The sequence below is a fragment of the Nyctereutes procyonoides genome, unplaced genomic scaffold, assembly GCF_905146905.1.
Source record: "Nyctereutes procyonoides isolate TBG_1078 unplaced genomic scaffold, NYPRO_anot_genome, whole genome shotgun sequence".
Classification (NCBI taxonomy): domain Eukaryota; kingdom Metazoa; phylum Chordata; class Mammalia; order Carnivora; family Canidae; genus Nyctereutes; species Nyctereutes procyonoides.
Window position 1 is genome coordinate 5,387,327 of NW_026575122.1, and position 72,089 is coordinate 5,459,415.

The following is a 72,089-nucleotide window of genomic DNA, read 5'->3' on the forward strand; positions in this document are numbered from 1 at the left end:
TTATTTTATCTATGTTCATTTTTTCTGTCCCAGGAGAGCATTCTTTAGAACTTACTTCGGAAAAAATATTGGTGACAAATTTTTTAAGTTTTATTTGTCCAAGAGTCCAATAAGTTTTATTTTGGACAAAATAAAAGTGCTATAGCACTATAGCACTATATCTTACTCAACTCTAGATATAGTTTTCTAAAGTTTTCTCTCTATAATTGCAATTATCGATGTGCTTCCCTCCTTTAATTTTAATTTTTTTTTTCTTTTGGGTGTTTACCAGTTTCATTTCAATGTGTTTAGCAGTGATTTGCTTCTTTATTTATGCTTGGAACTTGTGAAGCTTCCCGAATCTGGTGATATATGTTGTTTTTCTCTTGAATATTTCCTCCCCTACTCATTATTTTTGTTTTGGTTTGTTTTGTTTGTCTTTCTTCTGAATTTTTAGAAATTTCTTCCCTTTCATATTACTTTTAAGTTCTCATATTTTTTCCTACTCCTATTTTTCTGCAATCTGTTGTAAAGAGATACATAGAACTATTTCCTAATGTATTAAGTATTGCACCAATTTTATCTGAACATGCTGAATCCCTTATTTTTTTTTAATTTGGTTATGTTTCATACCGAGAAATTGTATTTCTCTATAAAATCTATCACATAATGGTATATCTTTTTTCATGTTTTCAGTTTCCTCTAGTATTTTCAGATGTATAATTTGCATTTTTCATGTATAGCCAATATTTTTATTTTCTAGAGTTTGACAAAATTCTAATTCAGCTATTTGTTGTTTCCCGTGACTCTATTTCATTGGGGTTTGTCTTACTATGCTTTTTGTGACTTAGAATCATGACTGTATTTTGTTGCTTTCATGTGTGGAAATCCTATGAGAGATCGAGTTTGAAGAGTATATCCTGAGGGCACCTGGGTAGCTCAATCAGTTAAGCATCTACATCTTGGTTTGAGCTTGGGTCATGATCTCAGGGTCTTGAGATCAAGATCTGGGTTGAGCTTCAAACTCAGCATGTTTGCTTACTACTAGCAGTTGATTCAGGAATTAACTCATATGATAGCACATTTTGTTGCTAATCTCTTAGATTCTTATTTGAGTTACACATAGATGGTAATTTGGAACTCTGAGTTGCTTGAAGATAGCCCTGTGATTTTGAGTTCTTTGAGAACTTTTAATTTCCCCCCTCATCAAGATGTCAGGTCAAGAAAGACCTGTTTTAATTTCACTTCCCTTTTCCTATAGGCAGGTTTATTTTCTAATCCCCCTTTGACTTATCCTGTAGCTGCTGGGGATCACACTTTGCTTCAGGTAGCCCCAAAGCATTGTCTTCCATACCTACGTGGCTGTTAAACTGTCTGCAAAATCCCGGAGAGTCAGCTAAAGTATCATCAGGGACTTAGCTCTATAACTTTTAGCACACTCTTTATTTTTGGTTCCTGGGAATTTTACTTATTTATAAATTCTCCTACTATTCAAGAAAATATTTGCTAAATGTTTTCAATAGTTTTTAAAATGTATGACCCATAGTTGATACCCGAGTCTTTCTTAAGGAATCCACTTCCCTTTTAAGCTAACTCCAGTAGGAATTTTTATTCATTCTTTTGTATCCCAACATGGAACCAGGAGGAGAATTTTCATTTCTCTGTTCTTGGAGCACCTAGGTGGCTCATTCAGTTAAGTGTCCCTATTCTTGATTTTAGCTCAGGTCATGATCTCAAGGTCATGAGATCCAGCCCTGTGTTGGACTCTCTGCTTGGCACAGGGTCTGCTTGAGATTCTCTCTCTCTCTCTCTGTGCCCCTCTCATAGCTCTCTAAATAAATAGTAAAAATCTTTTTTTTTTTAAAAGTATATTCATCTGTTCTTCTAACCAACTTCTCAGCTACTAATCTTACCTCCTATCAAAGCTCCCTCCTTGGAACCCATATGGCCATGTCAACATAGTGATAGTATTAGTAGTGTTAGTATTAATAGTAATACTAATAGTAATAATAGTGTACCTAATAGTAATCTGGGTAAAAGTCTAAGTACAGATTACTTTGCACATACAGATTCACTTAGTATAGATAAAAATTATTATTACTGTTTTCATTTCACGAAGAATCTGAGGTTTAGAGTGAGTAAATAATGTCAAGAGAGTTAGTGGTGAAGTCAAGATTTGAATCTAAGAAATCTGTTTTCAGAACCTCTGCTCATAGTAATTTTTCTATAGGTTTTACTCTTCCACATTCTCTGTGTTTTTCAAATTTTCTAAGATTAATTGATATTTAGGTATTTGGTTCACCAGCTCCCTCTTAAAACCAACTCCTCCATAATCACAAAATTCAGAATACTTGGGACAGCCCATCAAAAATACTAGGAAAGTGTCCATTGATTTTTTTTTCAGTATTAGTAATTTTTGCTTCCATTTTATTTCAACGACTAATGTCAAAGTTTCCACTGTGGACATTATTATTATGATTAATTTTATTTTTTTCCTTCCTCTAGAATCTTTAAACATGTTCTATGATTATGTCAGCTATTTTAACATCTTATTTACAACAAATCTGTCATTTTAAGAGGGATCCCTACATGGAGAGTTTTCATAATCTGTCTGTACCTCAGTTTCCTTATCTGTATAGTAATGCTCTTTCCCCAAGTATTTTGTGTCATAAATAAGATAGTATGTGTAAAGTTGTACCATAAATCCTAGAGGATGATTCTGATTAAATGCATAAAATCTACTCCTTATAAGTGGTAACTTTTCTCATAGCCTTTCAACTGTGTCTTAATCTTTTATTCATTCATTGGCTAATTCTGATTTCTTATAGCACTTAGTATTTCTTGTAATTATCTAGCTTGTATAATTCGCTTGGTTTTTGTCTGACATTGTCAGAAGAAAACCATTAGTGTTACAGCATAAAAAGCAATTGTTAACAATCATACCAAATGGTTAATGAACAGAAAATGCTTATAATTTAAAGAATGTTTTACATCCTAGCATGATAGATGTTATATATAGGTACTTACTATATTCCACTCAAGTTTTAGCAAATTGTTTGAAGGTTTGGGCTTGGCATATATTATAATCTTCTCCTCTTGATTATAATGGCAAATAGCCATGGTTGGTGTTCTGTGCTGTGTGTCTGGTTGTCAGGAGCACATTATTGACATTACAGGTCTATGTGTATTTGGAAAAATACCAAAATTATAAAGCAGTTTTAGATTAATAAAGGAAATGACTTTGTATCTGGTTTTCTGTAAATTAGCATAGAGGATAATCATGTCTTTTTTTAAAAGATTTTATTTATTTATTCATGAGAGACAGAGAGAGAGAGAGAGAGAGAGAGAGAGAGAGAGAGAGAGATAGAGGCAGAGACACAGGCAGAGGGAGAAGCAGGCTCCACGCAGGGAGCCTGACTTGGGACTGGATCCCAGACCCCGGGTCATGCCCTGAGCCAAAGACAGACGCTCAACTGCTGAGCCACCCAGGCATCGCGATCATGTCTTTTCCTAACAAACATTTAATAATTTGAGAAATGTGAAATATTTGATTGGCATGAAAGTTGTTCCTTTCTTGTAGTAAAGTAGGATATTTATAGCAAATATATCTTAATATTTAAACATAGTTTAAAAATCTATATATATACAAGTTCTTGTGTTCTTCTGCAGTTAATTAAATACAATTTAGAGAAATAATCAAATTGTACTTCTTACTTGATTTTATGTGGCATACCACAGATCTGTTTAAAAACTTTGACGTAGATAACATGCCAGTTTATATTGAATTTTAATAATATGGATTAGATTTGATGCTTTTTAATTTACATGCAGTGGGAATACTGAGGGCATTTTGGTAAATACAGTAATACCAGGAGAATTGAATGCCCGATCATCGATTTATTCATTTATAATAAAATTTATTCTCATTTTATAATGGACATTACCAATTTCCAAGCAGAAAAAGAATATGAAGTAAAGGGCTGATGGAGAATTTGAACAAAATGGGGAAACTATTTTTACCAATTATCAGCATAAGCATTTAATCTGTAAGTACTCATACTTCAGTTTAACATCCTTGAATGTGTCAAGTCATAGTAGTGATTCAGCTCCTCAATTCAAATATTCCTAAAATTACTCTGGAGGTGCTAGTAACATTGCATTTTATCTGTCTATCCATTTGTTTGTTTGTTTGTTTGTTTGTTTATTTATGCATGCATGCCTGCAGGGAGATTTGGTCTCTTACTTTCTAGGTGGTTTTATTTTGTGATGTGAGATAGAAAAGACTCTCTGAGCTGCATATTTTACTCCTTGGTGAGGAAGAAGCTAACCCGATTAAAATCTTGTCTACTGTATTTTCAGGAATTCACTTTTTGTTTGCTCTTCGTAGAGTGTTATGCATATACCCCCCCAAAATAAACAAAAAACTAAAAACCTGGCAGTTGTTTTTACTTTTATAAAGCATAGCTTCTTTGTGTGGTGTATATTTTGCAGTTTAATTTCCAGTTTGCTCTTATAACTTAAAATTGGTCAGTTAATGACATCCCGTTACTGTTGACGTTGGTAATAACAATGAAGGTAGGATCTCAATATTTTTTTGCTTCTCATTGTTAATTAATACATTAAATCCAAATTCCAGGGAAGTGTATGTACCTTGTGGCAAAGCAGGAAACTGCATTCGAATAAGAGATATGTAAAGCTGTTAAGATTGAATCGTATATTTCTGTGCACTTTCTTTCCATCAAAGTTCGAACAATTTTAGGCTCAAATTGATTTTCTGATGTTCTAGTAAAGTGATAATCAGTTTAATCAGGTCTGTGGTCTGTCAGAGGCCCATATCTATAATTAGATATTGCTATTTTTGCCTTACATTTTGTGACATATCTAGTTTGTTTGAATACGGTTGCATTCACATAAGAGTGGCCTAGAAACAAAGGTACTTCTGACAGCACATAAACAGATCTGGAAATTCTGTAAGTATGGTGATGATGGGTAAAATACCAAAGTCAGTGGTGATGCAACATGTTTAAATAGGTCTCAACTTCTTTACTTGTGAACCCTAGCCCTCACAGAAAGACACTGCTTCGTACACTCTGAGCTGTTTCTTGGGCTTCTTTGGACAATACCATAGCAATATTTCCTTTGGAAATTTGTGGTTGCATGCAAAATTTGGTTAAACAGCCCAATTTGTACCTAAATCTCCTAAAAGGTTATTCATAAGCAATTTATTGAACTTCCATAGCTCTAAGAAGATTCAGGTTTTTGCTGTTGTATATAATTATCCTTTGAAAAAGATTTCAGAATTAAGTATGTGTAAACTCAGAAGTTTTGAAATGTAGTCAACATTTTGGGAGAAAATAATTAAAAAAAAATAGAAGAAATTACCTGATGAAAAATTTACACTTACACTAGACTACTGTGTTTTGAGAGGAAGAATTATTGAGTTTTATATTACTAGTATCGGCTCCTCAGTGCCCTACATATAATTACAAGAAAAAAAAAAACAGGTATTTATTTTATATTATGGGCCTCATTTTTCTTTGCTGGTTTCTTTCTTTAAATTCCTTTTCAAGTCTGCCTTATATTTTAATTTGAGACAGGATATTGAAGCAGATGACATTCATGTTCATTACTTCATTTACCACCAAAGTGTGAATGAAAAATTTATCTCTCTGTTCCCGGTTTCTCTTTTGAGTCCCATACCTATATAGCCAATGGACTTTTCCAACTTATCTGTAGAAAATCTCAATGGTACCTCACATTCCCCATAGAAAAAACTTTCCCATGAATAGGAGACATTGAGAAAGTGTTTCTCATCTCAGTGAGAAGCCTTATAATTTGATGATGGTCTCCTTATGGAACAAGTAGTCTGCTACCGAGTCCACTCTATTTAATTTACCAAATATCTCTCAAGTAGTCAACTCCTTACCACTTGTGGGACCACCACACTAGCTCAGTGTTTCATCAAAGCAGATCTCTCCTCCTAAAGATAAGAGACTCCAAATTAGTTTTCTCATTTCTACTTATCTCATCTGATATGGTAACTGCACTCATACAACATAGATTGCATCAGAAATGCAAATCTGTGCGTCAGAGCTCTTCTTACTCCAAAGCTTTCTCATAGCTCAGAGAATAAAAATTCAGACTTTAATGTGGTTTCAAAATTCTGTGCCATTTAGCCAATATGAATTTATTTCCCGTGTGATCTTTTTAACTCTAACTACCTCTTAGCAATTTTTCAAAAATGCTGTGATCAATGGCACTTCAAGTCCTTGTAAACCTGCTGTATTCTCCACCTACATGGCTACTTTTGCCCTTTTCTCTTGGTTAATTCCTACTTGGCCTTTAGTTTACGGCTCCATTGCTTTCTCAAAAGAGCCTTCATTAAGCCTAGGACTAAACCTTATCCCCCGGTTATGTGGCCAGATAATTCCCTGTGCTTCTCTTTCATAGCACTTACCATAGGTTATAATTTACACTTTGTCACTATGTAAATACTCTCTGTTTACTACAGGTGGTTCTAAGTTTTATATGACCTATAGTCATACCTGTTTTTTCCATCATTGAATTTTTGGCCACAGTTGATTGCCTGGAATCAACAAATACATGTTGGCTGAGAAATATTTTGCCTAAACAATAATCTTGAACTTTTATTGGTTTGATACCTGTTCACAGCCACTCACATACCATGATATCCAAAACATTAATGACTGGTTCTGAAATTGGGTGTGTGGATCCCCAGACAACCTATAGAATTATCCTCATTAGGTTACTCACCTGTGATTGTACCAGAGCAGAATATAATCAAGTGGTTTTCTCTTTCTGAAATCACTGTTTTATGCTTTTTATGTCAGCGTAGAACCATAAGTCCTGTAAAAGCTATAATTCTGCACCTGATCTGTTTCTCCCATTTAATTTTCCAAATGCAAATATTTTGTTTAAAAAAGAAGAAGAAAAAAAAAAACTAAGGAGTTCAGAAGGAATAAAAAAGCAAGTTACAAATTGTTCATGTTATTACTTGATTAATATTCTTGTGAGATATCCAACTAAATAATCAGATCCCAAACCAATTTTCTACATGAACTACACAGTGAAGGTCATAAGAAATGTCCTTAAAGTTCTATTCCTATCTCACAGTAGTAAAAAGAGGGCAGTGCATTGTGATGCAGATTTGCTGCAGTGTTCAGCCTCCTTCTCTAGCAGGCAGGTTCCCATGAATATCATTATCCTGCTCATAAAAAGAGGCATACCTAGTAATGGGTAAAACACTACCAACAGTAAGATGAAAGCCCTCATGGCCAGCAAACCCAATTGCCTGACGTTTGAATGTTTGGGAATTACCAACAGGTGCAAGGAAGCAAGATAGTATTAGGTGACAGTTTAAAGAATTAGGAAGAGAGTTTAGTAATAACCACTGAGAGATGCTGAACTGAGTTTGGTATTTGGCAAAGGTTATAATTTGAGAGCTACAATAAAATATGAAAGACTACGGAAATGAGTGTACTATTTAGAAGCAGTATCAAGAACAAATCTTAAAGGTCTTTAAAAAGAATGTAACATACAATAAATGAGGCAGTTTCCTATCATTATGTTCTTTCAGAATAAAGTCTTAAAGGGATAATGTATTTTAATACATTTTCAATGTATTAAATACCAATATTTTAATACCAAGTTGGAAATCTGCAAATAAAGGTAGATGCACATTTAATTTATAACCGAATACTCTCTGTAAAATTTATTTATATAATGTAATGTGAATTATGTACAGTTGACCCTTGAACAACATGGGGATTAAGGGCACCAACCTGCTGTGCAGTTGAAATCCCTGTATGACTTTCAACTCCCTAAGTACTTGACTACTAATAACTTACTGTTGCCTGGCAGCCTCACTGATAACCTAAGCAGTCAGTTAGCACATATTCTGTATGTTATACATGTTATGTACTATATCCTTATAGTAAAAGAAGCTAGAGAAAAGAAAATCTTATTAAGAAAATGATAAGGAAACTAAAATACATTATACAATACTGTACAATATAGACAAAAAGCTACATAAAAGCAGACTCACATATTTCAAGCCTGTGTTATTCAAGGGTCAACTGTATTAAATCATAAAGACTATTAATAAATACTTTTGATATCACAAGAAAAATATAATTTAGACTTAAAACCTGGAAATTTTGAGTGAATATTAAACATTCAAAATTCAGACTTACATTAGTTTGCATACGATTTTAATAGAAATATACCAAGATGGACATTCTATATCTAATATTTTCTCATTGTGAACATTTCTCAGGTTACTAATATTAAACAAAGCTACTAATTTAGAAGTAAATATTCCTTTTTGGCATTTAAAAAAATCACTATTATTTTAAACTTTAACTGTATTGCTGTCAAAAATGATCATGTATTTATTCTGATATTTAAAAATGTCACAATCATTTTCGACAATAAAAGAACAATTATAAACTCTGTGCTAACTATAAAATAAAACTACCTGAGGATTCTACTGAGTAAATAAATACAGGGAGAATATCTAAAGGAGTTCAGTCTTAAAGGAATTGGCTACATGACTGTATTTCCTGTTGTAGGGCATGGATAGCTAAAATACCAATAGAAAGTACAGCTGTATTTTTCCGTGGAAGCACCACCCCCCCGCCAAACACAAAGGGGTTTGGGAGTCAGGGTTGGCAAAGAGTGACCAGGAAACCGTGGGAAGGAAAAAAACTGTAAATTCTGTGTATGAGTTTGCTAAGATTATATATGTTTGTGAAGAAAAATGAAAGTAGTCTGATTTGAGATCTGAGCTCTTCCATACCTAAGGTGCAGCAGATTTTTGGTTCAACTTAGATTTTGCTAGACAGAAACATTAAGTCTCTTCAGAACAAAATAAAATAATTACAGATACCCACAATACAATGTTCATGATGTTCAGAAAATAATCCCAAATTACTTGACTTATAAAAAGCCAGGTAAAAATAAATTCATAAAAAAATAGAAAAAAAAAAGCCAGGTAAATGGAATCATTTTCTCAAAGAAACGAAAAGCAGCATATACCGAAAATGACTCAGATGTTGATATTACTAAAAAAACTTTAAAACAGCTCAATATTTGTTCCTGAGGTAAGTAAACTAAATTTAGAACATTTCATCAAAGAAATAGAAAATGTTCTTTTAAATGGAAAATTTACAATGGAAGAAATGTAGTCTCAAAATATTTAGATGCAAAGCTTAATAGCAGAAAGGAGATGTCAGAGGAAAGCTTCAGTAAATTTGAAGATAGATTAATAGTGATAATATCAAATCTGAAAAAGAGAGAGAAAAATTAATGAATAGATGGTCAGAGCCCCTGGCACATGTGAGGTATTTTTCCCTTAGGCTTTGATCGTTTTATTCATTCATATACTTATATATGGGTAATTGAAGTTCCAAAAGAAAAAAATACATGAGGGAATAGAGCAGATAAAATGTTTGTATGAATAATTATGAATATCTCTAAATTCATAAAAATATAGATTTATGGATTCAAGAAACTTAGCAAAATCTAAAATCTAAAAAACTTAGCAAAAGATGAATGACACACGCAGACACAGACACACATACACATCACAAGTTCATCAGAGTTAAACTACCAAAAACCAACATTAAGAAAATTTCTTGGAATCAATTAGCATTACACATTAAATGTGGAGGAACAACGGTTCCTTGTGTGTGAGTTTGTGTGTGTGTAGGAACAATGATTCTAATGATCTCTGACCTCTATGCAGAAAAGATTAGGCCAAAAGAGTGAAAAAGCATTTGTAATGCTAACAGAAAAAAAAAAAAAAAAAAAACAAAGATGAAATAAATTTTAACAGAGTAAGTCTAAGAGAAACTGTTGCTCCATACTACAAAAGAGAAATGTTAAATACACCTAAGGGTTTATTAATTATTCTAGAGGTAGATTCTAATCTTCAGGAATGAATAATGAAAATAATAAATGGTAAATATCTATTTGAATACAAATATAAACAAATATAAATATGAAACAGATGTACATATGAAACTATACCAATGAAAATAAAAGCACACTTTTAAAAAAAGGTAACAGATCAATATTTTAAAAATATCTAATTCCAGAATAGTACAGTGTTGTGCTAGTTTCAGATGCACCATTAGTGATTCAACAATTCCATTCATTACTCAGTGCTCATCATGATAAGTGTACTCTGAATCCCCTTCATCTATGTCACTCCTTCCCCTCCCTACTCACCTACCCTCTGGTAACCATCAGTCTTGTTCTCTATCGTTAAGAGTCTATTTGTGGTTTATCTCTCTCTTTTTTTTTTTTTTTTTGTTCATTTGCCTTGGCAAATTCCACATATGAGTGAAATTATATGGAGTTTTTCTTTCTCTAACTGACTTGTTTCACTTAACATTTACCCTATAGACCCATCCATGTTGTTGCAAATGCCAAGATTTCTTTTTTTTTTTTTGTGGTTAGGTAATACAAAAGCACTAATTTGAAAAGATATATGCATCCCTATGTTTATTACAGTATTATTTACAATAACTAAATTACAAGCAGTCCAAGTGTCCACCGATAGATGACTGGATAAAGAAGATGTGGAGTGTGTATGTGTGTGTGTGTGTGTGTGTGTGTGTGTGTGTATTTTATATATCAGTGTTAAGGTTGATATGGAAGTATAAACAACTTACAAAGTAAATTTAAAATAGAATAACAAAGTTGGAGGGAAAACACTACCTGACTTCAAGATACAAAGTTAGAATAATCAAGACTTTGGATTCATAGGTTTTCTTGAAAGAATATATAGGAAATACCTTAGCATTTACAAGCCATGTGTATTATCTCTTCACAATTACTGAACTCTTTCATTATATTCTGGAAGCTACATGGGCAATACATAAACAAACGAGCTTGTTCTGTCCCAGTAGAACTTTATGTCCAAAAATTGGCAGCATGCCCAATTTACCTGGAGGTCATAATTTGCTGACTCTGATCACGGCTATGGAATAAGGAAAAGGATAGACCTATAGATCAATGAAACAAAATAGTGTCAGAACAGACTCACTTATATTTGGTCAGTTTTCAACAAAGATGCTAAATAAATTCATTGATGAATATTTGGTAGTGGTTTCTTTATGTAGTTATAATTTACATTTCCTAAGTAATGGTGTCAAATGTCATTGGTCTGTCAGAACTTTATTGAAGCATTTGTTAATTTATAATTTTTTCTCTGGTGAGAATTTAAAAAGACTGGCAGTACAAAGATTTGATGAAGATGTGGAGCAGCAATCGAACTCATATATTGTTGACGAAAATATAATACTACACCAGTTTGGAAAATGGTTTGGTAATTTCTTAAAATGCCAAGAAAATACCTACCAAATAAGCCAGCAATTTTACCTGTAGTTACTTACACAAGAAACAATAAGATATGTCCACACAAAGACTTGTAAATGAATGTCGATAGGACATTTATCCATAATAGCCAAATCTGAAAAAATCCTGTGTGCATCAACTGATGAATGGATAAAATGACTATGGTATATCCATACAATGGAATAATAGCAATCAAAAGTAGCCAGTCTCTGAAACCAGCAACAGCAGAGATGAATGTCAAAATCCCTATGCCGCCTACTGGTGTTATATGTGCCTGATAAAACACTAAATTCTTCTCCTGAGACCAATATGATACTCTATGTTAACTGATTAGAATCTAAATAAAAATTTAAATAAAGTCACTATGCTGCGTAAAAGAAGGCCAATATATATATATTCAATATAAATTCAATCGAATTTACAGTGAACAAAAGACAATTAGTAGTTCCTTATGACTGAGGATGGAGGAAAGAGTAGACAGTGATGAGGCACAAGGGATCTTTTAAGGGTAATGGAAATGGTTTGTATCTTGAGTCTGGCGGTGGTTTTATAGCAGTGTACAATTTTTAAAACTCCCCACATTTTTAATTGTGAGTGGATGCCCTATATAATTTATATCTTAATAAAGTTCATAGAATGAAAATTGTATGGTAAATATTATATTATTTATAAGTAAACCTAACTTAGGAAGATGTTCATAATGTAACTGGATCCAATGTAGAGAACTGTTGTTTGTAATTCATTCTGTTCTAGTATTTGAAAAAACTTCTGAGGAATAACAGATCAGCAACTTCTTGTGACATAAAATATGGCATGCTAAAACTTGAGAGTAGGTTTCTATACTTATTTAATTTTTAATAAAAATGTCCATTTTGTGACAAGCAGAATGCATTCAGGAAACAAATCACTAAGTGATTTAAAAAATTAAAGATTAGTTAACTATTAACAAGGGATTGGATTATTATTAATTAGTGAAGGGGATCCCTAGGTGGCGCAGCGGTTTGGCGCCTGCCTTTGGCCCAGGGCGCGATCCTGGAGACCCGGGATCGAATCCCACATCGGGCTCCCAGTGCATGGAGCCTGCTTCTCCCTCTGCCTATGTCTCTGCCTCTCTCTCTTTCTCTCTCTGTGACTATCATAAATAAATAAAAATTAAAAAAAAAATTAAAAAAAAAATTAGTGAATGATTGGCTCCTTGGATAAAGAGAAGACTAAGGAAGGTAAGAATAGCAGTTATAGGAATAGTAGTAACAGGATCATGTAAAATAAGAATCTGATGGTAAGGATATCCTTATTTCATTACTTTGAACAGCAGGTAAAGACAATAGAGTAGTATTGCCAATTTGAATAAAAAGAAACACAGTCTAATTTCATCTTACATGGGAACTTTATCTTAATTGATTAACAGCTGGTCTTAATTCTTTATTTATTGTATTGCCATAAACAGAACAGATGGACATTTGACAGCACAGCATCTGATTTTCAAATTTATGCACAAATGCTTTCTAGCTTTTCTTAGTTATAGCTGATTTCATTCTTATAGGCAGCCTTATTTTTCTAGTTTTTTATATTACTTTCGGTGAAGAAAAAAGACACATTCTGTTACACATTATTTTATATACTAAAGTAGAACAGTTGTTTGCTTTCCTCTAGTTACAGAATCCTAACTGTCCTAAAGAGATCATCTAATGTAATCTCATGCCTTTATATTACATACCCGATTCGGTTAAAATTTTCAAGTACAACACTAGTTCTTTATCAAGTTCCTAAATGAGCTTCCTACTCTCTCTCTCTTTTTTTAAGATTTTTATTATTAAAAAAAAAGATTTTTATTTATTTATTTATTATTTATTTATGAGAGACACACAGAGAGAGACAGAGACACGGGCAGAGGGAGAAGTAGGCTCCACGCAGGGAGCCCGATGTGGGACTCGATCCCAGGACCCAGGATCATGGCCTGGGCCAAAGGCGGGCGCTAAACCACTGAGCCACCAGGGCTGCTCCCCCTCCTTTTTTTTTTTTTTTTTTTTATCTTAAATCTAGTCTCTTGTATTCCAATTTATGTATGCTATTAGACATTATCACTTAATGTTCATTGAGATCAATATATGACCGGTTAAGGGAAAACATTGGCTCTACCAAGAGATGATTAACGAATTTATAAACATTGTTTTTAAATTTAAAAACATACAAAGCTCATCCATTCAATAAACTTTTATAAAGAGCCAATTTTCCCTTTGGTATGGTCTTAATAATGCCTAATATGCTTGCTTCACCATTTCCAAAGTACATCCAGAGGACATCATTTACAATATTCACTCGGGTTCATTAGGCTGAGCATAATTCTAAAGACAAAGAGAAAGTAATCTGAATTATGAATCATTCTAGATTTCTGTTATTTTTCTCTAGGATTTTAAAATTTTGTCCTTCTTTTAATTTAGTTATATTTTTAGTAACTTTCCTTTATAAAGACAAAGCCACTAACATTTAGAGAACTTATAGGATTTCAAGTAAATTGTAATATTATTTTGTTTTTTTACTTCTTTCATAGGCTTTAGCACTATTTATTTAAACTATATGATACAATTATATGTACAACTAGTTTATGTGATAGCAAACAAAATAGAATTATGATAAGCATATATTTCATTACAAAGAACATTTTTTCCCCGAGCATACTAAAGAACAACCTAGAGAATGTCAGCATTAGATATAGTCAGTATAATAAGGGGATTAATAGTGGTAAAAATGGCAAAGTTTTTGGAGCTGAAATTGTTTTTAAGAGTTTCTATTGACATGCTCATCCTGTTCCACTATACTACTAACTAAATTGGCCACTAACACATGTAATGAATCTTTACAAAGATATGCAGTACAAACATATACAGCATGTTTTAGTGAGAATATTATCATTTCAGAAATATTTATTCAGCTCTACATCCCTTTAAACATTTGCCCAACAATGTATTTAATCTTGTTTACTGGGCTCTGGACTGAACACTGAGGATATGCAGAGAAATAAAAAAAAGAATTCAAAGACCAGGTGGTTTCAAGTCCAGTTTTACTCACAAAGTGAATGATCTGGAAAAAATCAGTTTCAAAAAAAAAAAGAAAAAAAAAGAAAAATCAGTTTCATACTCTAATCTTCAATGATTTTTTCCTAAGAGACTATACATGGATCTGATGAAAACTAAATGGGTTAGTATGGAAATGGGCCAGCCTCAAATATTAATATAAATAATTGTTGACACATACCTGTTTTTCTTAGTACATTGAGTTTTTTTTTTTTTTTTAAGATTTTATTTATTTTATATATAGAGAGAGCAGGGGGGTGGGAGGAGCAGACAGAGAGGGAGAAGCAGACTCCCGTCTGAGCAAGGAGCCCAATATGCCCGGCTCAATCCCAGGACCTCAATATCATGAGCTAAGCTGAAGGCCAACATTTAACCAACTGAGCCACTCGTGCACCCCTACACGGAGTTTTTAAAATGATGACCAATATAGGTAAAGAGAGAAATAGTAAATGTGAGATAAGTAAAGGTAATTTCAAAACATGCAGAATCAGGAGACATTGAGCAAATACAAGGAAGTAGAAAACCACTTGACCCCTGAGAATACGTTCTTGAAATTTTTAAGTTTGAAGAAATCAGTTTGTATTTCTCTGGTAAGCATTTTGTTAGTTTGTTATGTTTTGTGTATTTTCTCAGATATGATGTAATTATGTTAGAGGTAAAATCATAAGTATCGAGAGGAATCTTAAAAATTCTCTGGATACATAAAATGAAGGCTTTATTAAGTTCAGCTAAGCAGATGTTACTTAAGCTAAACCGGAGTTTATCTATAAAAACTTTTAAGTTATTTAGCATTCATTATCTTAAATATATAGAGTTAATTATCAGAGACTGTTTTTAGCTATTCTCCCCAGAAAAACACCTTCCTTAGGAAACACATGATCAGAGGTGATAAAGAAAGGATGAATAGTTAAAATCTACAGATAAGTCATAATTTTGTTTCTAGATAAAAACACTTTACATTTATTTCATTTTTACATTATTAAATTGAACTATTTTTATTTTCAAATTACTGGCTCAATATAAGTGCTCTGATAAAATGCTAATTAATAGGGAGACACATACATACTACTGCTAGGAGTACATCCCTTAAGTTTTAGCCAATATTTGCTCTTATGTAATTTATTTAATTTTCTGTATTTATAAGTTTTAGGGCCAGAGTGTTGGAATTTTAGTTTCTTTCATTCATTTTAAGCTAATATCGAGCTTTAACTAATTAAACTAATTTAAACTAATAAACTACCCTTTAGAAAATAATTTTCTTTTACTACGTCTAGGACAGATGATGTCGGGCTAGTAGGTAGAATAAGACAAGTGTAACAGAGGCAAGAATTGAATATTATGGGGTACATCTTGGATAATCATGTTTGGCAGATACGTATTTAAAGTGTAGACAGTAATTGAATCTGGAAAAAGAATACATTTATTAAACAAATATTTATAGACAGGTGTCCATGTGTCAAGCACTTTTCTATATGCCAGGGATAAAAAGCAGGGAATGAAATACACACACACACACACACACACACACACACACACACACAGAGTTCTCTGCCCTTAAGGATATTTGATTTCTGTTGTTTTATGAATCCAGGTTTGCAAGTAATAGAAAATGAGGATATTGGGATCGAACCACTGAACAAGTTGCAGGTTATTTAAACCAACGTATGGAACAGAGTTTCATTCAGGCAGGCACTATACAAACAAGGAGTAATGAACTGGTGGAAAATAACAAATGCTAGATGGCTTATGCCTCAGTCTTACTCCTGGTCAATGAATGAAAATTCAGAGTTGAGCAAAGCTGACCACTAAGCTTCCCTGATGATGGAGGTGGCTGTAGGGTAAGGGGACAGAATCAGCTTCTGTGGAATAAAAAATTACACAACTTTCTTCCTTCAAGCGAACTTCTAAAAGTTAATTTTTCTGGATTGTTTACTTCCTTATTTAAGAGAATAAACTTTTGATTTCAATTTTAATTATCATTAGAGAAAATTATAAAAAATGCCAACTTTATTTTTTTATTGAGTTATCGAAGGTATGGTATTAGCATTTATTTCTGCCTTATGTGAAAAAAGGTTAAAAGTACTATGAAAGCTAATTCACCCATAAAAGACCCCAGTTAAATAATATGAAACTCGGCCTTGGAGGTTCTAGGGTAAGACAGGATTCACTTTGTCCTTCAGATTGTTGCTTTTGTACAAACATGCCATTTTGGTTGGACTTTGTGTTTGACAGCTCTATAATATAATTTTACAGAATGTGTTGAAGCAGAACCAAATGTCATTGGCTTCGTTCAGTAGATTTTCTGCCTAATGGAAAGCACCATTACTATTCTATTCATTTTTACAACCAATGAAAAAAAATTGATCATTTTGATATGTGGAGTTCTTTTATACATGATTTTCTAGGAGATAAAGATCATGTATTAGCCCTTATGTATGTCCATGATTGAGCATTAATTGACTTTGATCTGTAAGAAACTGCCTATGCTTCATTCCAAGAGTAATTTTGGCATTACTTGCACTAGCAGTTAACAGGTAGCGTATTGGCTTAAGGAATATATGTGAGTGGGAGGAGAATTCTGTGGTATAATTTAAAGGGTGTTCATGTACACAGAATAAAAAGGGGATTTATTTTATAATATGAAACCAATTCATAGTTTGAGAGTAGAAATGAAGCTGAGTCAAATACAAGTGCCAAGTGAAAAAGCACTGGGGTCTTGGGATACAGTCCAGTCGGAGAAAGGAGGCAGCAGTAAGGCTGAGGTTACTGGAGCTCACAGGTCAGATACAGGTCATGATGTAGGTCAGAGTGACACACCTGGGGGGAAAAAAGATCTATAGGTTGTTGGTATTGGAATAAAGAAGCCCCTCCAGACATAAATTCTTGTTTTGTTTAACACTAGTTAACTTGAAATTAGTATTTTAAAGTAAAACATTAGTTAACTTTTTCTATTGGACTCATCAAGGTTACCTACCTTTATGGCTCTAGGGAAGCTGTGACAACATAGAAAAGAAGCTGATGGGGCACCTGAGTGGCTCAGGTAGTTAAGCATCGGACTCTTGATTTCAGCTCAGATACAGGTCATGATCTCAGGGTCCAAGGATGGAGCCCCATGTGGGGCGCCACACTTGGCATGGAATCTGCTCGACTCTCTCCCTCCCCTTCTCCTCCTCCCCTAACTCATTATCTCTCTCAAATAAATAAAATCTTAAAAAAAAACAAACAAGAAAAGAGGCTGCTACTGGGCACTACTGTAACTTTTGAACTTTTTAAAATATTTTGCTGCTTATCTCCTTTCCCTTCATAAAAGGAGAGGAATCATCTCTTACCATGCGAATTGTAACTTTAATCAAACTATTTAACATACTGACCTTGAGAATAAAATAAATAATTTATTAATATGAGAGAAACCTAAACCACGGTCAGTTTGTGATTTTCAATGTATAAGCTTAAGTTCTTTATTTGCATTTGTCTCCCAGCAATACTTTTTCAGGATGACGATAATATATGTAGATAAGAAATCAGGATGCTGAAATGAAAATCTTAGAACTTCAACACAAAAGCCCACCATCTGATATAATACTGATTATTTTGCATAATAAGAGCATCGACATAAGGTGTTAGAACAAAGGGTATCTTGATACCTGCCCTGTCCTGTGGTCCCAGACTGGACGTACACACAGTCAAGGTTTTATTATTATTATTAATTTTCCAGCCCATCAATAGGAAATAGACAAATAATATAAGAACCTCCTTGTACTTCTCAAGCCTCTCTAAATTAGCAGCTAGCTTTTCATGGGAGATCATTTGAAAATGAACTGGGCTGTGGATCTTTTTAGAGTATGAAACATTCACTTTGCTTGAGTCAGAGCTGTCTCTGCTGCCTTCTTCTAATTCATTATAGATATAAATCTCTGTCCCAAGTTTCCCAGACCTGAGAATGTTGTACATGTGACAATGGAGGTAGAGATTGGATGGATGCTTTGCAAACTACTGAGTATGAGTGATTGTTGGCAACCATCAGAAGCTGAAAGAGGCAAGGGAGGATCTTCTAGAAGCTTCAAGAGAGACCATGGCTCTGCCACTGTGATTTTAGGCTTCTACCTTCCAGAACTGGGAGAAAATAAATGTCTCTTGTTTTAAGCCACCAAATCTGTGGACTTTGTTACTACAGCCCTAGAAAACTAATAGAATGTGCTACAATGAAACACCTTCAGGCATAAAAAGGAATACACTACTGACATATAAGAAAGCACGGATGAATTTGAAAATACTATAGTAATAGAAAGAAATCAGACTCAAAAGATCACATATTGCATGATTTCAGTTATATGAAATGTCTGCCTTAAAAGCAGAAAGTAGATTAGCAGTTTTCGGGAGATGTGGATGAGAAGCAAGATTGTCTACAAATGAGCAGAAAGGATATCTTTGAGGTGATCAAAATATTTTCAAATTGAATTGTTATAATGATTGCATGACTGCAAATTTACCAATTTCTATAATTTACTAATTAAAATTTCCATAATTTCTAAATCTACCAGTAATTTTTGAATGGTATACTTACATGAGTAAATGTTATGGTATGTAATATTGTAGCTCAATAAAGTTCTATTAAATAAAAAGGAAAAAAAGAGATGCTGTGAAGAACAATGAAGAAAGAAATTAAGTGAAAGTGTGATGGCCCTTGAGAATATAAACAAGAGTGATAACATTGGGGAAGAAAAAGAATCTTGAAATCTAGAATATTTATTTTTTACCCTAGACATACTTTCTAGTTTTTCTCTTTGATTATTAAAAACATATGTTCCATTTTTATGTTCATACTGTAAGTAGGGGAATAGATTGGGGAATTACCTAAGAGCAACAGGGAATTAATAACAGAATTTAAATATTTGAATCTGTCTGTACAAGCAGATGACTCTGATCTCATTGGTTGCCAGCCTGGATCTCAGGTTCCTATAACTCATTTAAAGGAGTAATAGATAATCTCAAACAACTTTTGCTATTTCTATAGGCATATTATAAATCTCAATTCTATTATAAAGACTTCACATTTTATATGTTTATGTACTTTTAGATGCAATTATATTAACTCCCTGTTGTGACAACATGTCTCTAGTGATTAGAGTTTCTAATGATATATGTTTTGATTAATAGAAAAGTGAGTAAATTACTGCTTGACACATGCTATTGTTTAATCAAAGATACTCTTAAATACCTAATGTCTTACATGAGAAGAATTCAATGAGATTATGCTGGTAAATAATTTGGGAACAATTATTTTAATTTGCATACAGCACTGCTTAATATATCAAGTGTGTCAAACATATGCAGAAGGGGAAGGCAATTGGTAAGCAATAAACAGGGTGTTGGCAATATACTTGTACCAAAATATTATGGAAACGGTTTTTTAATCTTTTATAATTATTAAATTAAGTGTAATTGACAACATATAATTTAATGTGCGTTTTCAAATATAATAATGTAAGCATAGACTGATTAATCTGCTTAAATAAAATGATTTATAAACAATCTAAGCAATGTTTATATTACCTTAATTTTTTGAATGAAGACTTGCAGAATGTAAACTAAAGTTCATGCATTTTCTGTGTTCAGTATTTTCTCTGTAAAATGGAAAAAAATCTTATCTTCAGGTACCACAAAATTGCTGCTATTTATAGTTTTATGTGGGATTTTCATAAAACATGTAAATAAAAGACAGTAATTTAAGCAATCTTAAATATTTTCATGAAGACATTGTGAAATGAGTTTTATAGCACTCGCTACAAAAAGGAATCAAGAGTATTTTACCCACTTACCATATATCTTTTATAGTTTTGGGCCTAGGCCTTTCATTGACTATGTACCAATTTGCTGTAATATCTGGAGCATAATAAGATCTCTTATATGTGATGAGACTGTTCTGGAATGGTGCAGAAAAGCAGCCACACATCAAGTCAGCTAGATAAACAGAGGGGAGTTTTCCCCAGCTTATCAATTTTAAATGTAAGGCATGATTTACATAAAATCCTTCATATTCTTTACTTTCCATGATTGTTTATATGATATACTCTTGTTCTTTAAAACAATAACTTTTGGTTATTTTTTACTAGCCTCTTCTTCTGATACAATCTGTGAGTTGGACACAGATATAAACTGTTTTCTATCTAATTATTTCCTTTTCAGCTATTTTGCATTTAATATATAATAAGTATACTTATATTAGGCCTGTTTAGCAAAACTCCATTCAGTTTTATAAAGATACATATTGGCCACATAGTTTTAAGTATATGTTGACATCATATATAACTACTTTTTTTCAATTGAAGTATAGTTGACATATTATATTAGTTTTAGGTATACAATGTACTGAGTCAACATTTCTATACATTACAGAATGATCACCAGTGTCTAGTTGTCATCTTTCACCATACATAATTATTACAATATTATTTACTATTTTTCCGTGTGGTATACTTTATGTTCTTATAATTTATTTATGTTATGACTAGAAATTATACTTCTGAATCCCATTTACCTCTTTCTCCTACCCCCTAAACCGCTATCCTCTCACAACCACCAATTTTAAAATTATTCCCTGTATTTCTGAGTCTGCTTCTGTTTTGTTTTGTGTGCCCATTTTGTGTTTTTTGATTCCACATATAAATGAAATCATACAGTATTTATCTCTGACTTACTTCATTGCATAATATCCTCTAAGCCCAACTATGTTGTTGCAAATGGCAAGATTTCATTCATTTTTATAGCTGAGCAATATTCCTGTGTGTGTGTGTGTGTGTGTGTGTGTGTGTACATACCACATCTTCTTTATCAATTTACCTCTTCATGGACACTTTAGGGTGGTTCTCCATCTTGGCTAATGTAATAGTGCTGCAATAAACATAAGGGTGCACATATTTTCTTTGGATAAATTAAGGGAGTTTTTATTTTCTTTGTATAAATACCTAGGAGTAGAATTGATAGATCATATGGAGTTTTTACTCTAAATTTTTTGAAGAACCTCCATGCCACTTTTCATAATGGCTGTGCCAGTTTATACTCCCACCAAAAATGCATGAAGGTTCTTCTTTCTCCACATCCTTGCCAATATTTCTTATTTCTTCTCATTTTGAGAGGTGTGAGGTGATATTTCATTGTAGTTTTGATTTGCCTTTCCTGATGGCTAGACTAGGTATGAGCATCTTTTCATGTGTCTGTTGGCCATCTTTATGTCTTTGGAAAAATGCCCATTTTAAAATCAAGTTGTTTGTTTATTTACTTATTTACATTTGTTTTTGGTGTTGAGTTGTATGAGTTTCAATTATTATAGCTTTGTAGCATAGTTTGAGATCTGGGATTGTGATACCTCCAGTTTTGTCCTTCATTCTCAAGATCACATTGGCTATTCTGAGTCTTCTCTGGTTCCATATAAATTTTAGGAGTTTTTTTTTTGTCCTAATTCTGTGAAAAATGCTATTGGTATTTTGATATTTTGCACCGAATCTGTAGATTGTCTTGGGTAGCATAGGCATTTTAATATTAATTCTTCCAAACCACAAACAATATATCTTTCTATTTATTTTTGTTGTCTTCAATTTAAAAAAAAATATTTATTTACTGGGGGTGGGGCATGCACATGAGTTGGGGAAGGAGCAGAGGGAGAGAATCTTCAAGCAGACTCCCCAGTGAGTGTGGAGCCCTACATGGAGCCAGGCATGGGGCTCAGTCCCACACCCCGTGATGATATCATGACTTGAGCTGAGACCAAGAGTTGGATGCTCAACTGACTGAGCCACCCAGGCACCCCTGTTGTCTTCAATTTATTTTATCACAATGCCTTATAATTTTTCGAGTAGAGGTCTTTCACCTCCTTGGTTAAGTTTATTTCTAGGGGTTTTTTAAATGCAATTTAAATGGGCTTGATAAATTTCTCTTTCCGGTAGTTCATTATTATTATACAAAAATGTAACAAATTTTTGTATATTAACTTTGTATCCTGCAACTTTGCTGAATTTATATTAGTTTTAATAGTTGTTTGGTGGCATCTTTAAGGTATTCTATATATAGTATCATGTCATCTACAAATGGTGACACTTTTACTTTTTCTTACCAGTTTGGATGTGTTTATTTCTCTTTCTTGTCTAATTATTGTGGCTAGGATTAAAAGTGGTGAGAGTGGGAATTCTTGTTTTGTTTTCTGATCTTAAGAGAAATGCTTTTCACCACCAAGTATGATATTAGCTGTTGGTTTGTCATATATGGCCTTTATTTTGTTGAGATATCCCTCCATACCCACTTTGTTGAGTTGTTTACTTTTTATCATGAATGTTTACTTTACTTTGTCAAATGCTTTTTCTTCATCTATTGAGATGATTATATGATTTTTATTCTTTATTTTGTTTGTGTGGTCTATAATATTGATTCATGTATGTTAAGCAGTCCTTGTTCCTTGTCATAAATCCCACTTCATCATAATGTAGGATCCTTTCAGTGTATCGTTGAATTTGGTTTCCTGATATTTTATTGAAGATTTTTACATCTATATTCATCAGGGATATTGGTCCATAATTTTTTGTTTGTTTGTTTGCAGTGTCATTGTCTGATTTTGGTATCAGTAATGCCAGCCTCATAGAATGAATTTGGAATAATTCCTTTTTCTTCAATTTTTTGTAATAGTTTGAGAAGAATAGATAGTAACTCTTCTTTAAATGTTTGGTAGAATGTTGGCCTATGAAGTTATCTGGTACTGGACATTTGTTTGTTGGGAGTTATCTGACTGCTGATTCAATTTTATGACTCTTAATAGGTCTGGTCAGGTTTTCCATTTCTTATTTCTCATTTCTTAAGGTAAGCCTGGATTGCTATAAACTTCCCTGTTAGAACTGTTTTTGCTGTATTCTATAAATTTTGAAATGTTGTGTTGTCATTTTCATTTGTCTCAAGGTATTTTTTTTTATTTCCTTTTCAATTTCTTCATTGACCCATTGGTTTTTGAGTAGCATGTTGTTTGACCTTCATGTTTGTGTTTTTACCAGTTTTTTCTTGTAATTGACTTCTAGTTTCATACTAAAATACAATTTAACTCCAATCATTATGGTTACGGGGGCAATTCTGCACATGATAGAAACACAATTAGAAGAAATTAGATATAATAGTTGCTCTAAACATAGGGAGACCATTTCATAGAATTATTGTGTAGGTAAAGCAGAAATTAGAGGTCATATTTTACATAATGTTGAAATATTTAAGGGTATTAATATCCGTAGAGAAAGAAAAGTTAATAAAACCACTTGGCAATGTGATTATAGTCTATAAATTGCTAATCTGATGTGCAGACAGCAGCTGTGTCACTTTGCTGGGGAGGTCAAGGAGCTGCAACTGCTTTTTTTCTGCCTGAAGGAGAAGGCAAATGGCCCGCTAGTCAACTGGCTCCAAAGATTTTATAAACAAACACTTTGTGTTTGAGAGAGAGAGAGAGAGAAAAAAGAAAGACATTCTATTTCTAAGTTCGTGGGTTTTGGCTTATTACATTAAAATACATAATTTTACAGCACAGTATGACTGAGAGAGTTCTAGAAAAGGATGTAATAATCATTTGGAAAATCATTATTATATGATCTCTGAGGTCTCATTCAAAAAGTTCTAAAAGTTCAACAAGTTCCAAAACTTCATGTCTTTTTGCTTTATTGTTCTATACATATATATATATTCTATACATAAGCAACTGCTTTTAAAATAAAAGCAACAATGCATCTATTATTGCTCCATCTTGAACATTATTCTCTTCCCAGTCCCTAGCAATTACAGTATTGCAAATTATTTACATTTCAGAACAACCCAGTATATTTTAGTTTTATTGTTAAGAACCTGAATACTAAATGGCAAAAGCAGGCACAGCATGTATTCTACTAGTGTGGTGTGCAACCTCTTTCTCATATGCTTTACTTTCCCTTTACACTTGCAAATTGGATAAATGCAGCCATAGGTGGTTTGACAGCTAATTAAATGTGAATTTGTGCATTTATATGTCAGCTTACTACCAGTATTTGTGGAAATAAGGTAGAAATTGTATAGAAAACTTTAAATTCAGTTACTTACAAATCTGATTTTACGATGCATACTAAAACATTCAAATTGGAATTTTTATTGTGTATGTGTATGTGTATGCATGTACGTCTCTACATACTTATTACCTGTTTGAAAGTATACTTTATGTATCTCACATAATAACAAATCTGTGGGGAGCAAATAATGTTAGTTTGGAAATAAATTTGAAAGCCCTAGCTTTTTCATTATTCTTAGACTTCGTGTTTTGTAAGATTCTCATGGAAGGAACATACTGTAGGGCTTTCAGAAAACTTAGATTCCTGAGAAAACATCATTTGGACGATAGTGGAGTTCCATAATATTGGGTTAGTCACAAACACAGTGAGTAATAATCCAGCCTTCTAAATTATGATGGAAGATTCATGGGACCTTGGACAGTGTAAGTATTAAAATATACTGTAGAACTTATCCCTAATTCAACAAAATATTTTCAAATTCAAACAGCCTGTACTTTAACTGTGTTCTATACATCCTGGATTTCCCTGTAAAGTTGATCATAAAGTATATGGAAAATATAGGTAACATAGGTAATCATAAAAAGAGAAGTAGAAGTCTAAAATAAGGCATCAATTAGGACAACACAGGTGTATAATATAAATCCGATATAAACAAAAAAAGAACTTTAAGTTCAGTTCTAAATTTTGGAAATTAAAATGCAAAGAGAAACAGGTTAATAATGCACAATGACAACAAAATATAAAGAAACCAGTTATTCATCTTAAGGTGAAAATTGATTTTTTTCTTGAAGTTACCTGTAAAAAGAACATCATTGTAATTAACAATGCCTTTAACAGCAGGATTATAATAAACATCAAAGTTTGTCTTCTAACTTTCCTCAAAAAAATGTTAATGACATTCCCATTTTGTTCAACAAAAACATGACCCCGAGGCGCAGCCATATAAGGCAAAATCAGGCTCTCTGCTGGTCGGGTTAAACTATTTGGTAGCTGTTTACTGAAAATATAATTTCTTCATAAATACTATTATTTTGCAAATATTTTATGTTGTATACAAATATATTCACAATAATTTGTTAATTTCTGAACTGATTTTAGTTAAATAGTTCCCAAAATTGCCTTTCAGAAACCACTCGTGATTTGGATGATATTTCCCATCTTGCCTTATCCTGGAGGGCAGTGATTGGTCCTAACCAGGCAACTATCACATACTTTTAGCTAAAAAGAGATTCAGGAAGAGACACGCTTCCCAAGCAAAGCCTATGAGAAATTATGATGCTTGCTGAGACTTTTGTGACAGAGTTATATACTTTCCTTTTAAAAACAAATTCAGGGGCACTTGGGTGGCTCCGTTGGTTAAGCGTCTGCCTTCAGCTCAAGTCATGATCCCAGGATCCTGGGATATAGCCCCTCACCGGGGACTCCCGGCTCACCAGGGAACCTGCTTCTCCCTCTCCCCTCTGCTGGTGCTCTCCCTCCCCCACTCTCTCTCACAGATAAATAAACAAAATCTTTAAAAAATATATTTAGATTTTAGATGTGTGTCTTTTTGACGTATTACCATTATTAATTTATTAGCACTATATTGCACCTGAAAATAACTCTCTTTTTTATTTTATTATTTTATTTATTTTATTTTATTTTTTTATTTTATTTTATTATTTATTTATTTTTTTAACTCTCTCTTAATGTAGGACAAAGGCACCGTGGGTTCTAATGTTACATTTGGCAATGCACTAGACATATTGAACAGATTGCTGTTAACTTATGTAAATCAGTACATTCCCTTTTGTCTTCAGATTTTTTTTGTATTTTCTGTTAATTTATGTTCAAAAGTTTAATACTTATAATGCAGTGTATACACAGGGATAAAAATTTAAAGGGTAAAATGCAGTCAGAATACAAAATAAATACTTTTCTGTTTCTTCACCACTCAGTTGTCCACTGCAGGGGCAAAAATTGTTAAGACATTGTGTATGCATTCAAAAATTTTCTGTGCATCTACAAGCAAATATGTTTAGATTATCTTTGTGACACATAGAAACATATTGCACATTCTTTTTTTACCAAGTTTTTTCACCAAAAAAAAATGTACCTTGGACATTTTTCCATACTATGAAAAAGGGTTGTCTCATTCGTTTAATGACTTTGTGATTTATGTAACTAATTCTCTATTAAAGTCTGGTTAACTGATCTAATCTTTTGCTACTGTATATAATGCTGCAATAAATAACCTCATATATACATTGTTTTGTGCAATTGCAACTATTCATAGGTATGTGTGTATGTATGTGTATTAGCTACTGTCACTTTTACACACACCTGCCATTTATATATATACACACACACATACCAGTTTGTCTTCCCTGTGATTATACTAATTTGTTCTACCAGCAATGTATGAAAATACTAATTTTCCTCTCCAACACAGTTTGTCATCAACCTTTTGAAACTTTGATAATCTGAGAGATTAAAACACTAATCAAATTTTTTTATTTTGAATAACATTAAATTTTCCTATATGGAAGTCATTGAATTTCTTGGTTTGTAAACTAACTTTATATTCTTTGCCAAATTTTATTAGATTGTTAATCTCTACTAGTTTTTCTTATATTTTTAAAAACTAGTTGTGGAAATCAGCCCTTTGTGGTAAATTGCACATTTTCACAAGTGTTTTGTTTGTTTCTTTACCTTGTGTAAGACGTTTTTCTCCATAACGATTTTTAAATTTTGATTCATTTGAAGTTAAGTTTAAATTTTCATTGGTTTTATCTTTGTGTGTGTTGCAGTTTATAGCATTGATTTGAAAGTCTTCTCCATTCCAAATTACTAAAAGAAACTTAAATGAGATTATCCTTTGTTTCCTTTTTCAACATTTATATGTTTGATATATCCGATAATAGTTTTGAATCAAGGTATGAAGTATATATAGATCAACTTATTTTCCCAGATGACTAATGAGTTACTAGCATTATTTAAAACATTTTTTACTTAGGGACTCCTGGGTGGCTCAGTGGTTGAACATTTGAGCATGTGCCTTTGGCTCAGGGTGTGAACCTGGGTCCTGGGATCAAGTCCCACATCAGGGTCCCTGTGAGGAATCTGCTTCTCTTTCTGCCTAAGTCTCTGCCCCTCTCTCTTTCTTATGAATAAATAAATAAATCTTAAAAAATGTAAATTTTCTACTTGTATCCCATGGCTATGAAATCCCACTTTGATATAGGTCTACATTTTCTCATCCATTTCTTTCTTAGTTCTTTTTCATGTTATGATAGCACCATGATCCGTTGATTATTTGCATAATATTACATGATATTTATTATCTAGTAAGTGTAATTCCTACATCATCTACTATTACTAGTTGTCATAATTTCTCTTATTTTCTAGTTTGTATTGTTTATAAACTTTGAAATCAACAAATTTATTCTCTTCATAGAAAAAAATTATAGATGTTTTTATTGAGATATCAATGTATATACTAATTTGATTTATAATTAAAAATTTAATTTTATTTATTGTAGGTCTCTATTTTTTCCAACAATATGGTAGACTCTTCTCTTTTTATTTAAATATTCTTTCTTTCTGTTCCTCAAAGTTCCATTTTAAAGTTTCTTTATACCTCTATCACATATACCTCTATCCCATGTGTGATATGTGTACTCTTAGATATTATTCTATTCTTAAAAACAATATTGTAAGTAGAATTCTAAGGTGATACACAATTACCCTCTACCTTGTGTAATCCCTCCTATATTTGCATTGAACCTGTGAATATGATGAGCTATCAATACCATGATTATGTTACATTACATGGCAAGAGGGAGATTATCCTTGGGTGGACCTGATTTATCAGACGAGCCATTTAGAAACAACTTTCTCTAGCTGCTCATAGAAGATAAAGTCAGGTATTTGCAGCAGCAGAAAGATTGGACACTATGTTACTGGCTTGAAGATGAACAGGGTCATCAAGTAATGACCTGTGGGTCAGCTTTAGGGACTGAGAGTGGTCTCTGGCCTACAGCCAGCAAGAAAACAGGGATTTCAATAAGATGCGCAACAGGAACAGAACTCTACTAATTACAAGTATGAGCTTGGACAAGTATTCTGAGCTTCAAATAAGAACGTACCAAGCTGACATCTTGATTTCAGTCTGAGCAGAGCATCCATTTGTGCTGTGCCAGACTGACAAGCTGAACTCTGTGCTAATAAATAGGTGCTTGATAAGCCACTAAATTTGTGTTAATTTGTTATGCTTCAATAGAAAACAAATACAGGAGCGTACATCCATTTTATCTTCTAACAGGCTGTTATTTGTTACTCATTTTCTTTATTTTTCTGCCATAGCATTTCATTTAATCACCTCATAATTAGCCAAAGGGGGAACAATATCAGTTTCTGTTCTTTAGTTTTTCAGGCAAACAAGCATAGCATCTGCAAATAAGAATGAATTTGCCTTTTCTTTTCCATTTAATATTTTTTTCTCTTCAACATTTCTGACTATAACTACAAAATAATTTCACCTTATAAAAGTAACTGCAGACATTCTTATACTAGACACTATTGTCACTCCTATGTATGTTAGGTTTTTATAGGGAACGCCTGAAACTCTGCCTGAGAGCTCCCACTGGCTGTAGGAATGCTCTAGTCATTACACAGGCATGACATAAATGTTGAGAATTATTATTACGTCCTATTGCTGCTGTAACAAGTTACTTCAAACTTAGTGGCTTAACCAATACAAATGTATTATCTTACAGTTCTCTAGGTCAAAATCTGAAAGACTCACTGGGCTAAAAAGCAATGTATTAGCAATATTGTGTTCCTTTCTGGAGTCTCAGGGGTATAGGATTTCCTTGCCATTCTAGCTTATGGAGGCTGCCCGCATCCTTGGCTCACGTACTCTTTGCTCTAAGGGTCACAAAAGTTGGTCATGCCCCTCTGGCATCAGATCACTCTGACCTCATTTCTCCTGCCCTCTACTGATTTTAAGTCTCTGGTGATTATATTGGGTGTATAACGGAGGGTAATCTTAAGACCAGTTTATTAGCAACTTTAATTCCATCTGCATTCTTAATTGTCTTTGCCATGTAACCCGAGGTATTCATAGATTTGCGGATTAGGACATGGACATCTTGTGGTGGGGAACATTATTCTGCCTAGAAGAAAGATGCATCCCAGTTTCCTTACCCCTGGACAGGACAGTTTGAAGATCTGATCTTCATTTCCCTCACAGATTACAAGTAGGAATGAACTTCAGTTGCACCCATTCATATATTCTGTGTTCTCAAATCTGTGCCTCAAATCCCTTTTTCCCCTTTATTGGAATGAAGGGCTTACCTAAGACAATTAATAACATATGTGACCTTAGGAAATACTCTTAAAATGGAATTCTAGAACAAAATGACTCCCTGGTCCCATGATAACAAGAAATTGTTTATTGTAACTGGGGTGATGATTATGTGTAACATACGTAAACATCACCAATTATGAAGATTTTTACTTGAGCATGAGATATAAAGGTGGAAGGGGATGCAGTTTCTGTAGTCCACGAGGAACTTGAGAGTTAAGGGAGGAGTGGTAATTACAAGGACTGAAAGGTTGTTTGCCAGTTGTTAATGGCCATAGAAACTCTGAATGAAGAAAATAACAGCTCGGACGTCAGCAGACTATCAATCCAGGGCATAGTGTGAAAGCTGAAAGGCTACTGTTGCTCAATTTAAAGAGATGCTCATCTACAGGCAGATGACACGCTATGATAGAAAACAGACTCAGGATTTGAAAGTAAAAGTAGTGGAATTATGAAGGAAGGTAAATTTAAATCTCTGGCTCCCAATCTAAAATCCTGTAGAAAAGAGGAGAACTAAGAGACCTGGGATTGGTATCAGAGGAAGTGCATGAGAACCTAGAATTCACAAATCTTCAGAATGTTCTGGATTGGCAGAAATGGCTCCTTTCCCCTTGCTAGAGGAATAGTGTTTCATTGCCTGGGAACTATGCAAATCTCTCATCTGAAAAAGATGCATGATTTTGCTTCTTCTTTTCAAGATTTTCCACTGTCTCCCTTTGTCATTTCTACATTATGAGCAAGAGTGAAGGCTCAGTATCACCTGCCCATATCACAGTGTCCCTCTATGAGAAGAAAAGCTATTCACCAAAGAACTAAAGAATGTGGTTAATATACTGGCAGGAACTGCAAAGTAAAGTCTAGGATGGTTCTTAACGAGGCTGGATTCGTGAAGGAAAAATATAAGAACGTAAGAGGGTGTTTATCTGTAAAGGAGGATTCTCTCATAACTCAAAACTGAACATATTGGCAAGGATTCCTGGAGTCCTAATATGCATCTGGAACAATTATTTGAAACTTGGAAATGATGTTTACAGTAAAGGAGTTGAAGCTGCTGTAACTCAGCAGAGTAGTGATTATCAGATCAAATGGCCTTGAGACGTGGGCATGTTGGAACGAATTTGCTATCTAAGATCCGAAAACCTGGTGACCTGGAATGATTCCCAAGATCCACCAGAAAGCACTCCTTCACAAGAAAGATGAGAAATGGACTAGTGAGGAAGGCATTAACATTATCTGAGAAACTTAGCGGTGACTGTCCTCTGTGAGCAAGTACTGACTGCAGGATATAGGCTTTGAATTTGTCTGCGATGTTGGTGGGGACGTTAGGATTCAGGAGTAACAGAAGCCAGGTGTCAGCATATAACCATTAGAAGCAAGATGAATATAATAAAATAATAAACAGAAAGACCATAATGATAATCCATGTGGACTCCTGTCTCAGAGACAGGAGATCATGCAGTTGCTTATCAGAGGCAAAATACATTGCTGTTTGATGTAAATAACCAGAAAAGACCAAGAGTAAATGACTGTGAAGGAGAGGCAGGCTGATGAATAATCACTGTCATCTGAAAGTTTTCCAGACTTTATTTCTCAGCCTAGAGCCCCTTGCTTTAACTGGAGGCCAGGTACCACTGAGGAAGTAGCAAGAGGTCATAGCAAGTGCATACAATCACTGCTTTGACTCTTCTTTCAAGGGACCTGAGCCCATTTGTGAGAGTTTCCATCCATAAGAAAAAGAACAGATAGAACTTTCATATACTGTTGGATGCAGGATATGAGTTGACATTAATATCAGGGGAACTACAATAACACAATACTCTTTCCCAAAAAAGCTCAGGCAACAGAATAAAGGCCTAAAACCCATCTTATCATAGGTCCAGTGGGTCTACTGAAGAATCTTATCCTTTTTTCCCCCAGATCTGATTTTATAATAGGAATAGTTCTACTTAGCAACAGAACTTTCACATGAGTTCTCTGACTCATTAAGTAAAACCCATTATAATAATAATAATTAATAATAATAATAATAAAAGCTAACTGGAAATTCCTGAAACTGTCTCCTTTCCTTCACTTTAGACTGGGACAAAAATGGTAAATCAAAATTCTTTATTCCAGTTGGAATGGCAAGGATCAGTCCCACGTTCAGAGAATTAAAGGATATAAGGGTGGTAGGCATCATCATATCATTTAATTTATAGTTTTGATGTCTATGGAAACCAAAAGAATCATATGCAGATAATATGGACCTAAATTTGACCAGCGATAGTCTGATGGTAGCTGCTGTCCAAAGAGAGCACCTTTTTATTTATTTATTTATTTTAGAGAGAGAATGTGGGTGAGTGAGTGGCGGTGGGGCCAGGGATGGGCAGAGGTAGAGGTGGAGAGAGAGAATCTTAAGCAGGCTCCACCACGCCCAGTGCAGAGCCTGATGTGGGGCTTGATCTCACGACCCTGAAATCATGACCTGAGTTGAAATCAAGAGCCAGATGCTTAACTGATTGAGCCATCCAAGCACTCCATATAGTTTTATTTTTTAAACAAATAAAAAAGAGATTAACTCAGAATCTGGAATTTGCTATTAATCTAGCAAATGTTCCCTTTATAATCCCCATGAGAAAAGAGAATCAAAAAGAGTTTTCTACCAGAGATATATAGAAAAACAAACAAAATCAACTTTATTTATTTATTATTTTTTTAAGATTTATTTATTTATTTATTTATTTATTTATTTATTTATTTATTTATGATAGACATGAGAGAGAGAGAGAGAGAGAGAGAGAGAGGCAGAGACACAGGAGGAGGGAGAAGCAGGCTCCATGCAGGGAGCCTGACATGGGACTCGATCCAGACTCCAGGATCGTGCCCTGGACCAAAGGCAGGCGCCAAAGCGCTGAGCTACCCAGGGATCCCCTCAACTTTTAACTATAGAGAACTAACTGGTGGTTGCCAGATGGGAGGTGGATGGAGAGTGAGTGAAATAGAATAAGGAGATTAATAGTACCCTTACCGTGATGAAGACTGAGTAATGAATAGAATTGTCAATCGTTATATTGTACACCTGATGCTAATAAACACTGTATGTTAATTATACCTCAATAAAAACAGTTTAAAAATAAGATGCATTTTATTTTTTTGTTCCGGGTTATGGTAACTCTCCTTCTCTGCTATAAAGTTGCAGAGTTGCCACATGAACCTTATGGCCCAAAGTATACTATCTGGCCTTTTTCAGAGAAAGTTTGTTTCCTCTTTTCTAGTGTATGCTGGAACATCTTCTCTAAGGTAATAAGAAATTATTTCATCTTCCATGTCCATTAAAAGGAACACGAAGCTCTCAGAGCCTCTTGACATTTTGAGGGTAATATATATAACTCACTTAATCATACTACTTCAGCCCATTTATTAGGTGAATCATAAAGCTAAAAATTTTGAATGGGAACCGAGCGAGAGAGTGTTCTGCAGCACATTCACACTGATGTTCAGATGACTGCAGTTTAGTCCAGATGACCCAGCAGATGCCAGAAGTATAAAAGGAATATGTAAGGGCAGAGCGTGCACTTTTGGCCAGCCTAAATTGGAGAGTTGCAGGGGTAGGAATATACCCCGGGGTGTGATTCAAAGCCCTGCTGCTTCAGCAAAGACTCATTCATCATTTGAAAATCAGCTCCTGATAAGTTATTTGGCCCGAGCAGACACTCTGTGTGACCTTCACATACGATTTGATTGTGTCCAGAGTTGGGCACCATGAGCTGCAGGTTGTAAGATCCATCATTTGAGTTGAGTATGAACAGCATCAATCTCTTATAAAATGGGATTGTTACACATATTCAGGATAAGGAGCAAGCAGGTTCCTTTTCAGAAATAAGACCAGACCATCATGACACCTATCCCTGTTATCTAACGCCTCTATTCTAGCTAATACCTGTAGACATCTGGGGAATTTCCTGTAACCTGAGGACGAGAAACCTGAGACTGGTTCTCTGTACACTAAAGTGAACTGAAGGCAGACTGCCAATCCGATTTAACTCCACATAGTGGTGGCCGCAGAAGGCAATATGAGAGGAATTTCAAATGTTTTAACTGGTCACCAACTTGATAAGGAGAAAGAAGTGGCCAAAGATATACACAATGACTCCCAAATACCAGGAAATTGGCCCATTGGATTGTTAGCTGCCAAAAAATGACGAGGTCTTAGAGGTTTGATGATAAGACCCTTAGAATTTAGGACACAGTGTGGAGATCTTAGTGTCTCTTGTCAGTGCTCATCAGACGTGAACTTTTCAGCTGTGGAAGTAACTAATTGGAATTTCACGCTGCAGAGACGTGGTAGGTCCACCATATATGTCAAGGGCAGAATCTACTGCTGAGCCTTTGAGAAGGTTCTGTTCCTTAGGAGACCAACCAGCTCTTGGTTTCAAGTCGATTTTGTTAGCCACCTTCTATCCTGTAGAAAGCAGTAATTCATCTTTACAGGGATTGACAGACGTTTTGGACTTAGCTTTGCCTTCTTATCTGACATGGCAGCAGTGCCGTGTGAAACCCTTAAAGTCTCTGACTTACTGCGGTGGAGGGTTACAAAAGACTATCTTGGATAAAGAGGCTACTTTATAACAAGGAAGATCCAGTGGTTGGTTTGTGTCTTTGGGATTCGTTTTTTTCTTTTCATTTAAACATTAGAACATTTTCTTTATGACTTTATATGGAAGGTGGCAGCCTGAAAGAGCATTTTAGCTTATTCTCAGAGGTGCACGTCAGGGGTGACACTTTGCATAACTGAGCAAGTCTTATATATACTCTGAGCCAATGGTCTTTATATGTTGCTATGATTTCAACAATTAAACCATACTGAGCCATAATAAAATGTAAAAGATAGTATTACGTCTACCTCCTCTAACCGTTGATCCCACAAATACGCATTTGGAAAATACACATGGGAGTCAGGTTTCCTGAATTAGAGGTTCTAGTTCTTGGAGAGCAGGTGCTCCAACCAGGTGGTGGCAGTGGCATAGCAAGGGTAGGAGGTGGAGGGGGACATGTGAATGGTTCATTCCTGACAGGAACATCCTTTACCACTGACATTGTTTAGAATTGCTGGTGATTGTGAATAATAAAAAGTAACAAAAATTTTAATAGTTTAGTATGGTTTTTGAATTCTATACAATGCACTCTCTTCCTAGTACACGTTCCAGATTTCCCCTCACATCCGGCCAGTGCTTTGTCTAGTTTTTCTTCTCGTGTATTAACCCGGACTTCTATTCCCGAGGAGTTTAGCCTCTGGTTGCTGTGTCCTTGTCAGGACATGGTCACAAATCCTTAGGAAAGGGCACTCCCGCAACCTTGCTCCTTGCGATGCCCCTGGTCAACAGTAAAGTTTCCACTAAACCTGAAGCTGAGACTGACGTCTGATCATTTTGCAATGCCTCTGGACCAGCAAGCAGAAAAGCAAGTTTCTGCCAAGGGATTAACAGTTAGCTGTGGGTTGCATAAGGACAGAGAGTTTGCTACTTCACAGTTAGGGGGCGAGAAGAACTATGTCGAAAAGTCAAGGCGCTCACTGAGTAGATGCCTCCTATTGTTTCATGTCCAGAAACAATAGGAGGCATGATTATTGTTAATCATCAACAGACCAATGTAGGAACCTTGTCCTGACAAGGACACAGCAACCAGAGGCTAAACTCCTCGGGAATAGAAGTCCGGGTTACTACCTGAGAAGAAAAACTAGACAAAGCCCTGGCTGGATGTGAGGGGAAATCTGGAATGTGTCATAGAGAAGGGAGGTGATGTTTATAAATTCCAGATTTGGAACCGATGAGAGCAACGATGTCTGTAGATGTAGCTTCTATCTTTACTCCGTAAAGGTTTTGTTTTGTTTTGTTATTAGTTAAGAAATTCTGGGGGCACCTGTATGGCTCAGTCGGTTGAGCACCGGCCTTCTGCTCAGGTCATGATCCTGAGGTCCTGGGACCAAACCCCGCATCAGGCTCCCTGCTCGTCGGGGAGTTGCCTTCTCCCTCTGCCTTTCCCCCACTCATGCTCGCTCTCTTTCTCTCTCTCTCTCTCTTTCTCAAATAAAAAATAAATAATCTTAAAAAAATATATTCTGACTGGCTACTGCCTTGATAAATCAGTGATAGAGTCTAATAAATGTGTTAAGGGGGCATGAGTGGATCTCACACATGCAAAGAATAGATTGTAAAAGAAATATCAGAACTAAATAGTTACATACACACTTCTTAGTGTAATCATTGAGACTTTCTATATCCACCTTGCTATAGGAGCATGCTCAGCCACAGGTGGACCAATAGACAAATCACCAAAGAGTTATTGTGGTTAAAAGAAGCCCCCAACTAATGGCAGATAAGGATTGATTTGTAAATAACCCAACTGCCTTACTATGGCAAGCAGATTAATCCCCACTCCCACCCCAAGATTTACATATCCTAGTCCCTGGAAACTATGAATATATTGGTACATGGGGGAGAAATTAAGGTTGCCAATGAAATGAAGGTTACTAATCAGTTGACCTAAAAAAGATTATCCTAGGTTATCCAGAGAGGCCCAATGTAATGACACAGATCCTTTAAACATGAACAAGAGAGGCCGAAGGGTGAGTGTCAAGGTGATATGATATGAGAAAGACCAACCATTGCTGCCTTTGAGGACAAGAGGACACAGCAAAGGAATAGAGACAACTTCACGGGACAGATTCTCCCCTCAGCCACCAGAATTGGGAATACAGCCCTGTAAATACCTCGAGTAGAGTCCAGTGAAATGCATTTTGGACAGTTGACCTCCAAGACTGTGGGATGATAATTTTGTGTTGTTTAAAAGTCGCTACATTTGTAGTAATAAATTATGACAGCAACAGAGACGAAGAATATACTCTCCCTTCTTGCAGGACAAGCCTGAGGCTTGCAGATTATCTCCCACTGGTGTCATCAGGTAAAATTGATGATACTACTGATACTTCCCAGAATTACCTGCCAAATAAACTATTTACTTTTAAGTCCCAGTCTCAGGGGCTACTTCTGGGGCAATGTACCCCAAAACATGAGCTGTTGTTTTTCTACCTTTAATGGAAGTATTTCTGTTGTTTCACCTAAATCCTGATGCAGGCTTTGTGGTTTGATTTCTTTGAGTCTTGCAATCTTAAATGTTCTGGCTGAAACAAATTCCTTCCATGGTATATAGGATGTTGCAAGTGAGACTATATCCCCCCACTTCCTGACTGTCCCCCCATCTGTGGCATTGTGTGAGACATGATGGAGAGCAATTCTGGGAGTTGGAAATCCTTATTCTAAGATACAAATAGCTGGTTAAACTTTAATATAAGTTGGAAGTCAGTGTGCCTACCGAGGTCATGGCCGTAATAGACCTGAAGGATGAAATCTAGAGGTATTCTATTGGCTACTTATTGTATGCTTCAGGAAGATTACTCTGTGTGTGCATTTGTGTGTAAATTTTTACTGAAAAAAGACCTGTCAGTAATGCTCTATAAAATTGCAAATCCTTAGAAAAGTCCAAGCGTCCCTAACTGTATGTATAGAAAGTAGACTACAAAATAAAGATTCTCCAAGAATCATCTGTTTTCAACTTATATCTGGTCATGAAGTAATGTGCATAAGAAAAAATTTCCCAGAGAGTAGATTTAGGAAAAATGAAATAAAATGCCCTGAAAATATGGCAGTGATCTGTGCTGTTTCTTCCTTTTCTTTTTAGATCTGTCCATTTTAGTCATCATGTTCACTTTCCAATACAACGAATGGGCGATGTCACAGGGGGGAGGTTAATCACATCGGCCATTTATTCATTTACTGCTGTTCCAAGTGATCTATCAATAAATCTGTCTGTATATCATCATCTTCTTCAATCTGTCTTACCTTTGCTCTCTGGAAAACCTCTAAAATAGGTCATTTTTTTAATTTTATTGTCTGAAAATGTAGGCTAATTTGGGTGTCATTCTGTTTGCATTTTAGTTGTTTCTGTAGTAAGAGGTGATTATGTCAATAAGAAAAAAGAAAGGTCTGAGAAATTGGAGACAGGATGGGAGAAGAAAAATTAATTTCCCTTAAGCCTCATTTACTTCATAGTATTTGGCTACTCTAGGAATAATACAACATCAACTCCAGACTAAGATGCCAGGGAAGGACAAAAGATTTTTGCCGGTGTTTCCTTGATATATTGTATTTTAGGGGAAGTGTACTAAAGGGAGAATTCATTCAGCTTTATTTTTCTAGTCCAGTAGTATACTATAGGAGTTTTCACTTTATGCAATAATGATTGAAATTCAATTTTCCTTCATGTCTTGAGAGCATGTTTTGCTTTAAACTTCTCCTAGTAATGACTAAAACTTTTCTTTTAGAAAATTGAAAAACTGTAACATAACCTTTAAATGACAAATATAAAACCCTGGAAGATACATGCAGCATTACTATAACATATACCATTGTTTAGAATATTTTTCTACAAACTACATGTTAGTTATGTATAAAATATAATAAATATTGCATATTTCACATTATCATCCATTGAATTGAATATTCTCATATCCATGATACTCATAGGTATCCATACCCAGTGCCATAGGTATCTATGGATATGATATATGGATAAGATATGGATATGGATATGGATATGATATAGTTCCATCTACCTTATAGATTTTTTATGTTTTTCTTTAATTATATATTTCAAAAGCCAACACAATGCCCTGGCATATAATGACTCTTGTCAAAACTCTAGAGTGATTGTATCAGATAGAAAAAAAACCTGCTAATTTCACAGTCTATCAGTAATTTTCCAGGCAGCTTCTTGGTCTAACATTTTCTGTAGCTTTGAATTCACTGGAGCCACCCACATATAACTGCATGTTATATGAAATATGTACTTTTATTATATAGTACATGGCATATAATATATAACATATTTATGTATATTATATTATACTATTAAATCAGATATAAATATGATTGTATTAAATCTGATTTGAGGAACTGAATGGGTTTAATTTAATAATTTATCCGATTTAATAGTGGGCCAATCCGCACATGAACTTAAGTTTCCCATCTGTTGGGGCACCCGGGTGGCTCAGTGGTTGAGCATCAGGTCATGATCCTGGGGTCTGGGATCAAGTCCCACATCGGGTTCCCCCCAGGGGGCCTGCTTCTCCCTCTTCCTGTGTCTCTGCCTCTCTCTATGCCTCTCATGAATGAATAAAAAAAAATCTTTTAAAAAAAAGTTTCTCATTTATTTTTGTAGGTAATTATTCTAAGAACTATTTACCTAACTTCAAATTGCTAGCAATAATAATAATAATAATAAAAATTCTAAAAATCACTGTACTTTTTTTTTAAAGTAATCTCTGTACCCAGTGTGGGGTTCAAACTCAGGACCCTGAGATCAAGAGTTGCATGCTCTACTGACTAAGCCAGCCAAGTGCCCCATCACTGTACTTTTTAAAAGACTTTCCAAACTGAAAGGTAATACTGTTTAAGGTACAAAGTAGAATAATGAAAGGAAAACATTTCCTTTATATTTCAAAAAAGTAGAAATTGAAAATCTTCCAATGTCTCTGAGTGGTAAAATGCGCAGGGTGCTTGTGTTTGTGTGTGTGAGAGAGAGAGAGGGAGAGAGCACATGTGTCTTTCTTTCAAGAGACTTACTTGAAATGTAAGAGAAATTTGGTTCTATGAAAATAAGATAGGCAGATGTAAAAGCACTGGGTAAATATTGATGCAAATTTACATTGTTGGTTGAGAGGCTGCTGACTGTTTCAATTAGATTTATTTCTGAAACTTCTAAGTCTACGAAATTTTTGTTTAAATCAAATTGGTAGAAAAGCATAGACATAAAATTAGATAAACTTGGGACTGCTGTGGTTTCAGGTAGAGGAGGCAGTGAGGATATAAAACTCTCTGTCATGTACTCATACCTTCTCTCTGCTCTTTCTCTGGCAATAAACATTTGTGAACACAAGACATGAAATTTGACTTTAAAGTGAGTGAAGAAAGCAGAACGATCCCTAATTCTTATGAAAGTCAGAGTAAAACTTGAGTACAACATGTTACTTTGCCCTGAAGTTCTCTTTGAAATAGTTTTCCTTGTGGTTCTGAAGGGTTTCCCAGTTTGGTGCCCTATGTCTTGGAAAGTTATTTAAATCTTCCCCGTTTTTTAGGAACACACACATGCACATGCACAACCAGGAGTACGAATTTTCGGGTTTGAGCTCACTCACATTTTTGTCTTGGATGTCTGAGGTGATGCTGGGTTACCTGAGTTGAGAATGCTGGCTAATTGGGAAGCATTTCAGGCCATTTCTCTAACTTAAAAGATGAGACAGTAGGCTTCATATTGCGTTCCTTAAAAACAAACAAACATGTGGATGTCCAATTTTCCCAGCACCATTTATTGAAGAGACTGTCTTTCTTCCAGTGGATCGTCTTTCCTCCTTTATCGTATATTAGTTGAGCATAAAGTTCAGGGTCCACTTCTGGGTTCTCTGTTCTGTTCCATTGATCTATGTGTCTGTTTTTGTGCCAGTACCACACTGTCTTGATGAACACAGCTTTGTAGTACAACCTGAAATCTGGCATTGTGGGAAAATTGGACATCCACATGCAGAAGAATGAAACTGGACCACTCTCTTGCACCATACACAAAGATAAACTCAAAATAGATGAAAGATCTAAATGTGAGACAAGATTCCATCAAAATCCCAGAGGAGAACTCAGGCAACACCCTTTTTGAACTTGGCCACAGTAACCGGAGAAGGACAAACAGTGTATGTTCTCATTCATTTGGGGAATATGAATAATAGTGAAAGGGAATATAAGGGAAGGGAGAAGAAATGTGTGAGAAATATCAGAAAGGGAGACAGAACATAAAGACTTCTAACTCTGGGAAATGAACTAGGGGTGGTGGAGGGGGAGGAGGGCGGGGGGTGGGGGTGAATGGGTGACGGGCACTGAGGGGTACACTTGACTGGATGAGCACTGGGTGTTATTCTGTATGTTGGTAAATTGAACACCAATAAAAATTAATTTATAAAAAAAATAAAAATAAAATAAAATAAAATAAAAAACAAACAAACAAACAAGACAAAAAGAAAACCTACCTCTTTCTCCATACACTATAAATCTGAGTGAGAATGCAATTTTTCTTATTTCATTTGGATGTCTCTGCAGTTACTTGTTTAGTTTTTAATTACTTGGCCAAATTCCCTCTGAATATTCTGGGTCAGGTTACTTGTTCATTTTTAAGGCCTCAACTTGTCTTAGAATGAATGATAAACTTCGACTTGGTCTCTAAGGTCTATTCTAGTACTCACATTTTATGACTTTTAAGGGTTTTTTTTTGTATATTTTTTATTGGAGTTCAATTTGCCAGCATATGGTATAACATCCAGTGCTCATCCCGTCAGGTGCCCCCCTCAGTGCCCATCACCCAGTCACCCCATTCCCCCACCCACTTCCCCTTCCACTACCCCCCTGTTCATTTCCCAGAGTTTGGAGTCTCTCACGTGCTGTCACCTCTTTGATATTTCCCACTCGTTGTCTCTCCTTTCCCCTATAATCCGTTTCACTTTATTTTATATTCTTAAGTTTTTATATTACTTTATTTATTGGATAACAAAACAATACATATGACTGTAAAAGATACCATATTTCTCCAATGTCTAAACCAGTTTTTTCCTCTAAAATGTTGTTGCTTATTAATTTTTTGAGGGGATATTTTTTAATTTATATCAGTTGTTAAAGAACTGATATATTACTGCTTTACATGAAGGTTGTTGTTAACTATTCATGAATCCTTTCTATGCGGTCTGATACTCCTAACGTGGGATCGCCATCCAACACAGAGGCAAGGGAAGGAAATCCTGTTGCTCTCCTATATTTATATCTTCATTCCCCAGATACTTCTATATTATAATGAAGAAAATATTTTTAAAATCCACATTCTGTGGTCTTCTCTTCAGAGTTCGAAATCCATTACCTTTTGTACAATCAGTAAAAACCAGACCCATTTCTTGTACCTTACAAATTGGTGCTCCTATTATGTTCACTGTTTTAGAGGAAGAAACTACCAGTGCATAATAAGGTAGGCATTCAGTTTTAGCCTTTAATAGTTAAGATTTAGCTCAACTATTGAATAGCTAGCTGTCTGTTAACAAGTTTCTTACTTTCCTTTTGCTTTGTTGTTTTATTCATAAATAGTGTTAAGGACGAGATGTATTTCAAATGTTTCCCCCCCATAAGGAGTAAATAAGTTAATTAATATAACATACTTTGGCTGTTTCTGGGATATAGTAAGCATCCAGTAAATAACAGCATTATTATCAACCTATTTGTCCTGTGGGTTAAAGATGTACATTCTATTTTATAGATGTGCAAAGACATTACAACTTTGTTTATTTTCTGCAACTAATGTTATTTTTTTTACATGTCACCCTTCCAATCACCCATCCAGGTAGAAAAACAAAAATAATATATAAATATTTGTTGCTTTTTAATTACTTTAAGTGTTAATTTTCTCACTTTTTCATTTCTCACTTTATTTTTTTTTATAAATTAATTTTTATTGGTGTTCAATTTACCAACATACAGAATAACACCCAGTGCTCATCCCGTCAAGTGTACCCCTCAGTGCCCGTCACCCATTCACCCCCACCCCCCACCCTCCTCCCCCTCCACCACCCCTAGTTCATTTCCCAGAGTTAGAAGTCTTTATGTTCTGTCTCCCTTTCTGATATTTCTCACACATTTCTTCTCCCTTCCCATATATTCCCTTTCGCTATTATTCATATTCCCCAAATGAATGAGAACATACACGGTTTGTCCTTCTCCGGTTACTGTGGCCAAGTTCAAAAAGGGTGTTGCCTGAGTTCTCCTCTGGGATTTTGATGGAATCTTGTCTCACATTTAGATCTTTCATCCATTTTGAGTTTATCTTTGTGTATGGTGCAAGAGAGTGGTCCAGTTTCATTCTTCTGCATGTGGATGTCCAATTTTCCCAGCACCATTTATTGAAGAGACTGTCTTTTTTCTAGTGGATCGTCTTTCCTCCTTTATCCTCTGTATATTAGTTGAGCATAAAGTTCAGGGTCCACTTCTGGGTTCTCTGTTCTGTTCCATTGATCTATATGTTTGTTTTTGTGCCAGTACCACACTGTCTTGATGAACACAGCTTTGTAGTACAACCTGAAATCTGGCATTGTGATGCCCCCAGATATGGTTTTCTTTTTTTAAAATTCCCCTGGCTGTTTGGGGTCTTTTCTGATTCCACACAAATCTTAAAATAATTTGTTCTAAGTCTCTGAAGAAAGTCCATGGTATTTTGATAGGGATTGCATTATACGTGTAAATTGCCCTGGGTAACATTGACATTTTCACAATATTAATTCTGTCAATCCATGAGCATGGAATATTTTTCCATCTCTTTGTGTCTTCCTCAATTTTTTTCAGAAGTGTTCTGTAGTTTTTAGGGTATATTTTGAGAACCATTTGAATGGTAAATGGTTCCCCAACCTTTTATTTTCAGGTTGTAGGTGTCCTTCTGTCTAAAATGAGTCTCTTGTAGACAGCAAATAGATGGGTCCTGTTTTTTTATCCAGTCTGAAACTCTGCGCCTTTTGATGGGGTCATTAAGCCCATTCACGTTCAGAGTTACTTGAACTTCTTCTTAAAGGGGAGTTTTAAGAGTCCCCCTTAAAATTTCTTGCAGAGCTGGTTTGGAGGTCACATATTCTTTCAGTTCCTGCCTGTCTTGGAAGCTCTTTATCTCTCCTTCCATTTTGAATGAGAGCCTTGCTGGATAGAGTATTCTTGGTTGCATGTTCTTCTCATTTAGGACCCTGAATATATCCTGCCAGCCCTTTCTGCATTTCTCACTTTAAATAGACTTACTTAAGGGCACCTGGGTGGCTTGGTCGGTTGAGTGTCTGCCGTCAGCTCAGGTCATGATCCTAAGGCCCTAGGATTGAGGCCTGCGTTGGGCTCCCTGCTTAGCGGGGAGTCTGCTTATCCCTCTCTCTTTGCTCCCCACCACCTACACTTGTGCTGTCTCTCAAATACATAAATAAAATATTTTAACAAATTTTTAAAAATTAAAAAAATAGACTTAAGTAGCATAGCTAACACCTGTACTCCTCCAGAGGCTTTGTAATCCCTTCTAGCTATGTGGGAGAAAGCAGACATGTAATCCCAGTCTATTTTTTCCCTCTATCTTTAAAATCACCATTTCCAAATTTGGGCCCTAAAGGAGAAACCGAGAGGTAGGTCGTTGGTGGTAAAGAATCTGAGATCTTTCATTTTTGTGATACCTGTATTTCCTCATTACTTTTCCTGTTATATATTCCCTTTTCTCAGGATTGTAAAGACTTATAGCTTATATTTAATGGCAGACTGTCTGATTTACATTTAAGGACATATTGATTTGTTGCATCAACCTAACCATAGTTATCCTTTCTACCCTAGATACCTGTGAAACAGCTCTTCCTAAGCAATCTGTCTTTACTCATCAGATATAATATTCTTTTTATTCTGTATCGCATATATCTCTGGGGTCCACTTGCTCCATCCATTCCATTTGTCATTGCCTTATCACAAGACTGAATTAGATCTTAACTAGGTTATTGCACTCATGATATTGTCACTAATCTACTTTAATGCATCTGTTTTCCAAGCAATCTATCTAACTTGCTTAACTACCTATCAGGTACAGAGAGGAAAACTGACACAAATACAGATAAATGCCCAGCTAGTAATATAAATGTAATAGAGAGCGAGGAATGCACACTTTACCTTAAAAGAGCAAGCATTATTCAGCTTCTGCTGCAAAATTGTGAAAAAAATAGTGTTGCCAGATCTTTCGTTTTTCAAGATGAGATTGGTGTTTTGATTTTTGTGAGAAATTCCTCAACATCTATTTATAACTGAATCAGAAATTGTTAAATGCATTTTGTAAGGCTGCAGTTAAAATTCAACCCAAGAGTAACCAGTTGTCAAAAACCAATGTGCAGAAAAAAAAAGTCATTATCCTCGCAGCTTTGATCTACATTTACAAAACCCCTTGTATCGTTCTGTAACATAAATATTTAATACTATAATTAAACTGAATCCTTTCCTGTTCTCATACTTACTCGTGTGTGTATGTTTTCATATGTGTTGATCTTTTTGTCTGTAATGTATTTATCCCAGCATAATTCCCTCTAATGTATTAAGGTTGAAGTCAAGGAATGTCCTCTAAGTCCCCATGTTAACCAGCTCTTTATCTGTGCTTCTGAGATAATTTTTCAATAAAGTTTTATTATGTAACAACATATATCTGAAGAGTAATCTAGTTAATACTTCACGACAAGGGCCAGCTGTATTCATATTTATTTCCCAACTTTCAAAGAACATCCAGTAGAGAAAAGATACTCGTCATGAAGGGAAGAGGTTCCCTGTGATGCTTGAGTGTACACTAACGTCTTAGAAGTGCTGCTGTCCTTGACCACCTTGGAGTAAGCCTTATTACCCTGTTGTGTTTGTTCATGCTGACCCAAGGTTCCCCATCCCCACACTGACCATGCAACACCAGTCTATAAGTTCTAGTGATTTCCATAATACATTTGTATCTCACTTTCTATTCCCACTGCCAACACCCTAGTTTAGTCCCAAAATTATCTCCCTTATTCCAATCTGCCCTAGGCTCTAATCTCCCTTGCAATATTATTAAGCTACACCCCTATTCAATAATTTGTCTTGGCCCCAAACTCATGTCTAATGGTATCTTAACCCCTTTTCTTAGTCTAGCACTAAAGCGTAAAATTGTATAGATTATTTTCTGCAGAATAATACCTGTTTGAAGAGGTACTAGTGATATAGGAATGGGGTAGGGGTAGATGGGGCTAGACAGGAAAAGATAAGAGAAAGGCTCAGAGTCAGGCTCCCAGAAATCTAGGCTCCCATAAACCCCAAGTATACTGAAAAGCCCAGAGTCAGGCTCCTACCCATCCCAAGAAGAAAGAGATAAGACAGTAAAAACAGAGAATAATAATAAACCTGGCTCCCTAGCTCCAAAATATTAGGGGGTATCTCCCTTTAATGCCTACAAAGACATCACAATAACTCACCAGACCACAAAGAAATAAAGAAGAAAGAAGAATTAAGAATTAAGCTGCTATAAACATTTTTCTATGAGTCTTTTGTGAACACAAATTTTCATTTCTGGAGTAAAAACCTAGAGGTAGAGTTGCTAGATTATAGGATAGGTTCAAGTGTTATTGTGTAAGAAGAATGCGCCCAACAGTTTTCCAAAGTAATTGGACCATTTGACATTTCCACATGCAGTATATCAGAGTTCATTTTCTCTATATGTTTACCAGCATTTGATGATGTCAATATTGCCAAGTTTATCCACACTCGTTGGGCTGATTTTGTACTTCCAGTTTTAGTAATCGTTTGCCCTATGATCAGTGGTATTTATCACCTTCAGTGTACATTGGTCTTCATCAAGTCCTTCATAAACTATGTGTAAGTACTTTTTCCATTTTCAAATGTTGTCTACTATTTTTGTAATATAAAATAATATCTAAAGATTTTGTGTATTTTGCTTATAAATTATTTAGGTGAAACTCAGTCCTCCTCCTGTGTGTGTTTCCTTTACTGTGTCGCACTACTGTCACACTCATAAAACTTCTGGCACCAGATGGGTGTCCTACAATTTATTTCAATTCCGATATTGTCTACCTGGAGATATAGCATCAGATCCCACAGGCTAAGTGCTCAGTCCTATAAGACTGACCCACATCCCAACTTCTGATGTGAATTGCAAGCCCAGGCTATCACCTGTGCTTCTGACCAACTGGCTATAGATTAGAGGTTCCAGGGACCCCTCTTTTTGAATTCCATTAATTTGCTACAGTGGTTCACGGAATGCAGGGAAGCATTTTACTTACTACATTACTGGTTTATCACTAAAGGACATAACTCAGGAACAGCCAGGTGGAAGAGATGCATAGGATAAGGTATGAGGAAAGGGTCCAGAGTTTTCATGGTCTCTCAAGCCTGTGCCACTTACCCTGAATCTCCATGTGTTCACTAAACTGGAAGACGTCCAGACATCCTCCTCTTGGGTTTTTCTTGGAAGCTTCATTGCGCAGGTATGATTGATTAAATCACTGGCCATTGGTGATTGAACTCAATTTTAGCCCTTTTCCCTCGCAGGAGGCTGGACGTGGGACTAAAAGTTCCAATTTTTTTTTCTTTTAAAGATTTATTTATTTTAGAGAGAGAGATAGAGAAAAGGAGGAGAGAGGCAGAGGGAGAGGGGGAAGGAGAATCTTAAGCAGACTCCCCACTGAGTGGGGAGCTGGATGTTGGGGCTCAATCCCAAGACCCTGAGATCATGATCTGAAATCAAGAGTCAAGTGCTTAACAGACTGAACTACCCAGGTGCCTCTAATCATTCCAATATTCTAATTATTCTAATTTTTTTAAGATTTTGTTTTTTATTTGAGAGAGAAAGAGAGCGTGCATGAGCACAAGCAGGGGGAGGGGCAGAGGGAGAGGGAGAAGCAGACTCCTCACTGAGCAGGGAGCCCCACCCCGTGCTCAGTCCCAGGAACCCGAGATCATGACCTGAGCAGAAAGCAGACACTTACCCGCTTAACCCACTGAGCCACCCAGGAGCCCCTTCTAATTATTCTAATTATTCAGGTGGTTCCCCTGTAACGTTTTTGATTGCTATAATAAATAGCATTATTTTAAACCAAATTTAATATTTTCTGTTTATAGATATACAATTCTTATTGTCATTATTGTTGTTGATATTTGTATATTTATCTTATGTACTGTTGTCTAGATAAATTAGCTTTTTTTAAATTAGCTTTTAATTTAGGTAAATTTTCTTTACTATTTGGAATTTTCTTTTAATTTTTAATTTTTTTTTAATTTTTATTTTCTTGGTTCGGGTTTTTATTTAAATTCTAGTTAGTTAACATACTGTAATATTGGTTTCAGGAGTAGAGTTTAGCGATGCATCACTTACATACATCACACAGAGCTCTAGCCCATCCCTACCCCACCTCCTCTCCAGCAACTCTCAGCTTATTCTCTATAGTTAATAGCCTCTGTGGAAAAAAAAATGCATTTTATTTTTTATTTTTTTAAAGATTTTATTTATTTGAGACAGAGAGTTGAAGGGGCAGAGGAACAAGCAGACTCCATACTTAGCAGGGCTGAATCTCAGGACCGCAGATGATGACCTGAGCCCAAGTCAGACACTTAACTGACTGAGCCACTCAGTTGCCCAAAAAGTACATTTTACATGTTTCTTTTTGTTTTTTATTTTCTCATTTTTTATTGTCTGAATTCCAATACAATGTGGAAAGAAGTGATAATATATCTTTTCCTTTTAGGGAGAAAGCATCTATATTTTAACATCTTAATGTTAGCTTCAATTTATTTCAGTTTAATTACTTAATAGATTTTTTTTAACAGAATGAGAATATTTATTCCTAGTTTATTTCTAGTTTCATATTGATAGGGTGGTAAGACACAGGATTGTTCAGTTTTGTTAACGTAGTAAATCACACTTTTTTTCAATGCTAAAAAAGCTTTTAATCCACGGATAACCCCCACTTGGTTGGTCATGATATGTAACTCTATATTGCCAGATTTTGTTTACTTTTTATTTTTAGGAATTTTGGCCTTTTTCTTTATAAGGCATATTGACTTATAATTTGTTTCTTTGGTATCCTGGTCAAGTTCATGCTGTTTTCAAGGTTAGCCTTTTCAAATAAGCTGGCAAGTATTTCTTTCTCCTCTATTATTCAATGATTTTGTAGGAAATCAGTATTCGTTTTTCCATAAATACATAAAAGACAACCAGCTAAGCCATCTGGGCCTTGAATTTTCTTCAAGAAAAGTCTTCCTTTCTCTTTGATTTGTTTTTTGTTTGCTTTTATTTAGTTATTTTTTCATATGTGGATGAAACAAGATAAAGCCAAAAAAAAAAAAAGTGCCTCTTAGTTAAAGAGTGAAATATAACCTTCTGGAAAAGTTCTTTTTTAAATATTATTTATTTATTTTTGTATTTTTTTTATAGGATTTCGATTTGCCAACATATGGTAAAACACCCAATGCTCGTCCCATCAAGTGCCCCACTCAGTACCGGTCACCTGGTCACCCCATCCCCCCTCCCGCCTCTCCTTCCACTACCCCTTGTTCATTTCCCAGAGTTAGGAGTCTCTCATGGTTTGTCACCCTCTCTGATTTGGCTCTGCTCTTCGTTTGCTTTTAATTTACAAATTGAATATCTTTGCTAGAAATATAGCTAGTTCGATTTCTTACTTTCTTAGTTTTGAGAAGTTTGTCTTCCAAGAAAATTACCTATTTCATCTAAATGGCTTATATTGGCACAAAATTGTTCTTAGGTTCTCTTCTTACTCTTGTCTTGCATATAGTGTCTCTATCTAGTAAAACGCCTTCTTTCATTCCTCATATGGAAAATGGTTTTTCTTTATTTCTTGAATTGTAATCTTTTACATTAATATAAGAATTAATCTAAGAATAGAAAAATTGCATTTATAACTAAAATTTTTCCTTTAAACAAGCTTTACTACATTCTATAAATTTTGATTTTTGTGTTTAAATTTCTGTTCATTTTGAAATGATTTCTATTTTTCCTTGTTGTTTTCTTTTTTGACATTTGATTTACATAAAAGCCTGTGGTTAATTTCCAAACACTTGTGGATTTTCTGGATACCTTATGTAATTTTGTCATTTATTTTTAAAATTTTATTTATATTTATTTATTTAGCAAGGTGGGGAGGGGAGGTACAGAGGAGACAGGGAGGGAGAACCTTAAACAGGCTCTGAGCCCAGTGCGGAGCCCAACACAGTGCTTGGTCTCACAGTTCTGAAATCATGATCTGAGCCAAAATCATGAGGAGGATGCTTAACTGACTGGGCCACCCAGAAGCCCCCTTATTGTGATTTTTAATTTAATTCTGTTGTGCTCAGAAAATATGCTCTGTAAGATCTCAATCTTGTAAAATTTATTCATGTTTATTTAATGGGCTAGCATATGGCTTCTATCTTAAAGATTAGTCAATGTGCACTTGAAAAATTGTGTATTCTGTGATTATTTCATGTCACATTCTATAAATATTGATTAGATAACATTAATTGCCCAAGTAATATGCCCAAGAACTCATAGCTATGAAAAGTCAGAGTCAGGTTTTGAACTGAAGTGGTTTTAATGTCTGAAGCAAACATACATGCATGGGATCCATCTTTGATTTGTCACAAATAGCAGGAACCTCTCTAACCTTCTGAATCTTCAGAACTGACATAGAGACTGATTTGAGAGCTCTGATTTGCCCTGCTAACCTGGCGGTGCCTTCACTATGTCGTATAAAGTGATTAAAATGTTAGCCCTTGGTCACTACTACAGGCATATTATCCTTAAATAAGAGTAGATAAATAACCCATGTAAATGCCATTTTATTCATTAAAATTCTACACAGCAAAATATCTAGTCATTATCTCAATGAGTAATATACTCCAGTGTCTTCATGTGTATCATAAAACATAGTAAAATGGATAATGGATATATTCCGCTTAATAATATTGCTGCAATTTAAATTCCTATTTAATGACATGAATAGGAGCACATTTCTGTGCATAAAATAGTAAAATGTCAGATTATAGCTCAACAAAGAGCAGCATTATTATTTAAAGGAAAATTAATGAATCATCCAAAATAGCATATAATAAATTTTTTCACATTTGTTTTCTATTGGAATTATTTCTTCCTACTCAAAGAACAAAACCAGTATATCCTACATCTCTCAGCATAGCCTTCCACTAGAATGATTACAATATATTGTAACAAATTGCCAGTCAGAGATGATTTTTCATGATTCTGACCATGATAAGATTCTTCCATTACTTTTTAAAAGGCTATTATTAATAAGCTAAGAATGGAATATAAAAGCAAAAGTTTCCTATTCTTTATTTTTTAACAAGAAAAATCTTTCAGGTATATAATATTGAAATCTCCCACAAAACAACTGCCCTAAAATGACAACCTAGTATACACAAGTTAGAGTTACTACACTCCAAAAACAACTTCAAACCAAATGCTCACAAATCCCAAATACTCTATCCCAGGGCATACTTTATTCTGTTATTGTCTTAAATGGAACATTAAATGCATATCTGCAAAAGAAATCCATAGCACTCAATCTAAGTAAAGACATTTTCTGGGAAACATTATAAAATTGAGTGAAACCTATTGCTGTGAAGTCACCCAGAATGAAGTAGGAACTTTGAAAAATTTTTATGAAGTTTTTGATTGTAAAGCTTTACTAATATTATGTGGGAACATTTTACCAGTAGCTTGCTTTCTTTGTGTTCCTCCTTTTTCTAAGAAATGTTCAGAAAGCATTGTAAATTCAGCAGTAAGGTAGTTCTCTAAATCACTAATGTATTTCATTTCTAAATTTTAAGGATAGCTAAATATTTATAAATGCACGGCTGCCCATGAAATACAGGTTGTATAAATGTATATTTGTTTTAATTGTAAGTACTGATGATGAATTTTCTTAGCAATGTATATTAAACTGGGGCAGCCCGGTGGCTCAGTGGTTGATCATCTGCCTTCCACCAAGGGTGTGATCCTGGAGTCCCGGGATCGAGTCCCACCTTGGGCCCCTGCATGGAACCTGCTTCTCCCTCTGCCTGAATCTCTGCCCCTCTCGCTTTGTTTGTTTCATAAATAAATAAATAAAATCTTAAAAAAAAAGAAACGTATATTAATGTTTGTGGATATCAGCAAAAGAATATATGCACTTTTAATTTATTACTTTAAGCATAATTACTTATGATTTGGAAAAAAAGTGTATTAATGATTCCCAAGGTGGGGCGCCTGGGTAGCTCAGTGGTTGACCCTCTGTCTTTGGCTCAGGTTGTGATCCTGGGATCCTGGGATCGAGTCCCACATCAGGCTCCGCACAGGGAGCCTGCTTCTTTCTCTGCCTATGTCTCTGCCTCTCTCTCTCTCTCTCTCTCTCTCTCTCTCTCTCTCTGAGTCTCTCATGAAGAAATAAATAAAATCTTAAAAAAATAATGGTAATAATTCCTAAGGTACATCTGAAGCCTGATGAATATGTGCATATTTAGAGTCATAAAAAGTGAAGATCTAAGTAACTGTCAACTGTGTGTTGTTTACTTTACTAGGAATATGTATCTGTCAGATTCGAGCATTCAAAAGTTGTTTTTAGAGAATTTGGGGGAAGTAACCTTTAACTTTTATTTTAAATAGAGCCACATGTACATATATTTCAACAAATTTTTCTCTGTACTATTATGTAATGAATCTGGATTGCACTTGTTAGGCCAAATGAATAGAGATCAAATAAATAGAGATAAAAATGGAGAAGAGGGTGCTTGCTTCTCAAAATTAAGAAGGACCAAACTGTTAGAAGAATAGCAAACATAACCTAGAAACTTCAGGCCTAGTCACTATGTCTCCATAGCTAAGGAAGTGGGCTTTATGATGATCCTGAAATTGTTGTTAAAGAGAGACAACAGTGCATGCAGCATAAACTATCACGTCTAATTCAATAGACTCTGCTTCTTTTTTTTCATTTCTCAACATTATTGTGTATAATTTATATAATGTCTTTTTTACCCGAGTGGTAAATGTATTTTGGAAGCTATTAGGAAAAAAAATTATTCTTCATTCTATTTTCTGTATCTTTATTTTCATTGCCTATATACAAATAAGTAGTTTTTTTATACCAAAAAATTCACTCCAGTTTTTTATGTATACGAAAAGCATAAACCCCAAATGTTTATGGGAAAAATCTGCTTCTACAGTATGGTAAGGAGACCCCTAAAAAAAGACCCATTTGAATTATAGAGCTTTTCTAGTTCTATATTGAGATAATTATCTCTAGTGGCTGTGTAGTAAGTTTGATGATTTGTCGGAATCTATTCAGAATAGACAGTGCATTATGTAGCGTGGCTGCTATATCAATAATAATATTGCGTGTGTGTTTTATCATGATTGAAAAAAATAAATTATAGAAATAGTATTAAACAAATTAACATCGAGATCCTCTAAAATCAGACCTTTCCTCTTAATTGTGTTTTAGTTATTCAGTTCTACCAACTAGGAACCAAAATTTCCCTAGATTCAAATTCTTAGTGTGTTTTCTAGGTAGTTTATACACTTGAATCTTTCTGTATCTTGAAAACTGGCAGATGGTACATCATCTTTTCTCCCTCCCTGCCACTCTGCCCCTCATCTTTATGTTAAAGGACCCATTGTTTTTTTGTGTTTGAATTATTTTATACCATTTCTGTTAATTATCATATCAATGATATGATTCAATTTGTAGGGCACCATTTCTGCATTTCCCAGGCAAGACCCCACAGTGAAAAATATTAATCAGAACCACTTTGGGTAAAGGTGCTGTGGTCTAAGTTTGTGTGAGTCTTTAGCAGGAATGATATTATGCTGATTTCCCCAGTATGGCAAGACCAGGTGTTTTTTTTTTTCTTTTTTAATTTCAATTGATCTGACCCCTAAAATATCAGAGGATGGTAGCCTGATGTTTCCTGATAAGGAGACCTAAAATGGGCAGTGAATTCTTTTTTAATGACTAATTTCTAAGTCCCAAAAGTTGGGATGACTTCTGTCACAAAGAAAATGTTCAGTTTGATTTACTGAAAAAAATACATTTCATTAATCAACAATCTTGAAAAAAATTTTTATTCTCAAAGGATCCTATGTCAGTAAATAAATATCATAACCAGTTTTATAGTTGCGGTATTGGTAGCATTAACTAATTTTTTGGAAATGTCATAGAAAATTATAACTGTTGCTATTATATAATAGTAATATAATGATATTCTTCTGAGATGAATAATAGTATTTTATATTTGATACAATTATATCAACCACCAAAATATTAATTTTCATCCAAATGCATCCATGTATTACAATATTGGTATTCAAGTATTTTTTCTACTAACACTTTAAAATAGCTTTGCAAAACTATGAAGCACCTCATGTATTTTAAAATTGACATCTCTTATTTTTTCTTGTAAATTTAGATAGTTGCAAAGGAGTTTCTTCTAGCATACTTTGTATTATATATGCGCATTAAATATATTTTCCGTGAAACTGTGAAGCTGCAGATTTATTTTATTGAATATATAGATAATGTCACAGAGCTACTTAATTGGCAAAGCAAGCCTACATTGTCAAAGAAACCAGCCAAGTCAGACTAACAACTTTCTGTCATGAGAAAAAAATTAGAACTCATTTTCAATCCTAATAAGCCCACTAATAGGCATGCCTTTAGGCAACCATCTGACTTTGGTAATCTCATTGTAACATAATCCCTGCCTTGAGTATGTAGCCTCAATGAAATAAGTCACACTCCTGAAACAAATCCATTTTTAAAATTCAAGTATTCGGGGCAGCCCGGGTGGCTCAGTGGTTTAGTGCCGCCTTCAGCCCAGAGAATGATCCTGGAGACCCGGGATCAAGTCCCATGTCTGGCTCCCTGCATGGAGCCTGCTTCTCCCTCTGCCTGTGTTTCTCCCTCTCTCTCTGTGTCTCTCATGAATAAATAAATAAAATCTTTAAAAATAAATATAAATTTTAAAAATAAATAAAGTTCAAGTATTCTGGGATGCCTGGGTGGCTCAGTGGTTGAGCATCTGCCTTCAGCTCAGGTCATGATCCTGGAGTCCGGGGATCGAGTCCCACATTGGGCTCCCCCTAGGGAGCCTGCTTCTCCCTCTGTCTGTCTCTGCCTCTTTCTATGTGTCTCTCATGAATAAATAAACAAAATCTTTAAAATAAAAAAAATAATATTCAAGTATTCTTTCACAGGTTAGATTGCTATTGGTGTAATCTGAAAGTTTAGACCTGGCAAATGCATTTTAGCAAGTGCTTAGATGACAGAGGAGATAGCTTTCTTCTGAAGAGTGAGGGACTGCCTTCTGTGAAGGAAGAGGGAACAGATAGACACAAATCATGGCATGTTCTCAGACAGACCACTTGTTGGAAATCATACATTTGAGAGTTGAGAATATAGATACTGAAATTTTAAAATTTATTTGCAGCTGTACCACAATATATATGCACCTTAATGTTTTTTGCAAGCCCAGCTTTAAGGACTGTGCATTATAACATATCTAATACATGCTTTAAATTTTCACCATCAGGAGTAATTTTAATTATATCTGTTGATAAAAAAAACCTTATATCTGTTGATCTATTATCTTTTAAAATTCTATTTTCTACTCTTACAGATTGTATCTTATATTCAGTGTATAAGAATGACAGTTTAGTTTTTGCTAATTAGATAACTAAGACAAGTATTTACTTGCATATCATTTAATTATCATACCAACTCTACCAACTCTAAGATGGATAATATGCCACGTTTTAGGTAAATAAACTGAGATAGAACATTTATGTAACTTGCCTCAGCTCATATAATCAGTAAGGGTTAAAGTCAGAACTCAGATTGTCAAAATCAGCAAATCTTTATGGTCTGTCCTATTCTTGAATTGATTTTGTTCTGAAACAAATATAATTAAAGTAAACAACAAATTAATTTGGGTAAAATTGAAAACCTTTATATATTTATACACTTATTCTTAGAAACTAAATTTTAGTATCAATACATGTGATGGTAAATAAATTCATATATAAAAAAATTAAATTTTCATGATTTAAATATGTCATATTAAAGAAACACTAAGTTTGAGTTGTATCTGGATTCAAAATGTTATAGTTTCTTAGGATAACTTTGAATATTTTATAGTTTTTAGGACATCACGTATCGTTGTTGTAAATCTCCATGTGAACTTAGATTGCGTTCAACCACAGTACAATTAAAACAAAATAAAACAAAAATATCCAACTTCCCAGTTGCTGAATGGATATAAAGTGCGAACAAGGTATGTTAATGATAGAAGAGTTCAAGTGGTTCTAGGAGCTAATGGCAAATAATTAATGATAGTCGTTTACAAAGGCTGTGACTTTAAGTGACTATGTAGTTCGTGTGATTTATCAAAGGTATTTCAGAGAAGAGATTACAAAAGGCTGTTCTGGATTTGCACGTACGTTATAGTTATCTAAGGAACCAGTACAGAGCCCAAACATGGCCCCACGTTAAGGCTTATACAGGTTGTGAAATTTGAGTTCACCTTAAAATTTGGAAAAAAGTATAAATAAGATGTAGACAAACACAATGGGCATTAGTGTGCTAGTAAATTAAAAGTTACCCCACACAACAAAACACTATTCTTAGTGCTTCCCATGGTGTAAATGCTTGTACCATAATCAATTTCAAGCTACCAAATGAGAAGTTATGAAATAATGCACAGTGGCGCTATAGTATATTCACCTTACTAACATCATAGACCTACGTGACCTCAAGCACTTAAACCTCATGTCCTTCAGTGATAGTAAACAGCTATTAATGATAAAAAAGGAAGTAATTAATAGAGTATTTCTCTTTCTGACATCATTTACTTAATTACATGTTCATAAAAGTTCTTTATTTTTAATGTCAAGAGAGTTTTCAAAAGTTTTTAGGAGCAGGGATATAGTTTTTATTGGACTGTACATTGTTTCAAGCCTAATATACATTCTTTTGCCCCATAAGCTTTGCTATATTGTCAATTCATACAAAATAGTATAATTTTAATGTTAAATGTTAAAAGCAAATTTTAATAATTTTTTTTAATAACCAGCTTGAAAAATTCCTGTAAATTTATCTACTCTCCTGAACTGGTCTGTAAATAGACAGTAATAGTCTGTTTGTATCCTCTCATCCTCTTGAGGAACATAAATATATTTCTCTACTAAGAATAGCCTACACATCCGAGATGGACAGTCTAAACTATGGGACGGGGGGATGGATGAAAGATGTAGCTGTATTTTTTAACTGAGGCTGACAAAATGGAATGATATTGAGCACGTTGCATTAGATAGAGATGACACCTCACTGTTGAACCCCTTTAATCATATACCCTTTAAATAAGTAGTGATCAATATAAAAGTGATTAGGGATCCCTGGGTGGCTCAGGGGTTTAGCATTTGCCTTTGACCCAGGGCGTGATCCTGGAGTCCCGGGATTGAGTCCCACATTGGGCTCCCTGCACGGAGCCTGCCTCTCCCTCTGCCTGTGTCTCTGCTTCTCTCTCTCTCTGTTTCTCTCATGAATAAATAAATAAATAAATAAATAAATAAATAAATAAATAAAACCTTTAAAATATATATATATGTATATATGTGTGATTAAATATCATATTATTGTGAATCCAGTAACCATGTGAATGAAACAATAACCAAAATCAAAATCAGTGGCAAACTTTGCTAATGCAATAAGGCAAGGAAAGGAAATGAGAAGTATATAGATGGTGAAGGAAGACCTAAAAATATATTTGTTTGCAGATGACATGATCATCTGTGTAGAAAAATCTAAAAAAAAAAAAAATGACAACTCTTGGAACTAATAAGTAGCTGCAGCAAGTTGCAGGATACAAGGTTAATATACAAAAGTCAATTACAATCCTATATACTAATAATGGAGGGGTGGAATTTGAAATTTAAACACAATACCATTTACATTAACACCCAGGAAGGTTAATACTTAGATATAAACCCAATAAAACATGTACAAGATCTATACAAAGCCAACTATGCAAAGCCAAGATCTATGAAAGTCTGATGAACGAAATTAAATAACAAAGTAATTGGAGAGATATTCCATTTTCATTTATAGAAAGGGTCAATATTATCAAGATCAGTTCCTCTCAATTTGATCTATAGATAACTAACTAAATGATTAAATAAATTAATTAAAATAATACTAGCTTTTATAATTGCCCATGCATATACATTTACTGAGATCTTTATTTCTTCATGAGATGTCAGGTTGCTATCTAATGACCTTTCATTTCAACTGTGGGACTCTCTTTAGCATTTCTTGCAGGGAAGGCCTAATGGTAACAGACTCCCTGACCTTATGTTTACCTGAGAATGTCTTTTCTTCTTTTTCTTTTTCTTTTTTTTTTTTTTTAATCTGAGAATGTATTAATGTCTCCCTCACTTTAGACGGACAGTTTTTCCAGATATAGGGTTCTTGGTTGACAGTTTATTTCGTTTAGCACTTGCATATATCAGGTAACTGCCTCTGGCTCCCAAGGTTTCTGCTGATTATCTTATTGAGAATCTCCTATATGTCATGGACATTCTCTCTTGCTGCTTTTGAGAGTCTTTTTTCCCGTGGCTTGCAAAATTTTTTATTATAATGTGTCTTGGTGTGAGTCGCTGAGTTCATTTTACCTGGAATTTGTTGAGCTTGTTGAATGTTTATATTCATTCCTTTAATCAAACTGGGGAAGATTTCAGCCATTATTTCTTCAAATATTTGCTCTGTCCCCTCAGCTTTTCTTCTTCTAGGACTCCTACAATGCATGCATATATTGATTGCTTTAAAGGTGTTCCACATGTCCCCTAGGGTATGTTGACTTTACTTCAGTCTTTTTCTTGTCTTCAAACTCAATTTTTCACTATCCCATCTTCAAGTTTTCTGATTCTTTTTCTGCCTTTTAAAATGGGCTTTTGAATCAGTCTAATGAATTTTTAAATTTCAGTTATTGTACTTTACAGCTCCAGAATTTGAGGTGGGGGGTTCTTTTTAGATTTCCTATACTCTTTCTGATATTTTAATTTTGCTCATAGATTGTTTCCTTGAAATTTTCCACATCTGCCTTTAGTTATTTGAGCATCTTTGAAGATTGTCTTCAGACACTTGTTTTAAAAAGCCTTTGTCTTATATATTAGATCTACTATCAAGTCTTTTTTACAGGTCATTTCTGTTGTTTTTGTTTCTTTGCTTATTTCTGAATGGGTTGAACTTTCCTATTTCTTTTATACCTTACGATTTTTGTTGAAAAAGTGTATATATGACTATAATAATGTAGTAACTCAGGAAGTAAGATTCTTCTCCTTCCCCAGATTTCTGTATTTTGTTTTTGGTTCTGCGTATTGTTTTGGAGTTTTTGGTTCTTGTAGGCTATTTCTGGGTGGAGAATCAGCCTGAGGTTTAAAAGTCTTCTCAGTTTTTTCTGAGCCTGCCCCCATTCCTGGTCATTTGTGGCGACTTTCTAATTTCTCCTATATAAGTAATTGCTTTTGAATATCCTTATATTAAGCTCTCAAAAGAGGGGGACAAAAAGAGGAAAGTGAAGGAGTTGGCAAAAAGAATACTGACTTTTTAAATCCCCTGAAAGTCACTTTGCCCAGAGAGAGAGGAGATGGCAATATTGGGTGAGGTTCAAAACAATGGCTCTCTGCCTTTTTTGCAGGTCGGTGATCAGAAGCAGCAATCAAGGATCAAAGCATAAATCTCTGATATTTAAAGGTAGGATCATTTTAGCCCACCCTATTTCCCTCATAGTGATTGCAGGATGCCTTAGGAACATATACAGGTCTGCCTACTGTGGAGCTGAAAGGTAGGAGAAGATGGGTGGATTTTACTCTGCTAGAACTGAATTACCTACAATTTTCTATCCACACCTACCCTTGGAAGTTGCAAGTCTTGAATATATTCTAGGTCTCTAATATAGTTACTACAGGTAGATTTTGCCTGTGTAATTGCTGTCCAGGTGGAGATACATAATCGTTCCCAGAGCTTCTTACTCCATCATTTTCCCGGAATCCTCTCCTTTTTATGATCTAGCCTGATTTTTGACAAGAAATCTGGGCAGCATAGACTAATTAAATTGACATGTAAAATTAAACATCACAGACTCCAACTAAGAAAATCTTAAAACAGAGCCTGGTGACTATTCTTTCAGTAGTTTTGGATGAAATTAACATGTTGGACAGCCCACACTCTTATAGTTTATCCACAGAAAGAATGTTGAAGAAATGGATATTTTCTAGAAACAAGATGATCTCCTATGAAATTCCAGCTGGAATTGTTTAAAATTATACCAAAGACGATCACCTAGAGTGATCTTGGGGTCTTAACATAGTTTCTCGGTGGAGTAGATCACCAAAGAAACAATAACTGATGTGGTGCAGGAGGCCAAACCAAAAGAGATTGCTGATTTGATTTAGGAACAAGCCTTTTGAAAGAAAGTGTCAGCTTTTTTTTTTTTTTTCTGTGAGATCCAAAGAATATGCAGTAGGTTAATGAAATAACCAATTAACAACATCTTTTATCATTCCCCTTATCTTTTCATTCTCCTTTAGTTCATTGCAGAAAGGTCAGAGAGAGTGTGAGAAGACAATAGGAGGAGGGGTAGAAGTGGTTCAGTAAAGTAACTAGACAGACCAAAGAAGCCATCTAGAATTTCCTTGCTTTAACCAAGCTCCAGTTGCATGAGCAAGAGTAGTTATAGTCTCATATTAGGTTGTAACCTTGAATACTGTGACTGGATCTAAATACTACATCAGATTCCATATTTATGCCTTCAAGATATTATAAATCACTTCGTGCTATTAATCATGAGTGATCAGAGAAAGGGCATGAGTTTTCACCCAAGGTAAGAGCAAGAACTTTATGTGTTCCACTTTATGCATTTGAAAATTAGGATAGGAGAAAAAGAGAGAAAGAAAAAACTTTCTGATTACAAAGTATGAATCATTTGCTCAGCAAAAAATAAAATTTAAATGAGAATGTTTAAAAATAATCCATGTTACTATACAATATAATTTACAAATGTACGAAATAACAAAAGAGTAAGAAAGACATTGGAAAGTAGAGCCATCAAAAAAAATTGAAAAAAGGAAAAAAAAATGTTGCGTTTATAAACCCGCCCTCACAAGTCTTGCTAGTTTATGATGAATTGTGTAAAACACTTCAAATCTTCGAGTCTTTTAAATTAGAAATTTAGTTCATTTCTGTTGACTTAACTGTATACCAATTCTAAATGTTTACCGATTTTATGTTCATTTGCTCTTCACATCATAAAAGCAAAATTTGATGTTTTAAATGGCACAGCCATGTGCTTCTGTTTTGTTAAATAAATGGGACTAAATAATTTGATTCTAAGAATGTTACAAAATAAACTTATATTGGGAATAACAGTACATTTTATATAAAATTTTCTGATATTCTTATGTTTATTACAATGCATATTTTGTAACATAATTGCAATGCTCTCTAGACAGAGTAGCAAAAAAAAAACACAAAAAGAAATACAGTGTGGAATTTTGGCATGAAATACTCCTATAAACAGGGACATATGTACAGACCTCATATCCCACATTGCTTACCTTGGGAGGACATTATCACATACAGTCTTTAATACCTCATAGTATTGTTAGTTACCTCTGTGTAATACTCCATACTCTGACATTACTGGGCACAATGTGTTGTTTTTATATTTCCAAAGTGGAGACATCGACTATTTGGAGAAAATATGTACAAATTTGAGAAGGTCCTTGGGCTTGGTCATTATCAGTTTTCCTGAATTTTGCCGTAAAGTCGTCTACTAGAATCTCACATGTCCTATCAGGATGTGATTATACTATCATGCTGTTAAGATAAATGATTCCTATCAGCTTCAGTGAGTCCGTGCCTACCATTCATCTTCTTGATTTCCACCTTCAATGTGTGATGTACTCAACAAGCTTAAAATTGGTCAAGGTTACTAAATGAATGGTCTTTGGAGATGAATGCTGGAGTGGACAATCAGATCCTGACAGCGGAGAATAAAGTACCTCAGATTTCCGACAAGTGAGCACTGTTCAAATAAAATTCTTAGGATGTTAAGCTGCTGAAAGGATATCATCAACTGAAAACATAATTTTTATCTTAAGGTTGTTATTATCACCTTCAGTTGACACAACTCTTGAAGGATTAGTATGCATCTACTGCACAAGGAGCACAGCAGTATTAGACTGGAATGGAAAACCTGGCGCTCTTTCCATATGATTTCTGTCACAGCACGCACAGTAATGTACCTTCCTGTATAATGTGATGTCTGTCTTTCTCTCAATATATTTAGAAGACTTGGTATAGGTCTATCCCGTTAAGCTAACATGTAGGAATGCTGAATAATTATACCCAGACAAAAGAAATCTTTTATGTCTCTGGCCGTATCATTTCTCCATCCACAAGGAAGAGAGGTTACTATGAATCGATCAGTTTGAAGGACATTACAGTGGACTAAGTGTTTGAATCTTGAAACTTTTAATAAGGTTAGACTGTCAGTGCTCATGAGATTAGTCCCCTTCACTGCCTTGCTTTTTTATGATCAAAATGGTAAAGACTAGCACTACTCATTTAGTAGACTAATGTGATTTCTTTGTGGAGAAATATTTTGTTCTCTTAGCATCAAGCAAAGCATTTCTGCTGTGATCCAGAGAATGTCTAGAGTTTGCAGTTCCAGCCGCTCTGGTAGCCATCAAGGACACTTTTAGCTATTTTACTTGCTTGATTTTTTTTTCCTGACTAGTACTGATAAACCCATTTATACCACTGAAGTGTTCATTGCTATTATTTGAATTTGTATATTGGTGGTTGTGGTGGGTGTGGGTGCAAGAAGGAGAAAATCTTTACACTAAAGGATATAGAAAAAATTGATTTGAGGAAAATGTAATGTATTCTAAGAGAACATATTGCTTTTCTTAATTCCTTGTACTTGGCAAACCATTTGTCATTTTCAGAGTCAGGACAAAAAAACACCATTATAAAAAAATGAAATTCATTTGTTTGAAAGCTAAGGAGAATATTATGTCGGGTGTGAGACTGTGTGAAAAGGACTAGAAAGCAAATTGATTTACTTAAGAAAAAAATGATGCACCAAGGGAAATAATCATGGCTTTTTTGAATTTATAATTTTTATATTTTCAGGTCTGGTACACATTTGAATTAAATTTTTAATAATTTTGAAATATACTTGAGGAGTGTAGTTAAGTATTAAAAATTAGGAAAACTATGGGAATTCTTTTTTTAACAATAGTTTGGTCATCTATACCACTTGCAAGGGTATTGTACCAATCTTTATACATAAAGCTTATATAAACTGTTCTATTCAGTCATAAGTTCTTTTCTGAACTATACAATCCTTTAGAACAGGATATATGTCAAAATTGTCTCCATAGCCCTGCTAGCACATTCTTCAAAGCCTTGTATTTAACAATTCTTCACTGTAATATCTTCAATGAGTAAATGAATAGAATCCTGTCATATTTCCAAATGTCAAAAATCGTGACATCCTCTGTCAAACATAAAAATGGCAAAATATAAATAATACAATAATACAACATATATGCAACCTCTGATAAATTATAGTTATCAAGCAGTATATAATTTAAAATAGATACAGAAAATTAGGTAGAAAACTATATTTCGGGTAATTTAAATCAAATACAATTTTTGAAAAGCATGAACATTTCTTAAAGCAAATAGTTAAATTGAAATTATGTGCCTAGGAAACTTATTCTCAGTTATTAGAAAGACATAGAATTATTTGCAGATCAACCAGGCATTTTATTTTAAATTTGAAGATGGGGCAGCATGCAATAGAAGAATAATTCAAAAACAAGGTATGTTTTTAAGCACTCCTATTCAGTGAATCATTTTATGACAAAAATTATAATAAGCTAAGTATGGTACAAAATCCATCTCTTTTAACAAGGCAAGAAAATAGTATTAAATTATACCATCCTTATTACAATCCTAAAACAGTCACTTCACATTATTTTTTGCTCAGGTTGATATGTGCATTCATAGTCATTGCCAGACTTCCATTACTAACTTCCTCCGTCATTTATCATTAGTGTAGGATAGAAAGCCAAAAAGAAACCTAACGTGATAAGGAATATATAAAAGAAATATAACAAGTAAAATGAAGTGTTCCCAATAATATTCATTGAATATTCTGCTATAGGTTGAGGAAGAGTTTTTTTTTTCATTTTCTTGCTTTCTAATATTATTATAACACAACCCATATGGGAAATATACAAATGAGATATTATTAAACAATGTATGATCATGCAGCAATTATTAATTAGTAAAGTAAATTAAAAGTTAGCCTCTTATCCCAGGGCTCTTCTCAGAATTCTTGGAAGTGGCAAAAACATAGAACTTTGACTACAAACTGAAGTGAGGTTCTATTCTATGGGGAATGGGCAATGGAAGCCTGATCCTGTGCCACTTTCCTTTAGTGAGACCCATTATCCAGAGAGCTATCACCTTTAGTTCATTAACCTTTCTACCTATATCAAAACTAACCCTTAGAAGGCTGGCATAGAGGCAAATTTTCTAAATATCTGGAAAAGTCATAGGGCTCAGTTAGCAATACAGGCTCTTGGAAGTGGTCTATGCCATTATCAAACATGGTGGGTTAATTGTTCCCCAAATGAAGTATTGCCTTTCCATATCTTAGCTGTCAAATCCATGGAGTTATTCTAATAATTGCTGGAAAAGCAGCAAAATGATTTTTTTTCAAAAATGAATTTTAAGGAAGAGAGTAAAATAAGAACAATGAATCACATAGATCCTCTCTTTAGTATTCAAAATACCCCTTGGATTTTCAGGGAAAAATCTTTTATACCATGAAAAAGAGGAATATTTATATAAATGCGGAATAAGACTGAGATTGTAACTGTATTTAAACTCAGATTCATTGGTTGTTTGCAAGGAGAGTACAACTGCCTATGTAAAAATCAAAACATAAAATGAATCCTACATCTCTGACTTGATAGGGGCCCATAGTCAGTGATACTGCAACCAGGATACAATAAGACTGTACATTGCAATTAGACCAAAGTCCAGTGTGTATTCAAGGCAAGATATTGGTCAATGTTCTTACTAGCAATTAACAAGAGAAATCTTCACCTTTAAGTATGGGTTTCCCTCAAAATGGGGAAAACAAACAAACTAAACTAACAACAGTCTAGAAAATGAAAGCATTTCCCATTAAAACAAATATTTTGATTATTCTCAGTATCTCCTGTGTGCCTTACTCTACAGTAAAGTTCATGCTTAAAAACTAGAATTTTTCAGAATCTCTTGCTGGATGTTCTAGATGCAAACTAGTTTTTACTATTTTATGAACTTAGCAGGTTTAGGAGGCAGAAGGAAAGCTGATGTCATCACACTGGTGTTTTGCTCTTTCGCCTAGCAAGAGAAGCCTGTGAAGACACGGGCGTCTCCCTATTTCAGTCAACACCTCTACCACATGTGAGACAACTGCAGATTCTGACAGCCTCTGCTCCTGTTATTCTATGATTTTTTTTAAAAAGATTTTATTTATTTAATTGAGACAGAGAGGGGAGAGTGAGAGAGAGAGAGAGCAGGAGCAGGGAGAGGGAGGAGCAGACTCCCCGCTGAGCAGGGAGCCCAACGTGGGGGTCCATTGGGGGACTCCAGGATCGTGACCTGAGCCGAAGGCAGACACTTAAGTGACGGTGCCACCCAGCCACCCTGATCTTGGTTTCCTTACCTCTAGATCATCGCTTCAGCAATGGCCACCTGATGCTCCCTAGCCTTTCCAGTGATTTTGTTAAATTCCTGGATTAAATATCTTTCTGTTTAAAATGCCTAGAATAGTTTTGTTTCTTGGAATAAAGCCAAACTGACATAAGCAAAAAAAAAAAAAATGGTAAATACAGGCTAGATTATTTCTTATTCCCAAACAATCATAATGATTCTGCAGACCAAACTAGGTTTACTCATGGAACTGACAGAGGTGTAAGTAAGTCTTTTTCATTGTCCTGGTCTCATTATTTGGAAAGGTACAGCTCAAGCTCTTTGCAGCCATGATGTAACCATTAAATCTGAAAATTTTTCCCTGAGTCATTAAGTGAACACTTTGAACATGTCTTCAACATCACCTCCCATGAGATCCATTCTTTTAGGATCAGCTAAAGAAAAGAAACAGGCCATGAAAAATTGTAGAGAATAGAATTAAGCATGTACCACTGGAAAATGCAACTATTTTTTTTTAAGAAAGGGAATGTAGAAAAATGCAGAGAAAGACTATTAAGTTTGTATCACTGAAAGATTCTACATCTTGAAAACAGAGAAAACATTAAACCACTGATTTTAGTTGTTAAAGGAAACATAAAACCAGAAACCAGTGATTAGATTCCTTACATGAATCTTCTGGATTAACTTAAGGACAAATCAGCAATTTTTAGAGAAGATGTGATAGTCAAAACTGTGAACATTATGAAAGCTCTGCTCAGCAAGATCATTCAGACACAAGCTGATTGACAAGATAGCATCTGTAGGTATGTACATAGTTTTGTTTTTTTTTGTTGTTTTTTTTTTTACTCTGGACAAACTCCTTTAATCCAGTATGATAAAAAAGGCACAGCTCCAATAAATGTATCACTGAAATGTAAATGTTACCTGGCTTTGTTCTTTGGAAGAAAGAACTTCTTTAAAGTGCTGCATGGGCTCTACAAAAATCTTTCAAACAATTAACACAAAGAAAAGAATTTTAGGGGATCCCTGTGTAGCTCAGTGGTTTAGCACCTGCCTTCGGCCCAGGGTGTGATCCTGGAATCCCGGGATAGAGCCCCACATCGGGCTCCCTGCATGGAGCCTGCTTCTCCCTCTGCCTGTCTCTGCCTCCCTCTCTCTGTGTGTCTCTCATGAATAAATAAATAAAATATTAAAAAAAAGAAAAGATTTTTAAGGTGTTTTTTTTTACAATGAAAATATACATACATACCTTCGTGTATGCACAATCCGACCCCCTGAAAATAAAGTTACCCCCATAACATAAGTTTCATTAAATACTGCCACACTGTGAGGGGCGCTCACATCTAGGGAATACAGGTCTTTTACAGATGCTGCTTCAAAGATGAAAAAGCGCCTGAGATTGAAGGAAAAAAAATCAGTATTTACGTGGAAAGACCAAGTCTCTATAAAAAATGCTCAAAATAGTGGGTCTTTGTCTTTAAGCAATTCACTGTTATTTTGCATTCTTATAGGTTGATATTTAAAAATCTATGTACATCTGCACATACCTACAGACATACATAAATACACGCATGCTGTGAAGGTGTTATTACCTATCAAATAAGGATTCTCTCCAGCAAGTGACATACATATTTTCTGCTCACAATCCTTGGCCAGAAGTAGACCAGGGGCTTCCTGGGAGACAAGGAGGCCCTGGATACTACTCTTCCAAATGCCAGACAGAGGCACAGTCATGAGGATTGGAAGCCCGCAATTTAGAGATGCATCAGGCATTCTATTCTACAAGGCACTGGGGGCTTTCTTCTACCTGTTGTACTTTCTCTAGAATTTACTTTAGTGTTGCTCTGTTATCGATGGATATTCTGGTTTTGTTTGCCTGAAGGATAGTTTCACTGGAACTAGAAATCTGAGATGATAGCTGATTTTCTTTTAGCATTTTTTAAACGGCATACTGTGTTTTCTTCTGTTAAGAAGTCAAATTCAATCATATTATTTCCTTTGAATTTTATTTCCCCAAGTTTATTTTCTCAACCAATTTCAAAGGACATAAAGCATGCAGAGTGAGTCTTTGAAGTAGAATTACGCTAGAAATGAGTAGCAAAAAGAAAACTAGAAAATAGAATACTTGGAAATTTAGCAATATACTTCTACATAACTTATGGATCAAAGAACAAATGAAGGATATTAAAGATTACTTTGAAGTGAATGTTGATAAAAATATTTTATGTTAAAATTTGACTGATGTAGCAAGAGAAACCCTATGGAAAGATAATCTCTTAAATCATATAATAGAAAATATGACAAAATCGAGCTAAGCATTCTTCTTAAGAGTTTAGAAAAATATTATTTTTCTTTTTGTGTTTTTTTATTTGTATTTTTACAAATCCACGTAAAGATGCTGCCAGACTAAATGAAGAAGGACAGCATGCTAGAATGGGTTCAAATATCAGGTCACTATTATATTCACATGGCTATTAGTGGGGAGGGGTAATCGAATGATATCACTGAATGCACATGCGGCGGTTCACTTAAGTTTCCAATAAATACTCCTTTCAAGGACCTAATAAACTGCATCTTTGGAACTGTGAGGAGAGGTAGGGTAGACGGAACTTGAAATTTAATAAAGATATAAGACAAGGAATTATCTTAATATCTCATTTTAAAATAAGCCACTTAGAAGCAAATATACAGAAGAATTTAAAGATTTTATTTTTATCAAATTTTTAGAAAAGGAAAATAAAAGGATTATAAACAACCAAGTTTATACTTATATTTTTCTTCTTCTTCTCCTCTTCCTTCTTTAGTTTCCATTTCCTTTCCATGATTTTGGGTTGATGGCCTTATTTATTTAGTGCTTCTTCTATAAACAAAATAATATAAATTACATTTAGAAATTTCTTACTTAATATTGAAATATGTGAGTTTTATAAGTTACTATGTAGTGTTTGCACTGACATTATGTTCTCTTATTTTTCTATTAATTTAATTTTGAAAATTCAAAAATACATAATTATGTTATTTAAAGATTAAAATGTATATCCAATTATTCAACACACATTTAATGAGAGTTCATGTCTAGTATTGTGCTAAGTAAAAACAAGAAATTAATATAGTCCTTGGGACACTTGGGTGGCTCAGTCTTTTTAAGAGTCTGTCTTCAGCTCCCTGCCTGGGGAGGGTCCTGTGTGGGGCTCTGCTTCAGGTTTGGAGTCAGGCTCCCTGCTTGGCGAGGAGTCTGCTTCTCCCTCTTCCTCTGCCCCTCCCTGCCACTGGTGCTCCTTCTCTCTCAAATAAATAAATAAATGAAATCTTAGTTTAAAAAAATTAACATAGTCCTTAACATCAAACAACTTGCAGAATATAAGGGGTACTGATAAAAATTATAAATAACAATAGCAGAAAAATATTTAAAAGCTATTTAAAATTCAAATTTTATGGAAATAGAATTTGTTATTCATTAACCATTTTTCATAAGTAAAATTGAATGAATTAAAAATTGAAATTAGTAGGGTATATTCAATGTACATAATAGATACTTAGAATTTAGCACATTCAAGATTTTTTGATTTATCTAGAAAGTATATATTATAAAATCTTCAAAAAAAGTCAAGAAATAAAAAGCTATTAATTTCAAGGTATAGTATTTAATCTCAATGCCAAAATAATAAATTACTAAAACAATAAAAAGTACTGCTTTATATAAAATCTGACTCAAAGGGGGAATTAAAAACACCAAAAGAGAAAACATAGAAAATGACATAAGTGCAATGTAACATGGCAATGTATGAGACTCAAAAAGTGAGAATTCATGAGCAAATTCACTTACAAATGATCTTTTAAAAAGAAGCCCTAAATAAACATAGTGGACTACTATAATTTTCAAGTAAAATTGAAAATAATTCAAAGGAAATTATGAATATGTTAAAGATAAACTTAGAAATATGCATATGCAGTAAGATAAATTATAATGAAACATCTCAATTCTTATTTTTACAAAAATCATCAAAAGACTTTGAGTTTAATCTAGAGAATCATGACAAGAAGCACAAACAGCAATATTTTAATAAAATAGAATTAGGAAAATACAGTGATGAAGCATGGGTAGTCTACAACTGATAAGGTTGATAGTATCGATGTAATATATACTTTCCTATATAAAGTATAATTTGATTTTTTTTAATTTTTTAAAGATTTTACTTATTTATAAGAAACAGAGAGAAAGAGAGAGAGAGACAGGCAGAGGGAGAAGCAGGCTCCATGCAGGGAGCCTGATGTGGGAATTGATCCCCGGTCTCCAGGATCACGCCCTGGGCTGAAGGCAGCGCTAAACTGCTAAGCCATGGGGGCTGCCCTATAATTTGATTTTATAATTAAAATAGGTAGTAATATAAATTTCCAGAATTTCCAGAATAATTATTCAGAAAAAAAAGTAGCCTTCCAGAATAATTATTTAGGAAAAAAAAACAAGAATGTGCAATTTAGATACAAATTATTATAATTTCACAGTAAACTTTGTTTTTATGTTCCTTTTGAAAATCAAGAAAATATTTTAAAATAATTAAGTTTTAGGTAAGCCACCTACCTGTTCAGAATCAATGCATATCTAAACATCATCTCCCATCCAACTGCTTGAAATATATACAAAGACTTTTTTCTTACTCTTTCATTCAGAAAAATTGCTTATCTTCCCTTGTCATTAGTAAACATAATGTCTTCTCTATTAAAATCATTATTACTAGGATATTAATGGCAATATTATTTATAATCATGGAACACTTATGATATGTCAACATTACTAATATAACTGTATGGAGTAGATATTATTATTATTGTCATTTTTAATATTTAAGCTTTTCTGTATTTAATTCTTAATCAACTCTGAGATTACTATTAATTTCCACATTTTACAAATAAGACAAGTGTCACAGGGAAGATAGTTAACACACCCAGGTTTACAATATTCTTAAGCACCGGAGATATTGCTCAAGACCAGATTTGTCTGCCTTCAAATCCTGTGATCTTAACCACCATAGCACGCTGGCTTCCCCACCTGCTTTTTGTTACTTTCCTTAGTTTTCATGGCAAGTATGTACGATGCTGTTTTAAATAACACCTTATTTCTAAATAGAAACAATTGGAGCAAACTCTTTATGCAAATCGATTGTACAGAACTTGAGAGAAAAGGATAAATAGGTAAGATGAACTCCATATGTGTGAAGCCATTCCAGATCCAAAGCCACGATTCTCCGGTGTCCAAGCAGACCACACTGAAGTGAAACTTGCTTTTCCCCACCCAGTCACCTTACAACTAGCCTCAGTGACTCTGGTCTGGGCCCTGCTATCGATATCCTTCTTTTCTTTCTCTCTTTCTCTTTCTGTACGTGTGCGTGTATACATAGACACACACACTCACCCACATATATATGTATATACGTAAATTAAACACACAAACGTATTTATATTCTTTTTAATCTGCAGGATTATGTAATGATCTTTGAATAGGACCAAATATACTGAATAAATTCTGAACATGAAAGGCTCTGTTGTCCACAGGATGGACCTGTATACCCTTATGAATTAGGAAGCCCTGTAAAGGGATCTAATATTTTTGAGTGTTGCCAACCGGCCAGGCATGATACTGTCTTGCTAAGTAGATATGCAGTGGAGTTTTAGCATCCTCTTATAAATGAAGACATTGAGTTTTACCAAATTAAGAGAATTGACTAGGGCCACAGCCAGTTAATAATAGAATTGATGTTTAAATTCTGGACTAATCCAAGTATTTTTTTCTACTAAAATCTTCTACATAGAGGGAATGTGCATATGACAGTCAAAAATCTTTGTAGGTGAAAAAAAAGACACTTTCTCTCAACTTCTCTAATATTACGTAACCTTGACAGAAACAAAACTCCCCAAGTGTGTGCAGGGAGCTGTCGGTGACACGCGTGAACTCAGGCTGCCTCACTACATCACCAGAGCTTTTCCAACAGTCCAGATCACTTTCTATTATTAAGTTTTGCCCCTGGTCGATAGGACACTACCGTCTTAAATGCACCAAAAGAATCACCTCTGCACGCTCTCCCTACATTCTGGGCTTTACACAAGTGCAAGGAACAGCCATGCAAGGCAGTGACAATTATTTTTCTATTGGTCTTTTCCTTACGTGCTACTTTTGGACTAGACGGAAAACAACTGGCTTTGTAAACATCAAACTCACATTAGAGTTCCAGATTTTCTTCCAATTACTGTTTACTCTCCTAAAATTCTGGTGATTCCTATCCCTGTTATGCACTGTTGACCAGCGTCTCTCTCGTCACTCTAATTTAATCTTTAACCTCCACACGCTGTTACCATTTCCTTTACCTTGTCAGGGTGCTGAGGATGTTTCCCCATTTTGCTTTATTGGGCAGAGAATAAATCACAAATTTAAAGACATTTTTCAATTCGCAGCTTTTTCTTTCATGCGAGAGAGGAACTTGTTCATGTCTGAACTATGGGAACACCTTATTTGTATTCCTCTTGTGCTGAGCAGTTCCCTGCAGAGTCCTGAACAATCAATTGTATATCTCAGCAGTGAGACTAGCAATGCTCCTCCCATATCTGGCATTTGGTTGATTATCTTACAGAATGTCCTTGTATCGCTTTCTATTCTTGTTGATGAAACATTTGACAAATTGTGTCCCTGTCCTATTTCTTTCATTTTTTTCCTCATTATTATTTAGATGAGGCACATGACATAAGCCAAATTTTTATATGATTTTTTCCTCTTTATA